Source organism: Gigantopelta aegis, chromosome 4 (genome assembly GCF_016097555.1).
Source record: "Gigantopelta aegis isolate Gae_Host chromosome 4, Gae_host_genome, whole genome shotgun sequence".
In the NCBI taxonomy this organism is placed as follows: domain Eukaryota; kingdom Metazoa; phylum Mollusca; class Gastropoda; order Neomphalida; family Peltospiridae; genus Gigantopelta; species Gigantopelta aegis.
Genome location: NC_054702.1, coordinates 20352339 through 20424427, shown reverse-complemented (window position 1 = coordinate 20424427; position 72089 = coordinate 20352339). Strand labels below are relative to the sequence as shown.

The 72089-nt window shown below is 37.2% G+C and overlaps 2 protein-coding genes across 3 annotated transcripts; one reads left to right on the top strand and one right to left on the bottom strand.

Moving 5' to 3' along the window:
* Nucleotides 1-24032: 24032 nt before the first annotated feature.
* LOC121369662 (transmembrane protein 39A-like) lies at nucleotides 24033-47812 on the bottom strand. Of its 2 annotated transcripts, XM_041494707.1 has the most exons (9): nucleotides 47647-47812; nucleotides 44838-45051; nucleotides 43409-43492; nucleotides 42598-42749; nucleotides 40458-40740; nucleotides 37422-37451; nucleotides 30784-30968; nucleotides 29979-30099; nucleotides 24033-26823 (listed from the first exon to the last, which is right to left on the bottom strand). In XM_041494707.1, the coding sequence occupies exons 1-9, from the start codon at nucleotides 47733-47735 to the stop codon at nucleotides 26596-26598; spliced, it is 1386 nt and encodes a 461-aa protein (XP_041350641.1). In that variant the 5' UTR covers nucleotides 47736-47812; the 3' UTR covers nucleotides 24033-26595. The 2 variants fall into 2 exon arrangements, with proteins under 2 accessions (XP_041350641.1, XP_041350642.1); XM_041494708.1 differs by lacking the exon at nucleotides 37422-37451.
* Nucleotides 47813-61848: 14036 nt separating this feature from the next.
* On the top strand, nucleotides 61849-70801 carry LOC121369736. Its single transcript, XM_041494793.1, has 4 exons — nucleotides 61849-62001; nucleotides 67447-67555; nucleotides 68041-68163; nucleotides 70548-70801. The coding sequence occupies exons 1-4, from the start codon at nucleotides 61849-61851 to the stop codon at nucleotides 70799-70801; spliced, it is 639 nt and encodes a 212-aa protein (XP_041350727.1).
* The last annotated feature ends 1288 nt before the right edge of the window (nucleotides 70802-72089 follow it).

Genomic DNA, 72089 nt, shown 5'->3' with positions numbered 1-72089 from the left:
TGTCATTTTTGTTACATAGTGTACATAGTCTGCTTTCTACTGGGGTGTTGTTCCATCGTCCTGTTTCGATTGGTAAGTAGTGGTTTGATGTTCTAAATTTTAGTAACGTAGTCCAGGATATTTGTGGTAATTTTATAATATATTTTTCTAATGTTAGGTGTCCTTTAAATGTGGTGTACATTTTCCCCCTTGATGATGAAGCTATGTCGCTATTCCATTGTTGTAGGTACTGATCGTTTTGTCTTAATTTAACGTGATGAATAAGTAGTGGTATAGATGAAAAGTTTTGTGACATCCAAATACTGGTCATACCTAGTTGGTTAAATATATTTTCCACGTGTTTTATCCACTTATAATTATATCCAGATATGTTAGAGTCGTGTAACATTAGTTTATACAATAAGAAGGATGTTTTTGTTTGTTTTCCAGAAACAATTCGGGCCCAGATACTTATCATCCTTTGTTGGATTAAGGGGTTTTCTTCCAAGTTCACCGTATATCATGAATAGTGGGGTTCCTTTCCTTACTGGTAGGATGTGTTTTAAAAATTTAATATGAATAGCTTCAATAATATCAATATTTTCATGGCCCCATATTTCACATCCATATAAAAGAAACGGGACAACCATGGAATCAAATAATTTTAATTTACATTCAACTGAAAAGTTATTGTCTTTAGATTTTGATAGAATAAAGTACATTGCTTCTTTCGCCTTTTATGTTAGCAGTTTTTTTGGTGATTTTAAACCTATTTAATTTGGTAAAAGTTAACCCTAGATATGTGTACTCTTTTACGTTTTCGAGTGTTTGATTTCCTAATGTAAATACCTTCTTGTAGTCAGTAGCAGTACCATTAAAAATTATTATTTTAGTTTTGTTTACGTTAACTTTAAGTTTCCATTTATTGCAATATTGTGAAAAGGCATTAAGGGATTGTTGTAAATCGAAGGCGTTTGTTGCGAGAAGCGCAGTATCGTCGGCATATAATAAGCATAGAAAATAAAAAATGGTTTCCGAAATTGTTGCTATGTCATCTGTGGCTATAGATACCCCAGTACAATTGTGGCTTTTTAAGTAATTATCTAGATCATTTAAATAAATAGAAAACAAAACAGGTGACAAATTTTCTCCTTGACGGACACCGATATTGCAAGGGAATAGATCTGATGTTTCATTGTTTGTACAAATGCAAGATTTTATTCCTTGATACATTTGGTAGATAATTTTGATGAATTTTCCATTTATGTTATTTTTAAGCAATTTTTGCCAAAGAAAGAAAAGAAAATACCAATTAACCAAGAAAACACTCCAACTATTATTTCAGTACGTGGGTTAATTTATACACAAAATATAATACCGTTATTTCAACACTTTGACAATGGTGGTTTATTTTGTATTGAAAAATAAACCACATATACACGTTGCTGTGTTACTGGGATGATTATTATTACAGAACATTGCGATGCATCCGCAAAAATCAGGTATGTTTTGTTTCTTCAGTTCGAAGACTAATTCCTGACGTGACACGTTAGGTATTACGTAACCACCAGCTCGCCAGAGGGCGTATTCACTGGCATGGTACAAAATGGCTACGCCCGTTATATATAATAGCCGTCACATTTAACCGTTTTATTAATTAACTATACGATTATACGTGTTGATATTAAGCAATAATGTGCATTATGTATCGTTGAATATGCACACCAGTCCAAAAGCCTTGCTTTTAAGGCAATTCCTTTCAAATAGCAGTAATAGTTTATATGCACAGGTCTTTGATATACCTAATGTAACGCAGTGACATGGATACAAATAATACGCTCTAAAATCAGAGGAAAGTTAAAGACACCACTAGAGCACATTGATTTATTAATCGTCGGCTATTGGATGTCAAACATTTGGTAAATTTTGACATTCAGTCTTACAGAGGAATCCCGCTACATGTTTACATTAGTAGCAAGGGAACTTTTATATGCACCATCCCACAAACAGGATAGTACAAACCACGGCCTTTGATATATAAGTCATGGTGCACTGGCTGAAACGAGAAATATCCCAATGGGCCCACCTACGAGGATCGATCCTAGACCTACCGCGCATCAGGCGAGCGATTTACCACTGGGCTACGTCCCGCCCCTGCCGTCACATATAATCCGTTTGCGTCTAAAAAGAAACTGATGAATTGCAATGCAACTTTGCAATGAATAAAGTTAAAATTCGTATACCAACGTATTATTTAAGTTTTAAACCCATACCAACTCAAATATAATCTTTTAGGAAAATATTTCTATGTAAATAAAATAAAAATTCTTAACAAATTGCTATCAAATTTTATAGATTAAATCTCATTTTCAATACAGGGGTGAAGACAAAATGCTAGAACAATGCATTGTTTTTTAAGTACACATGTAATCGATATTGCAGAACGTAGAGACTAAAGGTAGAATTAATGTGTTGGCTTTAGTTTGGCTGTTCCATCAGTTACTGTCATACCTGTATCAAAAACGAAGATTTAACCTATGCAATTTGATGGTAATTTATAAAGAAACCTTTTTATTTACATGAGTTGGTATTGGTTTAATACTTACTAATATGTTTTGATGTTAATTGTATCTTTATTCAGTATAAAGTTATGTGTCAATTCATCGGTTTCTTTTTCACGCAAACGGACTGTTAAGATTTCTTTTGTTTAACGACACTACTAGAGTACATTGATTTATTAATGATTGGCTATTGGATGTCAAACATTTGGTAATTTTGACATAAGTCTCAGAGAGGAAACCCGCTACAAAGGATCTTTTATATGCACCATCCCACAGACAGGATAGCACACACCACGGCCTTTGATATACCAGTCGTGGTGCGCTGACTGGAACGAGAAATAGCCCAATGGGCCCACCGACAGGGATCGATCCCAAACCGACCGCGCATCTGGCGAACGCTTTACCAAACGGACTGTAGGCAGGAAGGGATTAATGTGCACTTGCATATAGACAGGACATACCATGTGTGTTGAGGTATCGTGGGGGAAAACCTGGGTACACCAAGGGCAACAGATTCTACGACTCGTGGCACCGCAGGAGAACGCTATATCACTGAACTACGTCGCGCCTACGTTAATTCATGTTTATTTGGTTTTCGTGCTTCCATCTGGGTCATGGGCGGGGCGTAGCCCTGTGGTAAATCGCTCGCCGGATGCGCGGTCAATTTGAGATTGATCCCCGTCGGTGGGCCTAATGGAGTATTTCTCGACCCAGCCGACCTCAGACCACAATTAATTTCGCTATATGTTTCTATATAGCCTTAGTGGCTATAACATTTTTATTAATATCAGCAGGCCCGTGGAATTTTGTATGTACCTTTGCCTGCATGGGGGACACATACCCTGAACAGGACAACCCCTATTGTCTAGCTCTTTCTCCCAGCATATTGGTTTAAACAAACACACCCTCTAAACAAGGCCGGAGTACACACATTTTATACAAAAAAACACTACTTTTGCATGGGCCGGAATTACCACAAACAAGTCTTCATTGTCAACAAGTTACACATGTTTATAAACTACATGCTCTCCCCTGTCACTTCAGTCAAATAGTTGCCACTTCATGAAATAATCCATGAAATAATCACAGTCAAACAGCAGACTACTTGCGCGGACAGATTTCCGGATTTTGGACAACCAAATGGGAAGATAACTGTAATCTGAGGTCTATCAGTCCATTTTTTCCCCTAAAAACTGATCCACACTAATGCATTCCAATGATATACATATTAAAGGAATGCTTCATAAGTATCGGGGTGACACCTTTAAAATGAGAGTATATAGAGGCTGTATTAAAACACCTACCACAGTGCCTTGCCATGGCCAATTTTAGCAATAGAAACTTGAGGGACACCAACTTCAAAATGTAACAACTTTATCAAATTTTGGACAACCAAATGGGAACATAACTGTAATCTGAGGCCAGACAGTGTACCATGATCACATTGATTAATTAATCATCGCCTATTAGATGTCAAACATTTGGTCGTTCTGACACGTACGCGTAGTCATCAGAGGAAACCCGCTACATTTTTCCATTAGCAGCAAGGGATCTTTTATGTGCACTTTCCCACAGACAGAAAAACACATAGCATGGCCTTTGACCAATTGTGGTGTACTGGTTGGAACGAGAAAAATCCCAATCAGTTTAGTGGATCCACCGAGGTGGTTCGATCCTACGACGCAAGCACTTCAAGCGAGCATTCAACCGACTGAGCTAAATCCCGCTCCTGCTGAGAGAGAATGGATGAATGAATGAATGAATGAATGAATGAATGAATGAATGAATGTTTAACGACACCCCAGCACAAAAAAATACATCGGCTATTGGGTGTCAAACTATGGTAATGGAAACAAATAAGGTGATGATCAACATCAATATAAAAATTCAAGATTTAAATAAAAACAGTGTAAAGAACTGTGCACAAATACAAATATCACAGATAGATACTGACTTTCACTCCAAATTTCAATTTGTGCTGTATTGGCCATTCTCAAGGAGAATGTTACACCCCTGCACCACGATGAGGTTACAGCACGCGCAGGGGTGCTGAGAGAGAAGTCGGTGTAATGACATTACACCTCACCATGCTGGGGTGTCGTTAAACATTCAGTCATCACACCTCATCAGTGAGCCGTTAAGAAAAAAAAAAGAAAAAAAAGTTTTATTTAACGACGCACTCAACACATTTTATTTACGGTTATATGGCGTCAGATATATGGTTATGGACCACACAGATATTGAGAGAGGAAACCCGCTGTCGCCACTTCATGGGCTACTCTTTTCAATTAGCAGCAAGGGATCTTGTATATGCACCATCCCACAGACAGGATAGCACATACCACAGACAGGATGAGCCGTTAAGAATTACTTTCGGTCGGAGCCAATAGCTGGACCCAATACCTGTCAGCCCTACACCCGGAGTAGATCAGCCTCCTAAGTAGTTTGTTTTGTTTAACGACACCACTAGAGCACATTGATTAATTAATGATCGGCTGTTGAATGATAAACATTTGTTAATTTTGACTCGTAGTCTTCAGAGGAAACCCCCTATATTTTTATCACTGAGAGTAAAAAATTATGTTTTATAAGCACAGACAGGACAGTACATACCACAGCCTTTATTATACCAGCCGTGGGGCACTGGTTGGGATCAGAGAATGAGTCCACCGAGGGGATTAGATCCTTCGACCCAAGTACCTTAGCCGGGGTCTCTACCGACTGATCTAAATGCCACCCCTATTCCTATGAAAGCGGGGGCGGGGGAGATTTGGGTTGAAACCCCTCCCTGCTGAAGCAAAACAATTGTTTACTTATATTTTCTGAGAAAGGATAATCCAACACCCAAACCCCCCCCCCACCACACACACACACACCCCACACACATGCACCTCCCCCCTCCCCCCTCCCCCAAAAAAAAATAAATAAAAAAAATTAAAGATTTTTTTTAAAATGCTCGCCAGTCAATCTTCACCACCCTTCTCCAAGCATACGCGGCTGAATGAGAACTGGACCTCACTGTTTCTACTTTCTGTTCAGGAATGTTGTCTAGTGAAATCATCGCTACACGGCCGGAGTCGAGTTTGTTGACGCCGATTGTGATGAAACGCTCACTCCCGAGTTAATTCGAAATCACGGAAAGCCGCGACAAAAAAAAAAGAGAAAAAAGTTGAATGGCGGGCTCAACTTGCTGCACGGTTGGCTCGGGTCGGCGGTTGTATGTGCAGAATTTCAATGAGCTTGTCCCAGTAATTAGCAGTGTGATGCCAGAAACGAACACTGACACTCGATTCAGCGTCTTTGAAAGCCGCGTATAGCGAATCTTTTCATAGCGATACAGGCGACTTGTCGGCCCGGCATTCCGCTCCTACCCGCGTGTTTACTCAGGTGCTCGAAGGGTAGTGTGTTGGGCGGGCCACTAGCTCAATGCATAGCTGTCGCGATTTTGTCCCACCTCCGACCAACTTCAGATTGTTTGAGACCGCTTATTTTTATTATCCCCGACGAAGCACTTCTCTGGTCAATTTTGAAACGTTACAAATTAAGCTTCGTCACCTGTAATAGTCTATTGTTTGGGTTTTGGGGTTTGTTCCGTTCCAACCAAATCTCGTTGTCATATTTGTTATTAAATTGGTCTATGAAGGAAGGAATATTTTATTTAACGACGCTCTTAACACATTTTGTTTATGGTTATATGACCATCGGACATATGGTTATTAAAGGGACATTCCTGAGTTTGCTGCATTGTAAGATGCTTCCGACTAATAAAATATTTCTACGATTAAACTTACATATAAAATACATTTTCTTGTTTTGAATATCAGTGTCTATATATTCAATGTGTTTCTGGTCGTCTTAATATGTGTAAGAAGCCAAAACTGGATTTTGTCATAAAATAATTTCGTACGTACGACAAAATATATTTTAGGAAACACAATGAAATTTAACCTAGTACAAATATTGGAACAATCAGAAACACGTTTAATATACAGCCACTAATATTTCATGCAGAAAAGTATATTTGATATGTAATTACAATGGTTAAAAAGTCTCTGTTAGTCGATAATATCTTAAAAATTGTAGCAAACTCAGGAATGTCCCTTTAAGGATCATACAATGAGAGAGGAAACCCGATACTGTCATTCAATGGGCTCCTCTTTCCTATTAACATCAAGATATCTTTTACATGTAGCATTCAACAGACAGGATAGTACATACCACGGCATTTTCTACACGAGTTGTGGAACGAGAAATAGCCCTGTAGTCCCATCCGATAAGGAAATTGGTCTGTGAAGGAAGAGGTATAAAAGACTAAGGGGCGGAATTTAGTTCTAAGACTACACGAGTTGTGGAACGAGAAATAGCCCTGTAGTCCCATCCGATAGGGAAATTGGTCTGTGAAGGAAGAGGTATAAAAGACTAAGGGGCTGAATTTAGCTCTAAGACTACACGAGTTGTGGAACGAGAAATAGCCCTGTAGTCCCATCCGATAGGGAAATTGGTCTGTGAAGGAAGAGGTATAAAAGACTAAGGGGCTGAATTTAGCTCTAAGACTACACGAGTTGTGGAACGAGAAATAGCCCTGTAGTCCCATCCGATAGGGAAATTGGTCTGTGAAGGAAGAGGTATAAAAGACTAAGGGGCTGAATTTAGCTCTAAGACTACACGAGTTGTGGAACGAGAAATAGCCCTGTAGTCCCATCCGATAGGGAATTGGTCTGTGAAGGAAGAGGTATAAAAGACTAAGGGGCTGAATTTAGCTCTAAGACTACACGAGTTGTGGAACGAGAAATAGCCCTGTAGTCCCATCCGATAGGGAAATTGGTCTGTGAAGGAAGAGGTATAAAAGACTAAGGGGCGGAATTTAGCTCTAAGACTACACGAGTTGTGGAACGAGAAATAGCCCTGTAGTCCCATCCGATAGGGAAATTGGTCTGTGAAGGAAGAGGTATAAAAGACTAAGGGGCTGAATTTAGCTCTAAGACTACACGAGTTGTGGAACGAGAAATAGCCCTGTAGTCCCATCCGATAGGGAAATTGGTCTGTGAAGGAAGAGGTATAAAAGACTAAGGGGCTGAATTTAGCTCTAAGACTACACGAGTTGTGGAACGAGAAATAGCCCTGTAGTCCCATCCGATAGGGAAATTGGTCTGTGAAGGAAGAGGTATAAAAGACTAAGGGGCGGAATTTAGCTCTAAGACTACACGAGTTGTGGAACGAGAAATAGCCCTGTAGTCCCATCCGATAGGGAAATTGGTCTGTGAAGGAAGAGGTATAAAAGACTAAGGGGCGGAATTTAGCTCTAAGACTACACGAGTTGTGGAACGAGAAATAGCCCTGTAGTCCCATCCGATAGGGAAATTGGTCTGTGAAGGAAGAGGTATAAAAGACTAAGGGGCGGAATTTAGCTCTAAGACTACACGAGTTGTGGAACGAGAAATAGCCCTGTAGTCCCATCCGATAGGGAAATTGGTCTGTGAAGGAAGAGGTATAAAAGACTAAGGGGCTGAATTTAGCTCTAAGACTACACGAGTTGTGGAACGAGAAATAGCCCTGTAGTCCCATCCGATAGGGAAATTGGTCTGTGAAGGAAGAGGTATAAAAGACTAAGGGGCTGAATTTAGCTCTAAGACTACACGAGTTGTGGAACGAGAAATAGCCCTGTAGTCCCATCCGATAGGGAAATTGGTCTGTGAAGGAAGAGGTATAAAAGACTAAGGGGCTGAATTTAGCTCTAAGACTACACGAGTTGTGGAACGAGAAATAGCCCTGTAGTCCCATCCGATAGGGAAATTGGTCTGTGAAGGAAGAGGTATAAAAGACTAAGGGGCTGAATTTAGCTCTAAGACTACACGAGTTGTGGAACGAGAAATAGCCCTGTAGTCCCATCCGATAGGGAAATTGGTCTGTGAAGGAAGAGGTATAAAAGACTAAGGGGCTGAATTTAGCTCTAAGACTACACGAGTTGTGGAACGAGAAATAGCCCTGTAGTCCCATCCGATAGGGAAATTGGTCTGTGAAGGAAGAGGTATAAAAGACTAAGGGGCGGAATTTAGCTCTAAGACTACACGAGTTGTGGAACGAGAAATAGCCCTGTAGTCCCATCCGATAGGGAAATTGGTCTGTGAAGGAAGAGGTATAAAAGACTAAGGGGCGGAATTTAGCTCTAAGACTACACGAGTTGTGGAACGAGAAATAGCCCTGTAGTCCCATCCGATAGGGAAATTGGTCTGTGAAGGAAGAGGTATAAAAGACTAAGGGGCTGAATTTAGCTCTAAGACTACACGAGTTGTGGAACGAGAAATAGCCCTGTAGTCCCATCCGATAGGGAAATTGGTCTGTGAAGGAAGAGGTATAAAAGACTAAGGGGCGGAATTTAGCTCTAAGACTACACGAGTTGTGGAACGAGAAATAGCCCTGTAGTCCCATCCGATAGGGAAATTGGTCTGTGAAGGAAGAGGTATAAAAGACTAAGGGGCGGAATTTAGCTCTAAGACTACACGAGTTGTGGAACGAGAAATAGCCCTGTAGTCCCATCCGATAAGGAAATTGGTCTGTGAAGGAAGAGGTATAAAAGACTAAGGGGCGGAATTTAGCTCTAAGACTCCCATGAGTTGTCGCCGACAACCGACCATGCCCCTTTAAGGGCAGAACCGGAAAACAACCACCCATCGATCAAGCCCTCCGAAGCGGAGGGGGGGGGGGGGGGGGGGGGGGGGGGGGGGGGGGGGGGTGCAACCACGGAAAACCAACCACGACGGCCCCCAATAGGCAAGATTCCAGTATGAGCTACAATACGGCAAACTAAGTCAATATTACTAAAATCTTTCGATGAACCGTTCCAAATTACGTTAGTAAAACTGCGCAGTATTTTATATGTTAGATTTAATCGTACGGGACATTCAAAATGTAACAGCATCACAGGAGCCCACGTTCGCTACCGACCCTGTCCGGCTGCTGGTGCTCTCTTGCACTTACCAGCGCGGGCGGTCTCGCCTCCCACCCACCCCAAACACTTTCTGGTCCCGGACGGAGGAGCCGGCATGGGTCGACACCTGCGCCCCATGACAGGCGTGTACTACAACAGCTAGCTCTGAATGTGCACGTTAAGCCCTATGATCTGACCTGACCTGCACATTGATTTTTTAGCTCTGTAGACGAATTCGCCTGAAGTTTTTGCTTGAGTCGTAGGCAGCAAGGGGGTCGAACCCTCTCGGCAGTTTGGATCACCCGACCCAACCAATGCCACACTCTGGGTTTGGAGTTGATTGGTATCCCATAGGTACCATATCAAGGGTATGATCTGACCTGAGATTTAGCTGTAGAGAATTCGCCTGAAGTGCTTGAGTCGTAGGGTCGAACCCTCTCGGCTTTTCCCGACCCAACCAATGCCACATGATTGGTAATAGGTATATCAAGGGGCGAGCTAGCCTTGGATGAGCAGAAAAGTTCGCTAAATTATCTATTAAAGGGACATTCCTGAGTTTGCTGCAATTGAAAAAATCCAGTTTGGGCTTCTTACAGATATTAAGACGACCAGAAACACATTGAATATACAAACACAATCTAATTAAAATTAGCTCCACTATTACATGTGGATCTAAAGACAGCCAGTTGGAGCTCATGTCCACCAATCAAAACCTTACTTGCAGAATCCTGCCAGTGATTAAAAAATAATTTGAAAACATTCCGAATTATCCTGAGGGTATACGACATGTTTCGTGTGAATTACGAATGCCTTAAAACATGTTTTATTTTATAAAATAAATAATTTGTAATGCAAAACTGAAGAGTGATTTAGTTTTTTTTAATTTTATAAATAAATAAATAATTTTTAATGTAAAATTGAAGACTGATAACCCACCCCGTACGTATTGGTATGGTTCGCTGTACTGCGGCCACTAAAATAGACTCGCCCGATATTTTTAGAATTTGTATGCTCCCAAATAACGTTATAAAAGGCGAAGTGTGATTGGTCAATATTTAAATTATTATTTACAGACGAAATGTTACCTGGACATTGGGGACTACGCAGTGTTGTTAGTTTTAAATCACTGGCAGGATTCTGCAAGTAAGGTTTTGATTGGTGGAGATGAGCTCCACTGGCTGTCTTTAGATCCACATGTAATAGTGGAGCTAATTTTAATTAGATTGATACAAACACTGATATTCTAAATAAGAAAATATATTTAATGTGTATCGTTAGACGTTAAAAGATTTTATTAGTCGGAAACATCTTACAGTGCAGGAAACTCAGGACAGTCCCTTTAAACTTCAAAAATAGCAGAAAACCACAGTTAGTTTCCAATCGCCAATTGTTTTTACAATTTATAATTGGCGAATTTGGTTTGTTCCAGAGCTGGCCCTAAAAGGCTGTAGTATCTGTTGTCTTACCCGAGGCAAAATGCATATAAAAGATCTCTTTCTGCTAATGGGAAAATGTAGCGGGTTTTCTCTGAAGGCCATGTCTCAGAATTATCAAATGTTTGACCCTAAAAAGATGATGATTAATGAAACAATGTGCTTTAGTAGTGTCGTTAAACAAACACTTTAATAAAAGTTTCTTTGTTGCAGTTTTATAGTAAAAGTAGCTTCGTGATGTTAAAGGAACATTCCTGAGTTTGCTGCATTATAAGATGTTTTCGACTAATAAAACATTTCTATGATTAAACTTACATATTAAATATATTTTCTGGTTTATAATATCAGTGTCTGTACATTCGATGTGTTTTTGGTCGTCTTTATATTTGTAAGAGGCCCAAACTGGATTTTGTCTTCAAATAATTTCGTACGTACTAAAAAATATATATTTAGGAAATAAAATGAAATTTAACAGTACAAATATTACAACGATCAGAAACACGTTTAATATACGGCCACTAATATTTTATGCCGAAAAATATATTTGATATGAAATTACAATCGTTAAAAAGTCTCTGTTAGTCAATAACATCTTAAAAATTGCAGTAAACTCAGGAATGTCCCTTTCATATATGCAATTTGATGGTAATTTATAAAAAAAAAACCGATCGTACGTACGAAAAAAATATATTTAGGAAATAAAATGAAATTTAACAGTATAAATATTAGAACGATCAGAAACACGTTTAATATACAGCCACTAATATTTTATACTGAAAAATGGATTTGGTATGTAATTACAATCGTTAAAAAGTCTCAGTCGATAACATCTTAAAAATTGCAGCAAACTCAGGAATGTCCCTTTAAACGTACATGGGCGTCTTATGTAACAGTGCAACGTATTTCTAGTTGAACTTCACAGTTTCGTGCTCAACATGTTCATTCGTGTACATCCGGGGAATTTGGGGTTAACCAATTATCTATAGAAAATCAAGATTGTTTAATAATGTGGCCGTGAGGCACGTGTCCATATTTTTTTTGCGATACGGGTTTTTTGTAAAAAAAAAACCCTAAAAACCCCCAAAACAAACAACAACACCAACCCAACCCAACCCCCCCCCCCCCCCCCCCCAAAAAAAAAAATCCACAAAAAACAACAACATAAGCACCCCACTATTTTTAAAGATATCCTGTCAAATCAATTTGTATATAAAATAATTTGTATATGATAGATATGCAGGTTTACTTCGCCGTGTCATTGTTAATCAAACGAAATCGATGTCGTCTTGTTTAAAATAGTAAAGGTGACTGCTTGCGGACGAATGGTGAAGAAAATGAACAGAGCTTCTTAGATATACTAATTAATTGTTAATTATATGACTCTTTAAAGCGACGCTATTGCGTCACAAAACCACACGACGGGGTCAGAGATCTGCCTAGGCTACTGTGGCTGGTGATAGTGTTAAAAGTGAAATACGCTACTGATCATTCACGCATAGTTTTTAGTAGATTCACAGAACATTTTGATTTCAAACTTTTGATTAGTGACATTTTTGTGTGTTTTTGTTTTGTTGTTTGTGTGTGTGTGGGGGGGGGGGGGGGGGTGTCTGTTTTAAATTCTGTTACCAATATGAAGCTACAATTATTAAAAAGGATATTACCTCATAAAACAGCGGACGATGTTGTGGTCTGTATTCAAACAGTCGTTTGTGTATAAACACTATTAATTGTTTTAATTTTTAATGTGTATTACGTTTTTAGGGATTACACATTATTTGTTGGATGTAGTTTTATTTAGATTTTCTCCTAATTAGTATAATATGTAAACTATCGGGTTCATATAAGTTCTTTTTGCGTATGTTGTGTAATGTTTTTACAACAAAATCATATTTCCTTACCAATATTTCGCCTAAAATTGCATCGAGCTTTACCAATGACAGGTAATTTATTTTTGTGTAAATATATTTAATTAGAGGATTTATATTCATTTATATTTAACTAGAGGACATAATTGTTTCTCTGTCAAGTATGATTTTGAGCCTATGTCGCATTGCGTGAAGTTTGAAATCACACACTACACGCCGTTGCAGCTACAAAAAAACCCGCACGTTTTGGGTCAATAATTCAACTTGTCGTAACACGAAAAGGCAAACTATTTTTTTTAAAATTATAATAGAGTTTACCAACAAAACAGTAATACTCAACCACAGTGAAGATATCGTCTGCTCACGGAGTTTGAAGTTATAATGTACATGTGTATCGTTTGCTTTTTATCGTAAATATATATAAAGCGGATCTCCAACCACTCAAAACAGATTAATAAAAGAATAATCAACTAGGATGAACTAACCACAAAATTTTAATTTTATAAACTCCATGAGCAGACGATATTCTTACTATGGGCGAGTATTGCTGGGTTTTTTTTTTTTTTTTTTTTTTACATATTAACCAATGTTTATACAAACTAAACATAGAAATTGAAAATTTTTGTTGTTTTCAAAACACTTTTCCTTATCTTTTTACGTCAATTCCTGGAATTCTTAATAAATAAATAATAATAATAATGAATAAATAATAAAAATATAAACACTTACAATTTTTGCTGGAAAAGTACGATTCAGTCATATTTAACAAGAAACATAAAATGTTCTGTTTCGTATATAACTTTCGTCAATTTACCTATAATACAATATAACCTTGAAATGACATTTTCTATTTCTTATGTAACTTTCATCACTTTACCTATAATACTCAATATATTCTCCAAAAAAAAATGTATGCTTCTTATGTAAAGTTCGTAAATTTTCGTAAAATAGGATATACATTCTCAAAACGTTTATCTTATGCCATTATGGTATGAATTATTACCATGTCAATGTACTAAATACTAAATAATATCAAGTAAATATAATTTATGTTAGATATAATTATATTCGATAAAAACGTTATGGACATTTCATTGGTAACTTTTGAGTGCAAATATTAAAGATGTTGACATATAAACAAAATAGTGGCCAATTCGCGTATTAAAAATGACTTGTTATGAATATAACAGGATGTCATGTCATATGCCATATCATTTAATGTTAATTTTCTAAACTAACAGATGGATTATAATTAAACTATATTTCTACACGTTGCTGTTCGTTCTGTTTTGGCTAGAACCAAGTTACTATACGCTTTTGTTCATGATCACTGTTATCTACTTACATGTTATAGTCAGCATTTGGTTTCAGTCGTGTTAATTTCATTGGACAGGTTGGCTTTAAGTCATCGCTATTATGTAGCATACAGTCAGATGTCTTTTAATCGATATCAAATGTATGTGGCATAATCGCAACGAAGTTTGTTTTGTTTAACGATATCACTAGAGCACATTGATTAATTAATCATCGGTTATTGGATGTTAAACATATGGCCATTTTCACACAGTCATAGAGTGGATACCCACTACATTGTATCCATTAGTAGCAAGGAATCTTTTATATGCACCATCCCACAGACAGGATTGCACATACCACGGCCTTTGATATACCAGTCATGGTGCACTGGCTGGAATTAATCGCAACTCATACATCTAGTCCTTTACAACGGATGTGTAAATTCTCAACGACGGGTGTGTAGGATCTCCCCTGGAGTGGCTTCCTCCTATATACGAAGCACTAGATAGAAATTCATGGAATCAACCACTATTTTTCCAAATCCTCTTTCGACTCTGCATTGTGCAGAGATACGGTTTTGATCACAGATAATGGTTTTGTCGTTCAGATATATCGCTATAAATAATCTCTGTATGTTTGTAACATATTGGTAATTCCATAGTAACCGCCGTTACATTTTTAGCCAATTCGTGAAGTTCTCTGATACCTGTATTTTTGTCACTATTGCATACAAGCATTGCTTGCTGTACATTACGTTCATGAATAGCAGATGACTACAACGTCAGCCTTCTAGCATAATTGCCTAAATAATTTTTTAAGCTTTTGAGACCAGTGGGGAAAAAGATTTTTGTACGAACAGAAATTCTTTAACCAAATGTTCTTACTTTTTCTGTTGGTCTCAAACATTCTAAAAATGAGTTTGCATTTATGCTAAGAGATTGACGGTAACCTAATTAATAGGCTAATACTATACAAATCCATATACTTTGGTGACCATTTAATTAAACGTAACTAGCGTTACAAACAAGTTACATTTCCGTAACGTCGGTCACAATTCATTAAATGTCCACCAAAAATGCCTGAAAACGTAACATCAGTTACCGCGGAATCGTTCATATAACGACCATGACCATCAATAGCACGACATCACAATTTGCTATAATGTTCATGTAAATGTTCGTGGATTTCTAGCAGTTAAAACAAATTGTTAAATGTCCGGACGGGAAAGAAAAACGCATTGAACACCACTAAAGATTTTGTTTTCTTCTGATTATACTCCTAAAGATTTTTTTTTTTTAATTCTGTACTGAACTGAGAGAATCTGACGTCATGTACACATATTGCAATGTGCTAGTGAAAACGTAAGATTACAATAATGTGAAATCGTTTAATGTATTTAACATCCCTTGATCAAGAACACCATTAAAAAAACATACTTGTTGGGGCAAACTAATAAAAGGCCTTGTGATGGGAGGGGGTGGGGGGTCAACTATTTTCCTTTTGCCGTCTAAACACGGTCTATTCGAAATCTGTAAAGAATCCCATAGTTAGTTTATTGGAAAACAGCATCTGTGTTGAACGTTCCCAGGCTTGCGGGACAAGGCGGTCATTGTTTCGGTCCGTGGGCCTGGCGGATAGGCGTTACACCAATGTCATGAAGCTTGCGTGGTCCATCCGATCAATGCAGTAAATCAACTTAACATTAGCGCGACGACATTAGAACAATTACCGCCGCTATCCAATCAACGCCCGGAATCGACTTAGCAGAATTCCAACGTCAGTAATGGCAGTGTCTGTCAAGTTTGAAGTTCGCGTCGGGACTTTGACGTTTTCGTGGAAAAACTTGCCTCAAAGGAAACACGAGCGCTTCAAATGAGATGCGCTCAACACGTGTTGTTCTTTTCTCAAAGCCTCGCAGTGCTTTGCTAAGATGGATTTAAATTCTCTTTAAATAAACATCAGGTGTTGTCCGATGTTTAATTCCTCCTTCTCCCACCTTCTCTCAGCCTCTGTCTGTATGTCATGTTTCAATCTCTCTCTCTCTCTCTCTCTCTCTCTCTCTCTCTCTCTCTCTCTCTCTCTCTCTCTCTCTCTCTCTCTCTCTCTCTCTCTCTCTCTCTCTCTCTCTCTCTCTCTCTCTCTCTCATATCCGAAATAGTTGTGATGTAAAATACGATGAAGTGTCGTTAACAAAACATAATTTTAGTTTTTCACTCTTTTAAAATTATTTCTAATTGGTACATTGGTCAATATCAAAATGGGTAACATTTTGGGTCCACGTGACACAAATCTTTAAAGAAGTAAAATTATTTCTTTGCATACAAATTGTGAATGTCCACACTATAACTGTGTGTATGCCTAAAGTAGAAATAAACTGTTTAAACACACTATGTACCAATAGGCATTCTATATTTGACCTTAACCTTTTGTACATAATTAAAGAACTATTTGAAATTGTCGCAACAGTTACTGTCCATACAGCTACTCGTGAAATGGTATCATTATGGCCGTCACAGAACTGATATTGTTATATTGTAATATATATATTGTGGAATTCACACCGCAGAATACTCATATTATTACAAACATTTTATGACTGCAAATTATTATTATGTTGTATGGTTGTATGTATCTTACAATATGAAACAAGTAAAAATATGTTTTATTGATCCTACATCACACAATATTGCAATATCGGTATGGACAGAACTAGAGAGTAACTGGTTACGGTCTTAAAATACAGACTCTATCTTGCGAAGGTTGGAATGACGCGAGCCTCTGCCGGTGGCATTCACCATTCAACCTGGGCAGGACAAAGCCGATATCTTACGACAATAACCAGTTCTTTTATTTATCCAGCAATCCTACAAAATACGTAAACGAAATTTATGAAATGAACCGTTTCATTTCACAAGTTTACCGTGTCCCAGATTACTTGTTGCACATGTGTTGAATGCCTTATCGCCTACATCTGTACACCAAAACAAAATAATTTTTAAATAATAGTTATTTGTTTATTATTTTATAAACATGTTTTTGAAACGTTTTTCAAAAATACAAAGTATCAATTAGAAATAAACGAATAAGTAACTTTGAACAGTACAACATACCTGTACTGGTCATAGTTAGTGTAAAAGAAGTTCCGTTCTAAAAAAACCCAATATTTTTTGTCAGTATACAGATTTACATAGTCATAATATCTTATATTGCGATTGCAGGATAAAACAGGATATTGACTTTATGTTCTTTTTTTTATAATGTAACAGCCTGAGCTTGCAAATTGTTATATTCTGTTACTCCAGTACTCTTATTTAAATGTATTAAATAAAACCTTATTTTAAAAAAAGAGTTTAAATACTTTTTTCCCTCCCAAAATGTTAACATTTTTATAATGACTTAAAGTTAGCAAAACAATACAGTAAAAATCAAAATAATTTTTAAACACAGGAAAATGCAAGTTGGGATATCTGGCTATAAATGACAAATAAGAACATCGTGAACAAGAACAATGCAATAAGTTGTGTACCATTTAAAACATATCTATTGGTTTTTTAATATCAAAATGTTTACGTGAATTGTTGAAAACATTTGTTTTAATTAAAAAAAAGAACAAGAAGAAAGAAACATTCTTGAAGTTTTGATTATAACTGTTGAAAATCAAATGCGGTAAATAAAATAAATATTTTATAATTTTGAATTCTAAGACTATTCCAGATTTCCTGCGGATGTTTATAAGGGGGTCGTTTTGTTGTTGTTGTTTAAATTTTATTTTGGGGGTTAAGGGTCGTTCGTTTTGTTTAAGTCTTTTGTTTTGTTTACTGGTTGTCATATTTGTCATGCAGTTTCGGTTCAGGATTTATTACTGAGGGCCTCTTCCAAAGAACAAAAGAGTAATGTTTGCTTTAATTTATTTAGCAATGAGATGCATTTATTTTGAACTGGTTATGATATTTACCTTGTAGTCAATGCGTAAATTTCACCGGTTTCCGAGCCAGGAGTCTTGGAAGATTATGGAAAGAAAGAAAGAAATGTTTTATTTAACGACGCACTCAACACATTTTATTTACGGTTATATGGCGTCAGACATATGGTTAACACATACCACGGCCCGCCCCTGGAAGATTATGGTTGCGCACTCCTTTAGAATCTTCCCCTGCGCGTGTTGTAACCTCACCGTGGTGCAGGGATGCTCTTTGCGAATGGCCAATACAGCAAAAATTTAAATTTTGAGTAAAAGTCAGTATCTATCTGTGATATTTGTATTTTTGCACAGTTCTTTACACTGTTTTTATTTAAATCTTTAATTCTTATATTGATGTTGATCAACACTTTATTTATTTGCATTACCATAGTTTGACACCCAATAGCCGATGTATTTTTCGTGCTGGGGTGTCGTTAAACATTTATTCATTCATTCATTCATTCATTCATTCATTTAGAATCTTAGGAAACTGATGTGATAGCCGTCTTATAGAAGAAACCCTTTTTATTTATTTATTTATTTATTTATGTATTTATGTATTTATTCATCTATTTATTTTATTTTAATATTTTATTTAATTTAATTATTCTTTGACGAAATTGACGAATTAAAGTTTCGTCTAATGTAAAGATTTGATTTATAATTTGTTATGGGTCTTCCGGAAACTGTAGCAAAGTGACGTTGAAATGTCCAGTCTTGCCTTCTTTTCGTCAGCATTCTATGGACCCGTCGCTCAAAAACTTTCATCACGTTTAAAACGATTGCAGTAATTACATTGATTGTATTTAAATTCATTATGTCTATCACAAAGTATAAATCGTGTTCTTGGTTGTACTATGTATTTGTTGACATCGGTATCTGTAAACGTACAGAACTGAGTGAATGTACTGAATTATTTAAAAACTGAATTGAGATAGTCAAGAGCCTGTTGTGATTTAGTAAACTAGTTTGGGAGTGGCGGTACTCTTTTGAATAATGCATTGTCCAGTAAAGGATTTCCTCGGGAGTGGCAGTCCTCTTATAAACGAGACACTAGATCTAGATCTAGAGTCACGAAATTAAACACTATTTTGCCCAATGCCCATTCTCATTGTACAGAGATACGGTCTTGGTGATGTATAACGGTTTTGTCGTTCCGATTCATATATTTGTACATTTAGATTCTTTTACGAGTTTATTTTATTTTATTATTAACAAAATATTAAGCCAGCCTAGTTGTTGAAGTAACTGTTATGGCCAATAGGTGTACTCTGTATTATTAAAAACATATCTTGAAATAATTTTATGCTCAGGCAAATGTATTACTTTTCCATCTATATGTGATATAATAATTTATGCCATCTACAATACGAGTTGTATTTGCGTTCATTGTTCTCTTCTTTGACTAATTGTTCAGAATTAATATCAGAACTTGTGATTCCAAAAACGTTTGACATTATCTTCCTAACTGGCATTCTAAAAGAGAAAAAGGAAATATTTTAATGTCAGCACATTTTTAAACTATGTCTATTTGGTGTCTATGATTATAGCAACATTTTTAAAAAATGCTATCGATAGAGCAGCAAGAATCTTCTATATGTTCTTTCTCCATAGACAGGATGGTCACAGCCTTTTATGTAACAGCTATGGGGTACCCGAGGGTGATCGATCCTACGACCCTTCATATCTCAGGCGAGCGCCCTACTATCGAGCTACATTCCATCTCTTCTAAAAAAAATATATCAGGCCTACATTTGATATGGAGAATTAATGGAAGTTTTGTTACGAAACTGTATGTTGCATTGTTATCAGGTGACATATACCAAGACTAAAGTAACTGGAGATTCAGTTTAAAAATAAAATCGACAGCACAGTAACATACAAAAAGTAAAGTTTGTTTTATTTAACGACGTCACTAGAGCACATTGGGTTTTTTTTATCTTATCATCGGCTATTGGACGTCAAACATATGGTCATTTTGAGAGGAAACCCCCTGTCGCCACATAGGCTACTCTTTTACGACAGGCAGCAAGGAATCTTTTATTTGAGCTTCCCACAAACCATGGCCTTTGTTGAACCAGTTATGGATCACTGGTCGGTGCAAGTGGTTTACACCTACCCATTGAGCCTTGCGGAGCACTCACTCACGATTTGGAGTCGGTATCTGGATTAAAAATTCCATGCCTCGACTGGGATCCAAACCCAGTACCTACCAGCCTGTAGACCGATGGCCTAACCACGACGCCACCGAGGCCGATAGTAATATACAAAGACAAGGCGGCACTTCTGAACTAAAATAGCAGGGTTTTGGGGGTTTTTTTTACAGTTACAGTTAATCAGTCTGATTGGAGGGGACTATGGGTTTCATCTTCTTCATGGTAGCACTAAACCAATTAATTTCCGGCTCGGTCAAAGTTCGAGGTACACCGAACTTTTGATAGAGAAGTTAACAGCACAAGTCCTGTGATTGGTTATAAATGTGAGTGTGTTGGGTGTAAAAAACAAAGTTTCATCTGGGCTAAAAATGTATACAGTTTTAATTCATCTAGTACCAATGTGTCAAGTAGCCTTGTGCTTGGAACATGTATGGGGTACCTGTAAAAAAAAGTACTGAAATTTTGTGCGAAACTAGGGGTGTTGTAAAACATCTGGTTATACCGAAAATGAGCCATGAAAGGTACCATTTTCTGCAGTTAATACTTCGAGGTAGGGGTTGTAGTACTGATATTTATGGGTCATAGTTTGGTTGATATATTGCATATAGTGTTTTTAAATACAAACGTTAACATGGTCGCCTATGGGATTTTAATTGGTATAGTCCAACCTCATAGGCATACGGGCTCCCACGTTTGTAGGGTGGATGGGGCTGGCTGATTTTTGCCCGAATTAAACGAAAATGCCCGAATTTCGATATTATTATTTATTTATATTAGTATTACTGCTAAACAGCTATATAGGGTTGCAAATGAATCACAACTAATTTTTACATGGATTATATCCAATAGTGTGGGTAGAATGATGGCAATGCTATACAATTTTCATAGGTTGTTTTATTAAGACCCACGAAGAATAATACAAGAAAGACAACTCATATAACTACTTCTACAACACACAGTTCTACTAGAGTTATTTCTCTTTAACACTGTGACCATGTCAGTCATCCCAGCTCTTTGATGAAACATTCTATTCTAGTCTAATAACAAAGAATAGATAAGAATAGAATAGAATAAAAGTTGGTTGCCACTCATATCCGAACTCCCAGATATATTTGCAGAGTAGAGGTCTTAGTACTTGAGGCTGGACATGTTTCGCTAACTAGCGGCTAGTAGCCCCAGATATGTATACGAGTTTTAAACTGTACAACACCGTTAATCATTATGTATACGCTTTTGGAGGTGGAATTATCGCAGCTGCTGGCATCAGACTTGCGATGCTGTGTAAATTGGGCCTTTATTCAAAGTGTACGCATGCGAATTACTGGGCCTCGAAAGAGTACCCGTGTTTTTAATTTTCGTCACTAGCAGGGAATAGTTTGTTTTAAAAATCTCGATTAGCGGTATTTCTAGTCAACTGAAAATTCTTAACTAGTTTCATGTTTTAAAATTGGGTAGCGATCTATGAAACGTACGTAGCGAACTGCGATACGAACAAAATGTCCACCCGACTATAACTAGGACTACCTAATCCTGCATGCCTGCTGCCTTCCTTAGATGTGACCGGCCTCAGTGGCGTCGTGGTTAGGCCATCGGTCTACAGGCTGGTAGGTACTGGGTTCGGATTCCAAGCGAGGCATGGGGTTTTAAATCCAGATACAGACTCCAAACCTGAGCGAGTGCTCCGCAAGGCTCAGTAGGTAGGTGTAAACCACTTGCACCGACCAGTGATCCATAACTGGTTCAACAAAGGCCATGGTTTGTGCTATCCTGCCTGTGGGAAGCGCAAATAAAAGATCCCTTGCTGCCTGTCGTAAAAGAGTAGCCTATGTGGCGACAGAGGGTTTCCTCTAAAAAAAATGACTGTCAGAATGACCATCTGTTTGACGTCCAATAGCCGATGATAAAGATAAAAAATCAATGTGCTCTAGTGGTATCGTTAAATAAAAACAAACTAACTTTTCCTTAGATGTAGTAACCCACGACACTCTCACTACTCGTGATCATAGACGTACGGGCTCCCATTTTATACAAGATAAATGTTTTCCCCAATTTAAACAAAATACATGAATGGGGACAATATTTATTCGCATTAGCATTACTGCCAAACAGCTATATAGGATTTCAATCGAATAACTACACATTTTTATATGGATTATAATTATTATTGCTGGTAGAATTGTAGAAATATATGGTTCAAAGGTTTAAGGCCAGCTCATTTTGTCCGAATTTTAGTATTCTCCTGTCTAGTACGCTTATGCCCACGACAACGTAGATGGTTATGTCGACAACTTAAGAACGCTGATAAGCAAAGACACTTTAACGATACCTCGCAAGCTCGATGGCCGTGTAATCAATCCTCCAAAAGTTATTCAGTTACCAGTTTAGAAGATCTTAAACTTATAAACAGTCTCGCGAGGTAAGAGCTGGGTTGCCTGTATTACCTCTAGAATTGCCATATTTATCCAAGTAAGGCTTGCAATCCAACAATCTCTTCATAAAGTATGGCAATATATCAGTCACTGATGAATCAATGCTGCTAATGGGAAAATGTAGCAGGTTTTCTCTTAAAACAAGGTGTCAGAATTACCAAATGTTTGACATCCAATATCTGATCATAGATGGTAAAGAAATGTGCTCTAGTGCTTTCGTTAAACAAAATAAACGTTAGCTTCAACTTTAATGTATCAATCACTGGATACAGGCAATCATACCCCCATGTAAGTGCTCTACCACTGAGGTATATCTCGACTCCTACAATACACTGAAATCAAACTAGTCAGTTGTACATACTTTATTACATGTCATTTGAATACAGCCTCAACAAACACAACATTTATCAGTTAACAATTTGAAAACACACACACACACACACACACACACAATTATACAGTAATGCTAGGCTAAGACTGCCAACTGCCAGCAGAAAGTTGGCCAATTGTCTGCTCTCACAACATCTACTACTGTCCAGTTGCTAGTATGAACACTTGTAGTATAACCAATTAGTTGTTGGGGCTGGACGTAGCCCACTGGTAAAGCATTCGCTTGATGCGCAGTCGTTCTGGGATCGATCCCCGTCAGTAGGCCCATTGGGCAATTTCTCGCTCCAGCTAGTGCACCACGACTGGTATATCAAAGGCCATGGTATGTGTTATCCTGTCTGTAGGATGGTGCATATAAAAGATCCCTTGCTGCTAATCAAAAAGAGTAGCCCATGAAGTGGTGACAGCAGGTTTCCTTTCTCAATATCTGTGTGGTCCTAAACCATATGTCCGATGCCATATAACTGTAAATAAAATGTGTTGAGTGTGTCGTTAAATAAACATTTCCTTCCTTCCATTAGTTGTTAATCTGAGCGCACCCGTTGGGAGTTGAGGAAATTACAATGCAATCGTCAAGTTGACCAAGTTTCTGCTGGTATTTGACAGTCTGAACCTAGCATTCTACACACTGAATATATACCACAATAGCTACTGAAGTGGCCACCTACATTAAGCATGTCTCTGTCTTAAAGGTACACCCTGGTACACCTTGTTACCCACCTGAGTTAATGGGCCATTTTAATAACCCCTTTGGTGTCTGCTTTAAAGGGACATTCCTGAGTTTGCTGCATTATAAGATGTTTCTGACTAATAAAATATTTCTACTATTAAACTTGCAAATTAAATATATTTTCTTGTTTAGAATATCAGTGTGTATATTCAATGTGTTTCTGGTCATCTTAATATTTGTAAGAAACCCAAACTGGATTTTGTCTTTAAATAATTTCGTACATACAGAAAAAAAAATATTTTAGAAAATAAAATGAAATTTAACCTGGTACAAATATTAGAACGATCAGAAACACATTTAATATACAGCCACTAACATTGTATGCAGAAAAATATATTTGATATGTAATTACAATCGTTAAAAAGTCTCTGTTAGTCGATAACATCTTAAAAATTGCAGCAAACTCAGGAATGTCCCTTTAACACAGGTTAATTGTGTTAGAATAAAGAAAATGCACCCGACTGTATACTGGGGATTTCCCAATAAATGACACATGCATTTATTGTTATATGTTTAATTTTGGTGGGAGTAAAAGTGAAAAAAACAAAGAAGAAAGATATACAATGTGTTACATTAATTTCAGAGAAAAGATTATTTGTAAACTTTTTTTCATTAATTTCTTTCTTACATGGCAATGATACAATATAGAGAAAACTACTAACTAAAATAATGCTATATGATGAATGAAATGGTTAAAAGGCAGTGATTTAAAAGGTTAACTTTATACAAAGTATGCCCATGGTGCCATCACTTGGAGCAAGTGACAATAAATCATGACATTATCATTAATTTCCTTTGCTGTCTCTGGTTTAAACATTTTAGTTCTTGCTATATATATATATATATATAATTATGAATTACAGTTTTGGTATCTGACTCTCTTTCAATCATCAGATACCATAACTGTAAGCTCGTTTAGTATTCTATATATATATATCTGTTGAAAAAGGGTAATCTCCGCTTACAGTTTGAGAGAAAACCCATTGATGCCACATATCCTACTCCTTTCAAAAAGAAGCATGGAATCCTTTATACTATGCACTGTACCATATATTGCTGTACATAAGCCGATATATACCATATATCAATGGACATGGTATATAGTGTCCTGTCTGTGTATAAGTGATTATATAAAGAATCCCATGCTACATTCTGGAAGGCAGAGGGTTTTCTCTCAAACTGTAAGCTGGGGTATCCTTTACAAAAAAACCCCACCCCAAAACACACACACCCCTTTCCTAGCATATCAGTCATGTGGCACTAATTGGGACAAGAGAAAAAACCCTAAGGTTTATTATGGGTGATAGATTCTATGACTCATCACCACTCCCACCCCCACCCCAGGGAGTGCTAAACCACTGAGTTACATCTCCCCCATTCACCCAACCTCGCAACAGAGAAGTTAAGAGACATTGGTCTAAAACTCAAAAAACATAAATGAAACAGCTTCTAACCACATAGACTGCTATTTTTGATTATTGACAAAATTTTTGTTTAACTCTCATAAAGAGGCCCATACACACTAAAACTGTACACAGAAAACAACAAGGGTACAACAACAGTGAAGATCTAAACAAAACATACACCGAGAGAAAACACAAGTAGAGATCATCTCATGTATAGCAGTTTTTTTAAATCGTTTTACCGGCATTTGTCATGGGGACAAAAAACCCACATGATAATCATGTTGTGACAATATCAGACAACTTCAGAGTTCAGTTTTCCACTGGTGTTGATATGAAACAATTTGTAACCAAGGATTTCCCCCCAGGCATCAGGCATAGTGGCCTGAATGACCATAAGTTTATAGCCTAAGGCCAGCCAATCAATACTATGGAGGGGGGGGGGGGGGGGGGGGGGGGGACAGTTGTTAACTTGCCTTTCAACTGGTGGGGGAAGGGCAATGTATATCCTGACCTCAGTTTCAGTTCTAATGTCTATACAATTGTCTTATGGTGTGATACCATGTTAGAGTCAGGAATGGTTACAAGATGGCAACACTGTTTTGAAACTACATGGCATTGTACTGTCAGCAGCAGGAGTTTGAAACATTATCTATTGTTTGTGGGCAACATCACTTGTGTATACATGTAGCATTGCTTTAATTGCATAAATCTTATCTCTTTAGTGAGACTGTTTGTAATAAATATGTGACATTTGCAAACATTGAATGAATGAATGAATGAATGAATGAAGACATCCCAGCAAACAATCTAGCCTATAGTAATTAATAAAAAAAAGAATCTAATATAGATTCTTTTCTTGCTATAAAAACAAAGTACATGTACATGTTTAAACTAAAAAGGATGATGTGTACTTTTGGTATTTTAGCCCTGAATTCATATTGCACATTCTCAGTGAAAGTGTATTTGCAGGTGCAGATCTAGGGGGTTCAGAGATCTGGACCCCCCCCCCCCCCCCCCCACACACACACACACTCCACATAGCTTCCAAAAAGGTTTTTAAAACTCATTTTAAAGTGCTTGTCAGCAAGTGCAAATATGATCTCATTTAGGATCCTGCAACTACCCTTGCAAAAAAAAATTTTTCTTCTAATTGTTCTTGTGTGTAACTACTTTTGAACCCCACCCTCCTATAAAACATCCTGGATGGGAGGCAGTCATCTACGACCGAGTAATGGCTAAAACATGCCTGGTGCTTATAATACTTTTAGAGTCTAGACTCGAGACTCTAATAAGAGTCTGAGATGTGAATGTCATGGCAACGCCATACAAAATGTATGCGTGTCATGTCATTGAGTCTGAACTCTAAAACGTTTTATAAGCACAGGCCCTGAACTCTGAAGTGGTCCACTAACTAGGACAAACAAATATGATGATGAACTGGATGACGAACACAATGAAGCATTAACTAGCACCGTTGGCCCCTTCCTCAACTTTGTAGCACTTGGCCATTATAAACCTGTCTCGCATGAGTTTAAACAGTGTGTAATAGTTACAGAACAGCATCAGCGCTAGAGACACGATGTGGCTCCACTCCATGCACTGGAGAAGCCGGAAGAACTGGTAACCTACAAGCAGCCAGCCTAGAATGAGCAACCAGTTGATCACCCGCAATGGTTTGTGGAATAAAAACTGAAAAGAGAAAATCGAGTCAGCCAATGTGAAATTCAAGTATGTAATTTAGAAAAGATATTTTAAAATATAAATTTTGTTAACACACAGTGAAACCTCTCAAAGTCAGACATTCAGTAACTTGGAATTCCCTCAAAACCAGATGTTTTTAAGTCTCTTTTTAAATATCAGTATAGAACATAACCTCTCTAAACCATTTACCCCTTAAAACTAGACTTTTTACTTGGTCCAATGGGTGTCCAGTTTACAGGTATTTCACTGTATATTTCTTATCAGTTGTTTGTCAGAAAATACAGTAGAGAATTCATGAACTTATTAGAATAATTTTAGATAATACAAGGATGTAGAACATGTCTTGTTCTTTAATTCAATACTTGCATTCATCTAACAGAAACATTTATAAAACAAAAAACTACCATCATATGTGTAGCTGTTGACTCATTTATTTTATGTTAATCACCATTTTTTACTATAACACACACTCATTATGTTGTAATTGGGGTTATTTATTTTGTTGTTATCATAACCAATACTGACAATATATTTTTGATGTTACCATTTATACACTTTTTTATTATTATTTACATCATTATTATATGTACATATTGGTTAAGTGGAGAGGAAACACCAACCATTTACATCACATTTCAACATGTTAAGTTGTCATTAATTAGCTGATACAGCATTAACCTTTGACAGACAATGCAATGAATGAATGAATGTTTACCGACACCCCAGCACAAAAAAATACATCGGCTATTGGATGTCAAACTATGGTAAATGCAAACAAATAAAGTGATGATCAACATCAATATAAAAATTAAAAAGTTAAATTAAAACACAGTGAAAAGAACTGTGCAAAAAATACAAATATCACAGATAGAAACAATTAAAATTTAGAATAAAAGTCAGTATCGTGTAGAAACTGTAATGTAAGTTCTGGATGGAATCGAAATGATTCCATCACATTTCTTTGACCAAATATATCTTTTCTAGTTTCTTTGAGATGAGTACACTCCACCAAACTGTGGCATACTATCAGAGTACACTGGCAGTGCTCACACTAAGGTGGAGGATCTTTCTTCAAGATAAATGACTGGGTCAAGTATGACACGACACAAGATTATTTCATCCTTCCTGCACTGTCTATAGGAGAACTGCCACTCTCCCAAGACTGGCTTGGTAGCATGAAGCTTGTTCGCAACCGCACCATCCCAATCACGTTGCCAAGACAATGCAAACATCTATCTTTACTTCTACATTTGCAAATATGCAAGAGTTGCCTTTTTCTGAGGACAATCAACTGAATAAACATTCTCCTTTTCTGAAACCTGGGTATAAAATGAAGGAAGAAATATTTTAATTAATGACGCCCCTCATTTTTACTTATGGTGATATACCACCGGACATATTGTTAAGGACTACACAGATAATGAGAGAGAAAACCCGCTGCTATCACATCAAGGGTTACTCTTTTCAATCAGCAGAAAGAAATTTTTTATATGCACCATCCCACAGGCAGGGTAGTATATACCATGGTCTTTGTTACATCAGTTGTGGAGCTCTGGCTGGAATGAAAACGGCCAACTGACAGGGATTGAGTCTAGATCAATTGCACATTAGACAAGCATTTAACCATTAGGGGGAGATATAGCCCAGTGGTAAAGCGCTTGTTTGATACATGGTCGTTTAAGATCGATCCCTGTCGGTGGCCCTATTGGGCTATTTTTCGTTCCAGCCAGTGCACCACGACTGGTGTAACAAAGGCTGTGGTATGTACAATCCTGTCTGTGGGCTGGTGCATATAAAAGATCCCCTGCTGCTAATTGAAAAGAGTAGCCCATGAAGTGGCGACAGCGGGTTTCTTTTTTTTCTCTCTATATATGTGTGGTCCTTAACCACATGTCTGACGCCATATAACCGTAAATAAAATGTGCTGAGTGCGTTGTTAAATAAAACATTTCCTTCCCTAACCATTGGGCTATGTCCCACCTCTTGTATTAAATGAAAGCAGTCACACATCAGTCAATGATGACATATGAGAAGTGAATGTCATAGTGGATTTTTGCCAGTCATCAAAACTAACATGCATCATACTGCATCAGATGACACGTGTTGCTTCAACCCTACAAGGGTTAAGTACCCTTTTTAGGCAGGTGACCGTTACAGCAAATTTAACTACAGACCTTCCCATAAATAATTTCAGTTTAATTTGCCATAAGAAAAAAACTAAAAGTGTTTTGGAAATAACCAAAACATATTATTGTTGTGTGCAATTTAGAAAACAATCGGTTCAGATATAAATAACTTGTAGTAATAGCATGAAAAAAGGCGTCATCTTTGAGGACTATAGATACAAAAGGTGCTCCAAGCCAGTGTTCGAAATAAGCACTTGTCCATTTGTCTCGACAAGTGAAAATCTGCTCAGACAAGCAAAATGTACCTCAATGGTAGTCCACTGGACAAGTGAAAATGTTCAGTGCAGTTTCATTTTAAGCAGTCAAAAATATTGTCCTTGTACTTGAATAAAACAAACCACTTATTTGGACAAGTATAAAATGAACTAGTTAATTTTTTTTTTTATCCCACTGCCCCATTTCCTTTGACTCCTTTGAATTTCATCTCATTTATTCCCTTTCAACTTCTTTCACTGTCCACCTCCACATCCCAGTCCTGGTCTCTCCAACCGTGACAGGTGCTCGTCTCTTGTGGTTATCCGTGCCACACACCTGTCATTCCCCATCAGCTTTTAGCTGTGGACTTAGTCTGACCACTTCGTAGAGTTTTCAGCAGTTACTTATGGCATTGTTAAGAGGCACTTGTAACTACCTACTATGCATCCCTACTACCGGCGGTCGTTAGTTAGTGCCATGGGCCAGACCAGATTTATTAGCGGCAGAGGACAAGGATGCCAGGTGGGTGCAGGGAAGTACACAGAGACTGCAGCCATGGAGGATGTTGAGACAGGTAGGCGACCGTGTGGACAACTCAGAAGACAGAATTGGAGGAATTTGATAGAAAGGGTCAAAACAGATTGAAATCGTGGGAGAAATTGGAAAGTGTTTTAATATTAAGATAATGAGAATGGTAAGCAGAGGGTGATAGATGATAAAGATGAAAATTTCTGCTTATTTCTATTGCTGCAAGCTACTTACATAAAATCGGCTATGCATGCTGTTTCCTGGTTCAGCAGTCACATTAACACCCTCTGCTTTAAACAGACCTCGGACATGTTTTACCAGAGCACCTTGTGGCCATACTTGAAGTTCTGACCACCTGAAAGGAAAACACAGGAATGTTTGTTTAACAACACCATAGTACATTTTAAAACTGCGACTATTTGGTGTGTAACATTTGGTTATTTCCACACCGGATCAAGAAAATTATAAAGGAAACCTGCTGTCACCACACAGACCGAAAAAGCAGTGTTGCATGAATTTTAAATGGTTATATTAATAAGTTGGCATCATTTATTTTTGTATTTTTAGAATAGATTAATTTTGTATAACCTCACTATTGTCACAAAAGTATCAAATATGACAAGAATGTCATACCAGTTACTCAATTTATTTGTTTGTCTGATGGGAGTCAAACAATCGCTCATTAATTACTAGCATTGGATAGTCGTATTCTACCCACTTATACCTAATTTGATGCAAGTCTCATTCCTAATGACAAATTATGTACTTCTAACATAAATAGCCCACTGGAGTCTTCATCAAAAAAGGCTATGCATCAACCCCTCTTCCCTCCACACTGTTAGCAGAGGGGCAAACTGATCGACTTGTAAAAAAAATGGTTAATATATTTTATATGAAATTTCCCAAGACTGATCTTCAGCTTGCCTAGATTTTGATTATGGTGAAGATTATGCATAATACATAATATTACAAAAGATTATTTTTAATTGTCTTATATGTATATGTATGGGAGACAACTGTTTGTGAGAAACCAACTTACGCATTGTACGGGACGTGGGCATGGCGTCCCTCCACTCTCTGCCATCTCCCGAGGTGTAACGCACACTTGTGTAGCAGGTCAAGGTAGCGCGGAGACAGGAAGTGAGCTATCAGCATGAGGAACGCACTCAGCCACGTCAGACAGACATGCTGTCCAACCCACCAAGTGTCGTAATATAATGTATTCTGAAGAAAAAATAAATCAAATAATAAATATTTTTGAACAGCTCTAATACAATTTTAGATTGATTTGGGATAATGGTACATGTACATTGTGATGGTGGTCTTTACATACATACTATAACAGAAAAGCATTTGCACACAGAAGTGCCCTTTGTAGAAAGGTTGTTGTTGTACAAGGTACTATTTATAAAAAATATGAATATAGATAACAGACACATACATGTACTAGTGATTTCCCTAGAAATCTGGCAAGATATGGTAGACCAAACACTTTTGAGGCATTTTCACCATTTTCGGGGCACTTGTTTTTCATTAAAAATACACAACAATTAATTGAAATAAACATTAATGTAATTTATGTGCTTGCTTTAATAAATGAATGGCAAAAGATATAAAAGGGATATTTTATTAATTAATAATGCCTTTTTGGGTGTTTTATAAAGGCAATTTTAGAATTAATTAGAGAATAAAGCTTGTTTAATCTCAGGGCAGCATGGTGCTGATTAAGGCAAGATGGTGCTAGACTACTGAGGCATGGTGCTGCACCATGCTAAAACAAGCTAGGGAAAACACTATGTACACATGTGCCTCCACACACACAAACATAAAGAGTAAAATAAATTAAAAACATTTCAACTTGAAGAAACATTATAATTGGTATAAATGCTTTTCTAGCACTTGTACATGACAATATTTAATAAAACATTAGTTACATTATCTAAACTGGAAAAAAAAAAGAGGAATTATAACTTTTAAAATGTAATGCTTACAAATCATTAACAGACAGACCTCATTACAATGACCTAGTTACAAGTATTCCATGGTCACTGACAATATATTATTTTTTCTGTTGCTGAAATATGTTCAAGATTTATCCCCCTTGATTTATTCAAATAGTGAAAAATAATTATTCTACCAACTAAAATTAATATATTATTGATATTGTTAAAACAAGCAGAGTTCGAAACTCACCAAAACATATGGTGGCCCCAAAAATAATAATGCATTTCGGCAAATTAGTTAAGTGAACCATGAGTATGATTTTAATGTGGAATACAAATATTAATAGTGGCTCATGTTATACCCATTATTTTTTAATATTAAAAAGAAAGAAAGAAATGTTTTATTTAACGAGGCACTCAACACATTTTATTTACGGTTATATGGTGTCAGACATATTGTTAAGGTTCACGCAGATATTGAGAGAGGAAACCCGCTGTCGCCACTTCATGGGCTACTCTTTCCGATTAGCAGCAAGGGATCTTTTATATGCACCATCCCACAGATAGGATAGCACATACCACGGCCTTTGAAATACCAGTCATGGTGCACTGGCTGTGACAAGATTTTTAATATTAAAGTCGCCCAAAGAGGACATTGGTTGCATTTGGCGACCTGGCCACAGGCCCTTTCAAGCCCTGAAACAAGTCAAAGTTAAGTTAAGTTGCTTCTTCTTTTTTTTGTGGGGAGAATACACATATGTTTATCATAATACTTGGTGTAGATGGTGTGGAAGAAGCCCATTGCAAACACATAGGATACTCCTGAATAGCAACAAGATATCTTTTATATGCATTTCCCCACATACAGGATATCATATACTGCAGTCTTTAACATACTGATCATGGGTACTGGTTACAATGAGAAAACTCAATGGGTCTATTGCTGGGTATGAACACTTCAATCAAGGGCTTTAGAACTACATTTCTTACACACTTGATGGTGAAAACATCATGCGTTATTTTTTATAACACATGGCTTGTTTACACATGTACGTATGTTAACAATTTCAAGCAATAAGACTGGCTGCTCCTAGGTGATGACCAGGTCACCAATGCCATCCATCCAATGAAAAACAACACAGTGGAAATAGATTACACTGTGACATATACTTAACCTGCAAATCATGTGTCTGTGACGCACAAGTTTAACGACTGTAAATAATATTTAGTCGAAAAAGATTTTAAAGTTTGCTTAAATCGTTGTTTAAAAACGTATTAAACTCGTTTTACCTCATTAGATACATTTTAAAACAACTTGTGAGATAAATGGTATCTAACGGCCACTAATGTATTATTCTCTATATATATCACATCCTATATTATAACACACACACATATAATTAAATTTCTGTCACATTCATTACAACTTAAAGTCATCCCATTGGTCCAGCCATTGCAATGCAAGTTTGTACATTTACCAATGAACATAAAAATAACATTGTCAGGCTACATTTAATGACATCACTTTATATTGGTTATTTATTTGTCTTATTGAGCATCATTGTTTATGAACAAAAAAATTATTCAAAACAAAATATCAACTTTTAGTGTTATTATTAGTATGTTTCCAATTTAATTATACTAATTGCCTGTTATTTCTTTTGGTCCATCTGGGTATGAAATGTGGGTGTTGTTTGCAAACTTATAAAATTTGGCTTCACAGAGTTTTTTTGTTCATACCCTGATGAATATAAAAGAAATAAAAGACAATTCTTAAATGAATAGTAGGCTTTTACACATGACTGTATTGTGTAACATAAAGACTATATCCAAAAGGTTTAACACTACATGTATATCAAAACAATTTAATTCATATGGACACAGAAAGATGGCACTAAAGCCAAAATATGATAGTATTTGTACAAATTGACAACAGTAATTAACAACACATAATGTGACATTGTCTAAAGAGTACAACAGCTGAACAGGCAAAATAAAAGAAATAAAATCTAAAACATATTTTAAAAAACAACAACCAATCAACTGAATTAAAGCAGTGATGGAACTGGAACACCACACTGAAATCATTACTGTACCGGTATATATATATTTATCCTATAACTTACCCATGATATCCATGTCATAAACCCATGTGATATTTTACTTTATTAACTCAGTTAATAATGGTATGCAAATTTGCAAGGTCTCTAGGTAATGTGTTGCTGTGAATGGGTCATTTGCTTACAAACCAACAAAACCTGTTTACATGAGCATATCGTTTTCAAAGATTTAGTTAAAATATGTGACGTCAAACTAATTTGTGCTAATCGTGATGACGTCATATTACCAATGGCGGCGACTTTAGTACTGTGATTTACTAAATATTTAACGAAAATATTATTTTAGACGTGTTATAGGATAAACAGAATTCGTTTCTCGTGTTTTTCAATACATAAAATATCAACCTTGTCTAGTTAATCAGTATTTGTCTCGACAGAGTCTCGACAAACACCGATTAACATACCTGTATTAAGTGGCCACAATAAATGTTTACTGTTATATAAAAGGGACATTTTAACAACAGCAATAAGGTGGAGCAAATAACTGATCTTCACACCTTCAGGAATACTAGTACCCATTCAGTCCCGACATCTGAACTCTGTTTCAATTAAGACAGTATGCCACTGGAATGCATCTAATTGTCTCTGGGCAGGCTACGCTTGACATATGACTTACTATGACAATAAAATAAATGAAAAAAGAAAACAAACTTGTTGAGAACAGATAATTTAATAATATATATATATATAATATAGTATTAAAATGAGGTAGTATACAATTAATTTATAACGCAAAATAAACAAAGCAAAACGTCTTAATTAAAAACATATAGAACTTAAAGTTTGTTTTGTTTAATGACACCACTAGAGCACATTGATTTATTAATCATCAGTTATTGGATGTCAAACATTTGCTAATTCTGACATCTAGACTTATAGAGGAAACCAGCTAGAGTTTTCCATTAGCAGCAAGGGATCTTTTATATGCACCATCATACAGACAGAACAGCATGTATCACTGCCTTTGATATACCAGTCATGGTGCACTGGTTGGAACCAAACAGTAGCCCAATGGGTCCATTAGCAGCAAGGGATCTTTTATATGCACCATCATACAGACAGAACAGCATGTATCACTGCCTTTGATATACCAGTCATGGTGCACTGGTTGGAACCAAAAGTAGCCCAATGGGTCCATTAGCAGCAAGGGATCTTTTATATGCACCATCATACAGACAGAACAGCATGTATCACTGCCTTTGATATACCAGTCATGGTGCACTGGTTGGAACCAAAAGTAGCCCAATGGGTCCATTAGCAGCAAGGGATCTTTTATATGCACCATCATACAGACAGAACAGCATGTATCATTGCCTTTGATATACCAGTCATGGTGCACTGGTTGGAACCAAAAGTAGCCCAATGGGTCCATTAGCAGCAAGGGATCTTTTATATGCACCATCATACAGACAGAACAGCATGTATCACTGCCTTTGATATACCAGTCATGGTGCACTGGTTGGAACCAAAAGTAGCGCAATGGGTCCACCAACGGGGATCGATCTTAACACATATAGAAATCTAACTTCATATCCGAAAAGTTGCTTCTTTTTTATCCAAAGGTAAAGCAGTTTGTATCAATAATAAGGAATAACTTTTTTTTTAATTTTCTCGATATACAGAGGGAGTAGTTTAACATTTATCTTCTCATAACGTAAAAGGCATGACATAAATGTACTCAGGACTTTATTACAAGTAAATGCAGGCAAATTAAGTTTTACAATGTTGACCAGTAGCCCAATTTAACACAAACATGCAGACAAGATATTTGCAAAAATGTGGCTTCTCCAATCTTATTTTAAATAAGTGTTTTAGATTTTAAATCTTATGAAAGCCTGAAGATAACAGGTATAGCAGTTTAAAAATGTTAGGTTGTGGGGGTTTTCTTAATTTAATGACACACTCAACACATTTTATTCATGGTTATATGGCATCAGACATACGGTTATTAACCACACAGATATAGAGACAGAAAACCTGCTGTCACCACTTCATGACCTACTCTTTTTCGATTAGCAGCAAGGGATCTTTTACATGCACCATCTCAGACAGGATAGTACATACCACAGCCTTTGTTACACCAGTTGTGGAGCACTGGCTGGAACGAGAAATAGCCCAATGGGGCCGCCAACGGGGATCGATCCTAAACCTAGACCATGCATCAAGCAAGCGCTTTACCACTGGGCTACGTCCCATCCCCTGGTAATTTAGAATGCACTGGCCAACAGAAAAACAGTGTCCTACTAAGTCTTTGACAGACATGTTTTATATATACCGGCTTCAGTGGTGTAGTGATTAAGCCATCACAAAAAGGTATTAACTCCCACCCAGTGTGATTGTCCTGGACAGCCAACCCAGATAACTACAGGGTTTCTAGATTATGGTAGCCCCACTCCCATGGCTAGTGATATTCAATGTTGGGTTAGTAAATAACTACTATTGCCATGCCCGATGGCTAGTGAATATTTTTTTTAGGTCCAATATTGCAGTTAAGTCTATTTTGTAAATATGAATATCCTGCCCCTACCCCACCTCCCAGTGTTAGTGTTTTTAAGCTCTATCTCCCTGTTTAGGTGACATATCCAATTATTAATATTATTTAGTAAAACTGTATTAACTTAAAGTAAAGTAGGGCTCGTGAATTTATAAACGTGGTAGTAAATTTTTGAAAGTACTGATCCCATGGCTAGTGGATTTTATAAAAATTCTAGAAGCCCTGTAACTGATCTGTGTGCCCATGAAAACATGCTTGCACCATAATTGGATATAAGTACAAAAAGTAAATTAAAGTGAAAGGACTGGCCTCGGTGGTGTCGTGGTTAAGCCAGCAGACATAAGGCTGGTAGGTACTGGGTTCACATCCCGAAACTGGCTCTCACCAAGAGCGAGTTTTAATGATTCAGTGTAGTAAGGCCACTACACCAACTTCTCTCTCACTAACCACTAACCCACTGTCCTGGACAGACAGTCCAAATAGCTGAGGTGTGTGTCCAGGATAGCGTGCTTGAATCGTAATTGGATATAACAGGGCTCACCCTGTACATGGCCAAATTAGCCAATTGCTAATTTCTATTCAAAGTGGCTGCAACATTTAGGTTTTGGCTAATAAAATATTCCTTAAATTAAGCACATTTTAATAATTTTAAAGAAAATACTCGATATAGATGGACATAATCTGAAAATTGGCTAAACCAAAATTTGTTCCAGTGTAAGGCCTGATAAAAGCACAAAAATAACTACAAATGAATAAATGAATTAATTAAAGGGGAAAAGATGATCTACATCAAATCTGCCATGTTCAACTGGGGGCTAAAAGATGAAATTACTGCTATACACAAGTAGTCATGGGCATCTGTTGAAACCTTTACAAGGAGTCGAAGTGGGTGTGGGAGCATGTCGGTGCATATACCAAAGCCAACAGTAACATAAACGTAATGCATGCATATTCAAAACAACATTTTTTTTCTTTCTAAAAACTCAGAGCCACCAGGAGCACAAAAGTCAATTTTATTTTCCTTTAAAGGGAAATAATGTCTGAAATTTATCTGAAGACACCATAATGGACAACGTGCTGGAACAATGATAAAAATAATTTCAACATGTATACAACTTACCCAGCAGGACTCACAGTGGTTTTGTACATTCTGTTGTAGCATTTCAAATAAAGATATTGTTAGTTAGAAGAATTGTGTACATTCTGTCGTAGCATTTCAAATAAAGATATTGTTAGTTAGAAGAATTGTGTACATTCTGTTGTAGCATTTCAAATAAAGATATTGTTAGTTAGAAGAATTGTGTACATTCTGCCGTAGCATTTCAAATAAAGATATTGTTAGTTACATTCTGCCGTAGCATTTCAAATAAAGATATTGTTAGTTAGAAGAATTGTGTACATTCTACCGTAGCATTTCAAATAAAGATATTGTTAGTTAGAAGAATTGTGTACATTCTGTCGTAGCATTTCAAATAAAGATATTGTTAGTTAGAAGAATTGTCTACATTCTGTCGTAGCATTTCAAATAAAGATATTGTTAGTTAGAAGAATTGTGTACATTCTGCCGTAGCATTTCAAATAAAGATATTGTTAGTTAGAAGAATTGTGTACATTCTGTCGTAGCATTTCAAATAAAGATATTGTTAGTTAGAAGAATTGTGTACATTCTGCCGTAGCATTTCAAATAAAGATATTGTTAGTTAGAAGAATTGTGTACATTCTGCCGTAGGAGTTCAAATAAAGATATTGTTAGTTAGAAGAATTGTGTACATTCTGTTGTAGCATTTCAAATAAAGATATTGTTAGTTAGAAGAATTGTGTACATTCTGTTGTAGCATTTCAAATAAAGATATTGTTAGTTAGAAGAATTGTGTACATTCTACCGTAGCATTTCAAATAAAGATATTGTTAGTTAGAAGAATTGTGTACATTCTGCCATAGCATTTCAAATAAAGATATTGTCAGAAGAATTTTGTACATTCTGTCATAACATTTCAAATAAAGATATTTGTTAGAAAAGTTGTGCACATTCTACCTTGGTGTTTCAAATAAAGATATTGTTAGTTGAAAGAATTTTGGACATTCTGTTATAGCATTTCAAATAAAGATATGTTAGAAAAGTTTTGCATATTCTAACGTAGCATTTCAAATAAAAATAGTTAGAAGATTTTTGTACATTCTGTCGTAGCATTTCCAAAAAAGATATTTGTTTCAAATGTTTTGCACACTCTACTGTAGCATTTCAAATAAAGATATTGTTAGTTGAAAGAATTTTGCACATTCTGTTGTAACATTTCCAGGGCTAGCTCTGGTACCCAACCTAAATTCGCCAATTGCGAATTTTAAAAACAATTTGCAAATTTTATTTTAATTTGGCGAATATATTTCATGTAATAAATGTTATTTTATTAGAAAATAACTGGGTTTTTGCCATTTTTAACGTTTAAAATGTTGATTTGGCGAAATTTTCTGATAACCCAGAGCTAAGCCTGATTTCAAATAAAGATATTGTTAGTTAGAAGAATTATGCACATACTACTGTAGCATTTCAAATAAAGATCAGGGCTTCATGTAGCTATGAGCGAGCAGAAAATTTCATCAAAGTATATATTTAACCTTCTGACTACTGCAGGCGAGATATCTCGCCCGACGTCACGTCAGTCGATATACTGTACACTGTATACAGTGCATTCCCCAATTCATATTTCCCGCCGTTTTGCACACGACACTCACCGGAAACGGAAATATAATTAAAGAAAAAAGATTTTTTTTTCAAAATGGTGGCTTTTGTTTTGATTTTTTCAATTGAAAATACCTTGAAATTTTGAGTTCAAAAAGTGGTTTTTGGCAAGTATTTTCGCTTGACAACAATGGCGGTAATTTTCAGGGATTGATAGCTGATTGTGACAGCTAATTTGATAATAAATTTGATCGTTTTACCAACAACGAAAATTACCAAATATTGCAATATGAATCTTAGTTCGGGTTTAAAAAAAAATTCTGGTCAGAAAACCACTGTTATGGGGAATAATGGACATAAATACTGGACAGCTGGCCACAAATGCCCATAAGTAAACGCAACTTTTTCGATTTTTTGCCTAATTTTAATCACCATTAGCCGATCTAAAATAATAAAAATTACAAAAAAAGACACGAAAATAATACTTACCGATTAATATATGAACTTTATTTCATGTTTTTATAAAACATTTAAGTGAATATATGTGAGTAAAAATTATAAACTTGTACCCACTCAATGTGGTTTTTGTTAAAAATTAATCCAGTAGTCTAAAGGTTAACTTCAAAAATTGCAGAAACTCAGTTATTTTCCAAGAAAATATCAATCAACATATGAATTTAAGCATTTTGCCAAATTAAAATAAAATTTGTCAACTGTTTTTTAAATTTGCAATTGTTGAATTTGGCATTTGACAGAGCTTCGGTAGCCTTGACAGATGTTTGTTAGAAAAGGTTTGCAATTTTTACTATTGAATTTCAAAAAAACATTTATTTATTAGAAGAGATGAAAAAAGGAGACATGCCAACTACTACATAGGCTATCATTTAGATTGTAAAGACACCATAGGATCAGCCTCAGTAAAACAACCTATATGCATTATTACCCATCCACAAATTGCAAATTATACAAAGTTTCCTTAAAGTGTGATATATTAGTATATGCAAGCAGTTATAGTAGAACTACATAATTAATATACAATTAAAGTTAATTCTTCAAAAAGTCAAATACAAACTGAAGATGAATTTAAAGAATATTTTTCACAATAAAGTGCGAAAAAGCTCAATAAATACTTGCACACTTAATGATTGCCTTTGTTTTGTGGCATCAAATTAAATATTATCATACAATTACTTTCAGGATTTACTAGTTAAAGGATTGTTTCTTATTATCAAATCCACACACATACAAACTATACACTGGGGTACACCCCGCCCCCTCCCCGCAAAACAAATTAGAATAATAAAACTAATAAAAATACCCCTTGCAATTTTTTGGTTTTTTAAATGTATGCTTTTAGGTTTGGGAGAGAGTAGCAAAAACATTCTTTGTACACTTGTGAAAATGACTAGATCCCTTTAAATACATCTCTGGGAGGGTGTACCTAAAACTCGAGTTGCCTATCGTAGTCAAACTCACCTGTGCAAAACACAATGGAACAAATGCCATGTAATAAGCTGTTAACATGGAGTTGAAGAGAACTTGTTTGACACGGTTGTTGAAGTCCACTTTCAGAGATTCCACCTCCTCGCGGACCACGTCTGGAGTTAGCGTACAACTGTGAGTGAGACCCAGTTCGCGTTCACAGTTTCGGGATTTCGGAGGACTCTTCTCAAAACCAAACACTGGTTTCGGCCAAGCATAATATTTGTGGTAAAGTGGCTTTAAAGCTGGACCAAATAAAATTAAGTATGTGGCCAGTCTGAAAGAAAGAAATATGGAAATAAGTGTATTGTACAAAACTCCATGAAGTACCGTCGAAATAGTCCGGTTTACATAGAGGACCGGTTTAGACAGAGTTCATCCAGAGTTATGGTTCTTGAATGATCGACAACTCCACGAGAGTGATTACATTTTGTATTTGATCTAGCGACAGCGTCCTAATTACTCGGCAAGTGACAATCATTGTTCAACTAATTAAGCAGCCCGTCGTTCAGTCAAATCCTAATCCGGTGTAGACAGAGGTAATTAATGCATGAACAGTTCTTTCGTTCTTGATTTTTGATCTGGAGTCCGGAGTAGACAGAGTACGGATTAGGCAGAGATTTATACCTAAGAGATAAACGGTAGCTGGACGGGGCTGTAGAAATGGACCGGTTTACGCAGAGATCTGGATTACACAGAATCCGGTTTAGACAGAGTCCACTGTACGGTTAAATGGATTTGGACACACAGATAATGAGTGAGAAAACTAGCGGTCACCACACCATGGACTACTCTTTCCGATTAGCAGCAAGGGATCTTTTATATGCATCATCCCACAGACAGGATAGTACATATCACGGCCTTTATTACACCAGTTGTGGAGCACTGGCTGGAATGAAAAATGGCCCAATAGGCCCACCAACAGGGATCGATCCTAGACAGACTGTGCATCAGACGAGCACTTTACCACTGGGCTATGCCCCACCCCTTCCTCTGAGGAAGACATTCAGGGGACAGTATTTCAACATCTTAGGTAACCTGAAGTCAGTTCACGTGAGTTTTACTTAGGTAACCGATTGTTCGGTGACGTGAATATATAGCTCTTGTAAACCGATGAGTTAGGCCTACCTAATCCTAAAACACTTGAACTACGATTCTGTGCTACATTGGTAGTTCCAAACATAAACTGATTTTCACTTTCATTACTGATATATTGTACTTTTAATTATAGATCACCACGTAACCGATTGGCAATTCTTGTGATTTTAAAGTTGTGTAACCGACACATGAACAGAACAACGGTTCTCATAAAATATTGTGCCCTTTCATTAATTTAATGGAAATATTGCATATGAAAAAAAACCCCATTGTATTGTTAATCTTATATTATTATGTACATTCTTTGGTCTTTTAAGTGTAAAAAAAACCCATGTCTTCCAAATTTTATTTATTTCTGTGCTTATATCCAATAAATTCAAGCATTCCATCCTCAGCTATATGGTCTGTCTGTCCAGAACATGGATCAATGATTAGCTGTTAATGAGAGGTCAACACCGTGACCATACATCTCTACACAAAATATTAATTTAATGTTATAATAACCAAGGAAAATATTTCAGTCACAAAAAAGACAAAATATATCTTAACCTTCTGACTACTGCAAGTATGATATCTCGCCCGACGTAACACAAATCAACATACTGTACACTGCAAAGGCATAGCACCCATTATGCACAGTACTCATGTGCGTAATGCAAAAAAATCCGGGAATAGGTTGAGGCTGTCTGTAATTGTTCCATAAAATATCCTCTTAAAATTGACTCGAAAAAAAAAGACTCAGAAAAGGCTCAGAATGCATCTACAGGTGTCATGAGTTTTAACATTTTCACAGAGGCGGGCATAATGCAAAAAAAATTCTGGTTACGCCCCTGCATTGTATACAGTGCATTCCCCATTAATCAATTCATATTTCCCGCCGTTTTGCAAACAGCACGTACCAATAATAATAACAGAACAGGAAACAGATAAATTGAGAGTATGGCAGCTTTAGTTTTTTGTTTTTCAATGTGAAAAAGATCCGGAGAATTTTAATCCAGTAGTCAGAAGGTTAAATGAAAATGTAAATGATACAAACGGGCAGCAGAGATATAAGCAGTAGAGTGGCGAGTGCTGAATCACAACGTGGTAGCCGGTGAAAGCAAGCCAACTGACCGCGGCCAGCACTAGCAGCAGTTTAATCAGCTGTAGTGTCCAGTACAACACTTTGTAAGAACGACTTCCGTAAATCTGAAACAAATATAGCAGCTGTCATTCATATATATTGACAACAGGTGATTAAACCTTTAGCATATTCTGTATAAATATAGTTAACACATAACTATATATTAACAAGGGGTGATCAAACATTTTGCATAATCTGTATACATATACTCTTGTAACGAACCGGAAGGGATATGATTGTTCGTTATAGCAGTGGTTAGGTGATCAAAACCATTTGCATATTCTGTATATATATAAATTTAAAAAGCCTTTATAAATATAGAAGCTTTCACCTGTTTATTGACATGTAGTGAGGTAGTGAGTGGTCAGAAAAGTTTATGGCGAGGGCTGACAAACCAGGGCTTCAGATATCTCCAATTTGGGCGCAATAGGTTTGTCTAAGACTGTTCTGACCACAGCTAGGTCTTTTTGGTATAGTAATGTTATTAACAGCTGCTGAAGAGTTAAGAATATTCAGAAATGAATTAATTACCCATTGGATGTAAAAAATAAATAATTCTAACAGTCTTCAGAAGACACCTGTTACATTTGTTTTTCATTAGCAGCAAGGGATCTTGTATATGCACTTTCCCACCCATACCGAATAACACATACCACAGCCTTTGTTAACTGTCATGGGACATTGGTTGAAAGGGGAGAGAAAACAAAAATTATTCTATACTAACCTCTTGAACAAAACAAGCGATCAACCTTCGGCTCATCAGCAAACATAGAAACTGAAGGAGGTACGGGTCTATTAAGTAGAAATTCTGAAACAAAAATTAAATTAAATTATAAAATATTAGTGATGTTAAAATTTAGCGAAATCCAAATAAGTGACATATTAGCGACATAAAACTTTAACAACGTCATTACATCAGAAATTTAAAAAAAACAAGCTGAAGTTGTAGAATCAGCTGAAATAATAGGTTTCACCAATGTTGATGTTATGCAGCTGACAGACAATTTAAATTTAGTAGCAAATTGTGGTTTGCTATCCTTTTGGTTTAATCAGTAGCATGTATCATTGTTATGCATTCAATTAATTACCGACAAAACAATTGCACAAAGGTTTTTCGGAACAGTATGAATTAAATCTCTTTAAATTTAGTGTGTCAAAATATTAGAGTCTTGTACGGCTTTGCTAAATTCTCTAAACTTTTATGCTCATTAACATTTCTTGATTTAAAATAAATGATTAACAAATGTAGAGGAAAGGAATGGAAAAAGCTTAATGATACCTCAAAAGACATTTAAACTACATCTCTTTGTTCTCCAACATACAACTATTTTAACACATGGTTCTGTTAATGAGAGATGAAACCTACTGCCACCACAGAGGCTACTGACATCAATTACTGATAGCAGCAAGGGATCCTTTAAAAGCAATCATTGAATTTGGGGATTTGTTTTAGAATTCTGCCACAACAATATACATAAATTTAATATAGATATTTTGGGATTATGTCTCAAAATCTAATGCTTCAGATCCAAAATCTGGGATTCGTGAAGCTTGGAATCCTGCTAAATTCACTGCCTGGTTTATAAGCAGTTGCACAGACAGGATAGTGCATACCACAGACTTTGACATACCAGTCACCATGTGGCAGATTATGCTGAGCTGCCATACACACACATGACAAAATATGTCTACCAAACAGCAAGTGCTATTAATGAGTAAACTGGATTAATGTAAACAAATGGTTAAAGGCACAGAACCTATAAATTCAATCTGTGAAAATTGACCCTAAGTTTGGTTAATCTGCAAACCTGTAACACACATCTGGATAATGTTACAATAGAGTGAAACTAAAGTCTGTGATGTTTAAAAGTTAAATGGGGAAAATATAGTCTAAAAATAGATTAGAGCTTGGTTTGATAACCGTTACTTCTCAGAATTAAATGCGTTTTGAGAATTACGAAAAATGTATTTCGAGGCACTACAAAACATCAGGATGACCAGAACACACCAGATGTATAAAAATGGATATTCTAAACATTAAAATATAAGTAATGTCTAATTTAAATGATTCAAAAAGGCTCTATTTGTTAAAAATATGTCGCAGTGTTTAAAAACTAGGATCTGTCACTTTAAAAGTTGATGACAGAACAAACCAAGGCATAGTTAGAGTGCGAGTGTGGCAGCCACCACACTGTCTTGTAGAGGTTGATGAACTGCAGACACATGACGATCACACCAAATATGAACAGCATCACTTCAAAATACAGGTTCGAGTCGCCGGGGATTTCGGGAATGGAAGCATGTTTTGGAAGTACAACCATCGAGGCAAGTGGGATCATGTTGGGCTCCCTTTCCTCACCATTGTGACTGAACGAGAAACATAAAAAGGTTGTCATTATTATTCACACATTTTGTACTAGTAATCAATTACAAAGTAATTTACAAGAGGGCTTCAAGAATGTGACACACATATAATCTAACAATGTCATAACATACATGTATGTGTTAAGGTATGTTAAAATTTTATGTGTTAAGGTATGTTAAAATTGTATGTGTTAAGGTATGTTAAAATTGTATACGATAAGGTATGTTAAAATTGTATGTGTTAAGGTATGTTAAAATTACAGTAGATTTATATTTCTTAGAATTTAATCAATTTATTGTTCAGGGTTCTCATTCATCCAAAAATATTGAGAGTCCATGGACTCATGACCTTATATTTTGAGAGTCCATTAGGAATGTAGGAGAGTCCACATTTGAAGATGAAGTCAAATTTGATCCAATATATGTTTCCTAAAAAGATTCACCAGACTAAGATATACACTTTACATATATTTTTGCACCACAAGTGTGAAATGGTAAGTACCCGTACATAATGTTTACATATTTAATAACCTAACAAGTTATATCATTCAGTATCTTTTGAAATATGTGTGTAATGCTGACAATACTCACCCCTCTAAAGTTATGTAGCAACCGTCTCCCACCCACTTCCTTCTTTTCTTGTCACAGACATTAATTTTATCAACATTATAAATTTATAAACATTAGATTTTCTGTTGTTATGTTGGTTTTCTTTTTCTTTTCTGCTTTATATAAAGATAAAACTCTAGTCCCACCAGATACTGTGCTATTCCTCCAGATAGTATTCCAAAGTCACAGGCCTATATGCATGTATCTTTAATCTCTTTGGTAATAAATAGATGTATTATTGTATATATAATAGAATAATAATAATTTTTTTAGAAACAAAATGACCAGACTGGTTGTTTTATTTTATGAAAAAAAAAATGTATGTATGTGTGTGTATATATACATATATATATTTTTTTTTTTTTAAGTGCGTAACTCTTGATCATACCCCTACCCCATGACCTTGTTTTGTAACTACCCTCCTAACATACCTGTATGATTTATTACTGAATACTGTTCATAAATGTTTTGGTGTCCAACTCAAGAGCTTGCCAGTCCCCCAAAATAAAGACAAAGGAAACATCTTTATATGTTATTGCTATCAAAACACTGGCTCGCGACTTTTTCTCAAGTGGAAAAAATGCTCATCCAGTTTCAGGTCAGTTTTGAGAGAGTTGTATTTCTGTGCAAGGGGTGGAGGGATGTATCATGTTGGCGTTTATATTATATCAGTAGATATAGCAGATATGAATTATAATTTCGCCATTTAATATGTGTGAAATATAATCTGTAAACGTAGAAAGGTTAAACTAATAATTATTGTATATAAGTGAGAAACAATATGTATTCCTCATCGATGTACCCACTTCGTGGAAATGAACTCAACCACATGACCTAGATTTACAACATTAACCGGTACGACAAAACACGACTAATAAAATTTAAAACTTGTTGTCGCTAGTAATCAAACATTTAGTATCAACAATGCAACATGTCTTAAACAGTATTTAATTTTATTTAATCGTGTTTTCTAACTTTACGAAAAAGCAGCTGCTGGCAGTACACTACTGAATAGTAGACTGGCCTCACAGACATGCGAATAGCACTTATTTACACCACAGGGCGGATCAACAGAACAAAACTGGTTGAAGAAATGTTTGGTTCTAAAAATCGAGTTAAAAAACTAAATTCGCAATTTTTTATTTTTATCGCAATTGGCGACTTTGACAAATGACAGCGCAAGCCCTGGATACTATTGAAGTTAAATAAAAATTAAAATATACTGCGTTCACAGAGACGCACATTTATGCAATATAGTGCGTCCGATCCTTTATCACTTCCCCAGGGACCCGTGACTCTGGGTCCGTGAGAACCCTGATTGTTATTATTAACACTGTAATACTATTAGTGCTTCACCAGATATTCCTCAAGAGCTCGTCTCGGACAGTATATAGTTTTAAAATACCTACAGTTAGTAAATAGTTGTATGTATGTAAAAAATATTAATTGACGCAATTTTTGCAGTGCTCCGAAGAATATAGCAGAGGAATCTACTTTCAACCAACATGGTAGTCAAGGGATAGGAATAGCTAAACGATATTGTACATTGCGAATTTTAAGGGCTTACCAATACACAAGACATCTTTATGGCGCCTGATGCATGACAGTCATGAAGAAACTTAAATATGTATACAACTACAACTTAATTTGAACGAAATGTGCGATAATATTGGTAGGAAATGTGTCGCTGTGATCTGTGGTGGCGCTGCTACGAAGAAATGGCATCCAAATCCCGTAACGGTAATTGAGATGTAGGCGAATGTTTCTGCTACAATACCGTAACTACAGGATGACAAGTAAGTTGTAACACCTCAGATATATAGAAATAGATAATCTAAACAATAAAATGTATGTAATGTCCAATTTTAATTATAAAAAACGGATATAATATTGAAAAATACACCATAGACTATAGTGTTTAAAAACTAGGGTCTGTCACTTAATAGAACGGTTTTCGATAGGTCGAAGATACGACAGACACAGACATACTTTCCACCAATCCCTGATCCCTTGTGTGTGGATGACGAATATGATGATGATGACTGGATCCTTGAAAGTATTCGACGTCCCCCGGGCATTGCAACACTTTGTTATGAATCTCTGATTACTAAAATAAAGTAATAAAACATATCTGTCATCACACTCCGTATGTTTATGATAGTTGTTGTAATTTGTAGTAAACGTAATAGTAATACTCCACCTTCTTGTGATTGTATGTTAGTGCATTTCCTCCATTTAACTAAAGAGCTTCAAAATCAGGTCAACGAATATGTCAAACAAAAACCTAGGACCAAAATAAAGGAATATTTGTTAACTGACACCTCAGCACATGTAAACTACGGTAATTTAGTGTTTAACATATGGACTGTCAATATTTGTTTTAGATAGTGAATGAAAAAAAATCATCTGCAGCCACAGGTAACAAGTCGTTTCGCCCTTATTACTCTTTCTAGGTTAGGCCTACGTGTACATTCGGAGCAAGCTGTTGTAGCACACGCCTGTCATGGGCGCAGGTGACAATTTATGCCGGCTCCTCTGTCCAGGACAGGAACGCGGTTGAGGTGGGAGAGGGGACCGCCCGCGCTTGGCAAGTGCAACAGAGCACAAACAACCCGACCAGGCGGTTGTCTGTATGGCAATGTCTGCGCGTGTCAGTGTGTCTGTTAATCTCTATCTGTCCATCAGTCTATCTCTCTATTGTCTCTCTCTCTGTCTCTCTGTCTGTCTCTCTCTCTCTGTCTCTCTCTCTCTCTCTCTCTCTCTCTCTCTCTCTCTCTCTCTCTCTCTCTCTCTCTCTCTCTCTCTCTCTCTCTCTCTCTCTCTCTCTCTCTCTCTCTCTCTCTCTCTCTTTCTGGATGTGCATGATTGTGTATACCTCCCTCTCTTTTTCTTTCTATATATTTATCTATCTGATTGTATGTTTGTGTATGTTTTTGTGATGATACTTAATTACAAAGACACAAACCAGTCAACAAATATTCCAGCTATGGACTAATGAATGTTTAGTGGCAAGTAATCGTTTTACATTCGTTTATGACTTTGGTATATACCCAGCTTTATATCCATTTGTCCGTAATTCGAATGCCAGACCCAGACCCAGGCCCAGACCCAGGCCCAGACCCAGACCCAGACCCAGACTCAGATCCAGACCCAGCCCAAGCCCAGATCCAGATCTAGATCCAGACTCAGATCCAGACCCAGCCCAAGCCCAGACCTACATCCAGATCCAGGCCCAGACACAGATTCAGATCCAGATCCAGATTCAGAACCATGCCCAGGCCCAGACCCAGACCCAGACCCAGACCCAGACCCAGACCCAGACCCAGACCCAGCTCCAGCTCCAGACCCAGCTCCAGCTCCAGGTTCAGGTCCAGATCCCAGCTCCGGTGTGTTTTGAACTTTAGTCCTTTTGTAGAATAAGTGTATCAGCTGCATCGGGGAATAGACGCATTTTGGATTTTACTGTTGTGTTAATGTCATTCATATATGACATGAAGAGTAATGGTCGTAAAACTGAACACCGGGGAACACCAGAAGTGCCGAGTATAGATTGCGATAGTATTCCTTCCACATCGATAACTCGCAAATGATCTTAAATCTGGTCACCAAGAGAGACAGAGACATTTAAAAAAAAGTAGTTAGCACATAGGTTCCTACATATGGATTTGGTTTTTCGATATATGTTATAAAATCTATAACATAAATGGTTGTAAATCTGTAGAAAATTATCTATGCAGTTAAAGCTTAGTTTAAAATAGCCGACCAAGTTACTACACGTCAGATATATATTTTACGTGAAGCAGCTATGTGTACGCTTATAAACAAAGTGGAAAAAAAAATGTTTTGTTTAACGACACCACTAGAGCACATTGATTTATTAATCATCGGCTATTGGGTGTCAAACATGTGGTGATTTTGACATATAGTATTAGAGACGAAACCAGCTAACTTTTCCGTTAGTAGCAAGGGATCTTTTATATGCACCATCCCACATTCAGGATACCGCATACCACGGCCTTTGATATACCAGTTGTGGTACACTAACTGGAACGATAAATGGCACAATGGGCCCACCGACAGGGATCGATCCGAAACCGACCGCGCATCAAGCGAGCGCTTTTCCACTGGACTACGTCCCGCCCTCTAAAAAAAAAGTGAAGTCGCCTTTCGATTAGTTATGTTCTGTCATTATAGGTAGCACTAAACCAAATAACTTCCGGCTGGGTCAATGTTCGAGGTGCACCCAACTTTTGATAGAGAAGTTAACACCACAAGTCTTGTGACTGGTGATAAATGAGAGTGTGTTGGTTGTAAAAACAAATAGTTTCATTTGGGCAAAAAATTTATGCGATTACATTTCATCTAGTACCACTGTGTCATATAGCCGTGTGCTTGAAACATATATGGGGTACCTTTAAAAAAAAAAAGTACTCAAATTTTGTGCGGGTAGTCATAGACGTTACCGTTATCTCTGAAATGAGCAGCTTCACCCACAATTGTTTTTTAATTCACTATAAGGGTGAGGGATGGTAGTATTTATGTCGATTGATACGCTGCAATTCGTCGATTTCGCTCCTTTTTTTCTTTTTTTTCAAGAATTACTGCACATTAATGGAAATCCTTGTCCGGGCCATATCTTTCATATCAATCCGTATAGGGCCATCAAATCATGCATAAAAACCCCCCAAAAAAACAACAACAACAACAACAACAACAAACAAACACACAAACAAACAGAACAAACCCAAACAAATAAACAAACAGGCACACACACACAAAAAAACCCCAACAAAACAACAACAAACCAAATAACAACAGCAACAACAACAGCAGCAGCCACAACAACAAATACAACAACAACAAAAAGAAAATAACTTTAAAAAAAGAAAAGAAAAACCCAACAAACAAACAAAAGTAAACTTAAAATTAATTTGTTTACGTCTGGCCTAAATATAAAAAGAATTAGTCGCAGCTAAATTGGACAGCCAAAAACTTTGAGCTATAGTTATCATGTATTTTATCTCATTTAGCCATCATCTACTTATACAGCTTTGTATAATATACTAGTCACAAGAAGTTACGGGTCACAATGGAAACTGCATCTAAGAAGAGTAGCTCATTCGCTGTGCCAGTGGTATGGAAACAGTCTTGTAGTTAATAGATGACGGAATGGCTCACTTGCAGGCATCTCTCTACTTGTCTCATGGCTATGCTGTCATTAAGACATTGCAGGGCTCGACCACAGTCTAGAATGTTCAGTTTATGTTTTGGTGGCAGGGTTATCCGAAGTCGGATTGCAAATAATTTTTATGCATTTGCCATACGCTTTCTACCGGCAACCAAACAGGCTGTGAGTAAAAACCTCATATACATGCAATCTGAAATGCTTTATTCAAGTCTGTAACCTACGTTTTTATTACCTATGACCGCCCCTGATTTTTTGTTTTAATTTTCTAAAAAGTAAGGTAAAATTTGATACTGGCTCTTAACTTGTTGTGACTAGTATAATTATTTTGATTTGTACTCTTCGTTACCGATATCTCATTTAAAGGCTGAAGTAATTTGATTTTGCTAAAATTCAGTTAAACGACCACAATTGCATTTGTTAGATAAGAACTAAACTAAAAGTGTTTAAATGTAAGCAAGAAAAATATTTCAAATGTGAAGAAGAAAAACAATTACAGACGACAATCGTTACATGTTGTCACAGGTGGATCCAGAGGGGGGACCAGGGGCCCTCAAAATGTTCAAGTGCCCTTTTTGCACGTAAGCATTTTTAGCTGCATGAAGTTAAAATGTGCGTGTATGCGCAAGCTTGCAGATGTGTGCTTGTGTTTCTGAGTCTCAATGGGGTTCTCCACATTGTCTAACGCGAGTAATGGGCGCCTCAAAGTTGCATAATGATAGCCTAATAGTTTTTGTTTTGAAATTGTATAGATTTTCAAAATTACTAATGAACAATTGGCTCTGTCATTTTTATGTATATCTGCCCTACCTAGACAGAGCCGTCCATATAATAGTTCCAGTTAAAAATATAATTTACACATGCCTCATTCTATCGTTTTTCTAATGTATAACTGTTCTACATAGACAGCCTTCCCTAGAATAATGTCCTTTAAAGTTATAATTTTCAAGTGCTCCTTTGTATCGTTTTTATGTATAACTGCCCTACCTAGGCGATCCGTCCCTAGAATAGTGCCTTTTAATGTTTTAATTTACAAGTGCTTACAAGTGCCCCTTTGTATCGTTTTTTGTAGGTTATACCTGCCCTACCTAAACAGATCCGTCCCTAGAATAGTGGCATTTAACAAATGTTATCAATGTCAAATTACAATGAAATATATGATAATCAAACTTATATACGAAGCAAAGTTGATTCTATGGCGTTTTCTCGGGTCTTCCTTCCCGTTCTGACGCCCCCGGTCAACGCTAAAATTAACGATCTAGTAATTGAGATATAAGAGTAACGGGTTTGAACTTTTCTAAATAATAATTTTAGGGCTATAAAACTCCAAAAGAGGAAGTGATCACTGTCTGAAAATAGTTAATTTTGCTATCAAGATGCCGGGGGGGGGGGGGGGACATTTCGTGGGTTACAATACTATGCAAAATAATGCTTAAAGTAGATGTCATGGAAAGGCGTTTAAATCCATCCAGTTTTTAACATTTCCCCGGGGCAGCATGCCCCCGGACCCCCTACACATCTCATGCCATGCTTAACAACGACCCTGATCATTAGCCCACCCCACTTTAAAAAAAATGCTCCGACGGGCCTCAAAGCTCATATAATAATCTTTATCAACGCAGCTAGCGCTACAGAAAACCGCAGCTAGTCATTTAGTGTACACTTCCGTTCGTATACTGTGATATATACACAAACGCATTCATATTAACTGCAGATATTAAAACTTTTATTAAGATGCCCTTTTAACGAGCCAATGTGCCCCTTTTTTCTTGGTACCCCCCTAAAAATATGTTCTGGATCCGCCCATGTTTGTTGCCTAATGTTAGAGAATACGCTGACAATGAACTGAACATATCTGTTACTAATTTACACCCAACACACTGTATTCCTACAACATTAAAAGTGACACCAAAAACTGCCAAAGCAAAGAAGGCATTGTTTTTTTAAGCTAATATTTCAGGTGTTGATCAAGAAGACTCTTTTATTGACGATTAGTATCTTTGGGAGGAGATACCATTTTATCTCAGTGTCCACTTTCAATAATGTCCCGGTTAAATACGTATTTGCTAATGGGTTTCTTCCTGGGCCCGTGCTTATAAAACCTTTAAGAGTCAATCTCTAATGACGTCACACGCATACAATTTGTACGGCGTTGTCATGACATTAGTTTCTCCAACTCTATTAGGAAGGAAATGTTTTATTCAACGAGGCACTCAACACATTTTATTTACGATTTTATATGGCGTCATACATATGGTAAAGAACTACACATATATTAAGAGAGGAAACCCGCTGTCGCAACTTTATGGGCTACTCTTTTCGATTAGCAACAATGGATCTTTTCTATGCACCATCCCACAGACAGGGTAGTACATACCACGGCCTTTGATATACCAGTCGTGGTGCACTGGCTGGCACTAGAAATAGTCCAATGGGCCTACCGACGGGGATCGATCCCAGGCCGACCGCGCATCGATCGAGCGCTTTACCACTGGGCTACATCCCGCCCCCTCCCCCCCCCCCCCCCCCCCCCCCCCCCCCCCCCCCCCCCCCCCCGACTTTATTAGAGTCTCGAGTCTAGACTCTAAAAGTTTCATAACTACCAGGCCTGTAGTGTATGTATTATTGATTACTATGTGATTTTTTCTTATTATCAGGGAGCTCTAAAATTATCGATGTAAAGGTATTGTGGTATTAGAGCGGAAATCTTTGACTATAGTTTGGAAGTTAGCGTTTGCGCAGAATTTATATAGATTGGTCTCTGACGGCAAGAGAGTTCCTAACTGTCCTAATGTCCGTCTAGCTCTCTTACCGTCAGAGTACTCGGGTTACTAGGAGAACAGCACTTTATAACGAAGCTATTAAAGCACTCCTTAAGGTGCATAGGTCATTTAATGGAAGGAAGAAAGGAAATGTTTTATTTAACGACGCACTCAACACATTTTATTTACGGTTATATGGCGTCGGACATATGGTTAAGGACCACCATATATTGAGGGAGGAAACCCGCTGTCGTCACTTCATGGGCTACTCTTTTCGATTAGCAGCAAAGGATCTTTTATATGCACCATTCATATAGACAGGATAGCACATACCACGGCGTTTGGTATACCAGTCGTGGTGCACTGGCTGGAGCGAAAAATAGCCAAATGGGCCCACTGACGGGGATCGATCCTAGACCGACCGCGCATCGAGCGAGCGCTGTACCACTGGGCTATGTCCCGCCCCAGGTCTTTTAATGGAATCAACCCTCCACCTGCTGTATATAATAAACTATTTGCCATATTAGTCAAACCCATATTATTATACGGATGTAAAATTTGGGGAGCGTAACAAATAGCAAATTTCAATCATAACATAAATCACTATTGATCTAATCGACAGGGAACCGTGTGAAAAAGTACATAATGAATTTTGTAAACTTAACGTAAGGGTAAACAAACTCTCTTCAAATTGTGCTTGCAAAAATTAGATACCCTCTTATTTTTTATATTAATAATGCCATTTTAAAATACAAAAGTCGCCTCAGTGAAGATACAAACAACACATTTCTTACCGATGTCTGTCAGTCTAGCAAATTACTACGTGCAACAAACTATCCAACCTGGAAAGCTTATATCAGGGCCGTAGATAGGATTTTTTTTTTTTTTTTTTTTTTTTGGTGTGTGGTGTGGGTGGGGTGTGTGTGTGTGTGGACTGAGTAGTCTAAAACTCCTTAAACGGTTAAGAAGAGAATTTTCTTTAAATTCTATATTTTTTTCTGGATTCTTGAACCCCCCCCCCCCCCCCCCCCCCCCCCGCTAACTACGGCCCTATATATTCAAAGGCTGTTAGCGCAAAATACATTCGGAATTTGTCAGAGCTACGATAACTTGTGTTTATCACGCGTCTCGGTTAATCTCTAATCTCTCTTTTCTTTTTTAATGGCAATCTGTCATACAATGGTTGCAATAAAGATTGTATTGCATTGCATTGCATTGCATTGCATTGCATTGTATTGTATTGTATGCCATGTTTGGTATTATATTGCATTGTATTGCATTGCCTTGCATTCCACCCACCCCAAATCCAATTGTCCCGACTGCAGATAACTGATATCTACATAATTATGCAGTGCAGAATTCCATGTACTTTCACTTTAGCTTCTAATCTTTCAAAGTTCATTTCATTGTTCTCTAAATGTTCAAAGTACTTTTCGGTTTCTTTATTTACCTCTACTCTACAGTGGGGCGGGTACCGGAGTTGCTAGTTTTGATATAACAGCAGTGAACTGAATTCAAAATATATAATAATGAAGTTGCCAGTTCGTCAGATTTTGCTCATGTATGCAGGTATGATTTTATATATGTCCTTGGAGTGTGGTCCGCATTCTTTTAGCTTCCATATTCCGAAAATCTTTCAATACAGCTAATAGTTTAATCGTGTTTAGAATAACAATCTAAATTACACGTGCATATAATTGTTGTGGTCAATATCGAAAAATCAATCAGTTTGTAAAATGACTGAAATTTTCCGTTTGTAAACTTACTGAAAATTTCAATTTGTAAATTAACTGATTCACTCGGGCAATATACATATTGCCTTAATATTTTAGCCATTTCAAAAATTGACTGGAAAGTCAGGCCATTTATTATACAAATGACTGAAATTTTAAGGCAATTTGTAAATTGCCTGACTGAATTGATCAATAAAAATATCGACTAACCGTTTCTGTAATTTTTACAGACTGATCTTAGTCCTTTACACACGCACACACTTATAAACATACGCTCTCGCGAGCGTGCGCGCACACCCGCAACACATCACAGTCCAAGAATTAAACAGTTATATATATATATATATATATACCTACATACACATACACATACACATACATACACACACACACACACACACACGAAACAAAAAAACAACAAAATACAAACCAAATAACAACAGCAACAACAACAGCAGCAGCAGCAGCAGCAGCAACAACAAAAATAAAATAACTTTAAAAAAAGAAAAGAAAAAAGATAAACCCAACAAACAAACAAAAGTAAACTTAAAATTAATTTGTTTACGTCTGTCCTAAATATGAAAAGAATTAGTCGCAGCTAAATTGGACAGCCAAAAACTTTGAGCTATAGATATCATGTATTTTATCTCATTTAGCCATCATCTACTTATACAGCTTTGTATACTATACTAGTCACAATAAGTTACGGGGCACAATGGACACTGCATCTAAGAAGAGTAGCTCATTCGCTGTGCCAGTGGTATGGACACAGTCTTGCAGTTAATAGATGACGGATTGGTTCACTTGCAGGGATCTCGCTACTTGTCTCATGGCTATGCTGTCATTAAGACATTGCAGGGCTCGACCACAGTCTAGAATGTTCAGATTACGTTTTGTGGCAGGGTTATGCGAAGTCGGATTGCAAATTATTATTTTTTATGCATTTGCCATACGCTTTCTACCGGCAACCAAACAGGCTGCAAGTAAAAAACCTCATATACATGCAATCTGAAATGCTTTATTCAAGTCTGTAACCTATTTTTTTTACCTATGACCGCCCCGGATTTTTTGTTTTAATTTTCTAAAAAGTAAGGTAAAATTTGATACTGGCTCTTAACTTGTTGTGACTAGTATAATTATTTTGATTTGTACTCTTCGTTACCGATATCTCATTTAATGGCTGAAGTAATTTGATTTTGCTAAAATTCAGTTAAACGACCACAATTGCATTTGTTAGATAAAAACTAAACTAAAAGTGTTTAAATGTAAGCAAGAAAAAATATTTCAAATGTGAAGAAGAAAAACAATTACAGACGACAATTGTTACATGTTGTCAGAGGCGGATCCAGAGGGGGGACCAGGGGCCCTCAAAATGTTCAAGTGCCCTTTTTGCACGTAAGCATTTTTAGCTGCATGAAGTTAAAATGTGCGTGTATGCGCAAGCTTGCAGATGTGTGCCTCTGTTTCTGAGTCTCAGTGGGGTTCTCCACATTGTCTAACGTGAGTAATGGGCGCCTCAAAGTTGCATAATGATAGCCTAATAGTGTTTGTTTTGAAATTGTATAGATTTTCAAAATTACTAATGAACAATTGGCTCTGTCATTTTTATGTATATCTGCCCTACCTAGACAGAGCCGTCCATATAATAGTTCCAGTTAAAGTTATAATTTACAAATGCCTCATTCTATCGTTTTTCTAATGTATAACTGCTCTACATAGACAGCCTTCCCCAGAATAATGTCCTTTAAAGTTATAATTTTCAAGTGCTCTTTTGTATCGTTTTTATGTATAACTGCCCTACCTAGACCGATCCGTCCCTAGAATAGTGCCTTTTAATGTTTTAATTTACAAGTGCTTACAAGTGCCCCTTTGTATAGTTTTTTGTAGGTTATACCTGCCCTACCTAAACAGATCCGTCCCTAGAATAGTGGCATTTAACAAATGTTATCAATGTCAAATTACAATGAAATATATGATAATCAAACTTATATACGAAGCAAAGTTGATTCTATGGCGTTTTCTCGGGTCTTCCTTCCCGTTCTGACGCCCCCGGTCAACGCTAAAATTAACGATCTAGTGATTGAGATATAAGAGTAACGGGTTTGAACTTTTCTAAATAATAATTTTAGGGCTATAAAACTCCAAAAGAGGAAGTGATCACTGTCTGAAAATGGTTAATTTTGCTATCAAGATGCCGGAGGGAGGGGGGGGGGGGGATTCTGGGTTACAATACTATGCAAGATAATGCTTAAAATAGATGTCAAGAAAAGGCGTTTAAATCCATCCAGTTTTTAACATTTCCCCGGGGCAGCATGCCCCCGGACCCCCTACACATCTCGTGCCATGCTTAACAACGAACCTGATCATTAGCCCACCCCAATTAGCAGCAAAGGATCTTTTATATGCACCATCATATAGACAGGATAGCACATACCACGGCGTTTGGTATACCAGTCGTGGTGCACTGGCTGGAGCGAAAAATAGCCAAATGGGCCCACTGACGGGGATCGATCCTAGACCGACCGCGCATCGAGCGAGCGCTGTACCACTGGGCTATGTCCCGCCCCAGGTCTTTTAATGGAATCAACCCTCCACCTGCTGTATATAATAAACTATTTGCCATATTAGTCAAACCCATATTATTATACGGATGTAAAATTTGGGGAGCGTAACAAATAGCAAATTTCAATCATAACATAAATCACTATTGATCTAATCGACAGGGAACCGTGTGAAAAAGTACATAATGAATTTTGTAAACTTAACGTAAGGGTAAACAAACTCTCTTCAAATTGTGCTTGCAAAAATAAGATAGCCTCTAATGCCATTTTAAAATACAAAAGTCGCCTCAGTGACGATACAAACAACACATTTCTTACCGACGTCTATCAGTCTAGCAAATTACTACGTGCAACAAACTATCCAACCTGGAAAGCTTATATCAGGGCCGTAGCTAGGATATGTTGTTTTTTTTTTGTTTTTTTTTGGGGGGGGGGGGGGGGGGGACTGAGTAGTTAATAGTCTAAAAGTCCTTAAACGGTTAAGAAGAGAATTTTCTTTAAGTTCTATATTTTTTTCCGGATTCTTGACCCTCCCCCCCCCCCCCCCCCCGTTAGCTACGGCCCTATATATTCAAAGGCTGTTAGCGCAAAATACATTCGGATTTTGTCAGAGCTACGATAAGTTGTGTTTATCACGCGTCTCGGTTAATCTCTAATCTCTCTTTTCTTTTTTAATGGCAATCTATCCTCTTAACCAGTGTAAACATACAATGGTTGCAATAAAGATTGTATTGTATTGTGTTGCATTGCATTGCATTGCATTGCATTGTATTGTATTGTATGCCATGTATGGTATTATATTGCATTTTATTGCATTGCCTTGCATTCCACCCACCCCAAATTCCAATTGTCCCGACTGCAGATAACTGATATCTACATAATTATGCAGTGCAGAATTCCATGTACTTTCACTTTAGCTTCTAATCTTTCAAAGTTCATTTCATTGTTCTCTAAATGTTCAAAGTACTTTTCGGTTTCTTTATTTACCTCTACTCTACAGTGGGGCGGGTACCGGTTTTGCTAGTTTTAATATAACAGCAGTGAACTGAATTCAAACTATATAATAATAAAGTTGCCAGTTCGTCAGATTTTGCTAATGTATGCAGGTATGATTTTATATATGTCCTTGGAGTGTGGTCCGCATTCTTTTAGCTTCCATATTCCGAAAATCTTTCAATACAGCTAATAGTTTAATCGTGTTTAGAATAACAATCTAAATTACACGTGCATATAATTGTTGTGGTCAATATCGAAAAATCAATCAGTTTGTAAAATGACTGAAATTTTCCGTTTGTAAACTTACTGAAAATTTCAATTTGTAAATTAACTGATTCACTCGGGCAATATACATATTGCCTTAATATTTTAGTCATTTCAAAAATTGACTGGAAAGTCAGGCCATTTATTATACAAATGACTGAAATTTTAAGGCAATTTGTAAATTGCCTGACTGAATTGATCAATAAAAAAATCGACTAACCGTTTCTGTAATTGTTACAGACTGATCTTAGTCATTTACACACGCATACACTTATATACATACGCTCTCGCGAGCGTGCGCGCACACCCGCAACACATCACAGTCCAAGAATTAAACTGTTATATACTGAACAAAATAAGAAACTTCCGCTAACTTTGCTTGAACATAACTTGATGAAAACAAACCGGGGGAATAATTGTTATATATGCGTTTAAAGTGTGTTCCATGATGCATCGTTTGGTGCAAAAATCATGGCCATAGGTTAACAGAAACTGGGAGAAATTTTGACCAAGTGTGGTAGGGGTTAAAAAAAACCGCCACTTAATAACGGGTATGACCACCTCTTTTATTGACCACTGCAGTGCATCGCAGGCGCATAGAATTGACTAAAGCGTTGATTTCTGCCTGTGGAATATTGTTCTATTCCTGAATGAGCGCTTGACGAACTTCGTTGACGTTGGCGGGTGGGTTGGGACGACGCCTCAATCGTCTGTCCAGACTATCCCAGACATGCTCGATGGGGTTGAGATCAGTACTTTTAGCGGGCCAGTCATCAATGAAATCAATGTTATTTGTCCTAAGAAAATTTACAGTGTCTCTAGCTGTATGAGAGGTGGCATTATCATGCTGAAAAATCGAGATGTTGGCGTTCTTATGGAACAGAGGAATGACGTGATGAGCGAGAATGTCATCGCGGTAACGTTGAGCATTTAAATTGCCATCAATGACGACTAGTGGTGAACGATAACCATGGGCAATGGCTGCCCAGACCATGACACAACCCCCATCCCGAAACGATCTCGTTCAAGAACACAACAGTCAGCATAGCGTTCATTTCTCCTACGGTAGACGCGCACCCTGCCATCACCACGTTGTAAAGAAAATCTGGATTCATCCGAAAAAAGAACGCTGTTCCAGCGTCGCCGTATCCAACGAGTGTGTACACGTGCCCAATTAAGACGATTTAGACGATGACGTTGCGTTAAAACGCATCCGACGTAAGGACGTCGTGCATGTAAACCGTTCTCCCGCAGACGATTAAGAACAGTTTGCCCACTGATTCGGTTATTATGAAGCCCAGGTGTGTTAGCAGCAGTAGCAGTGGCAGTTTGGAATCGATTGCGCAAATGTGTGTTCATGATATAGCGATCTTGACTACGCGTTGTAACACGCGGACGTCCACGACATGGCAAGTCGTTGGTGCTTCCTGTCGTTCGAAATCTTACGCGAAGATTTCGTATCGCTCGACTAGAACTCCCAACATGCCTTGCAACGTCTTCGACATGCCAGCATACTCTTGGCATACTTAAAATGCTACAATGTAAAAAACGTTATTTTTTTTACAAATTTTTAAGCGTTTTCGTTCACTTGACAACAATGTCAGTAAGACAAGTAAAACAAATTGACCGAATACTACACGGGACATGTCGAACCATGCATGCACGTGCAAATTGAATTTCATGTTGTCGACGATTAACAGTGCAAAAATAATCGATAAAATTCATGAATCCTGATAATATAGCTCAAGGCTAATACTACCTATATAATTTGATTGCACAATGAATTCTTTAACACAACAAATACTATATGTACAAATCGGAAGTTTCTTTTTTTGTTCAGTATATATATATATATATATATATATATATATATATATATATATATATATATACATACATATACATACACATACATATACATATACATATACATATACACACACACACACAGAGACACACACACACACACACACACACACACGTATGCATAGGAAGTAAGAAGCGGGGGCAAAGGGGCATGTGACCCCACTTTGTGGAAGCAGCGATGTTTTTTGTTATATATTTATATATATATATATATATATATATATATATATATATATATATATATATATATATATATATATATATATATATATATGTGTGTGTGTGTGTGTGTGTGCAACCCCCCCCCCCCCCCCCCAATTTTTGGCACCTTCCTACGCCCGTGTATAATACATATATATATACACCACAAAACCTGTTCAAATGGCCACCTACATTAAGCATGTCTCTGGCTTAAAGGTACACCCCGATTCTCTAAAAATCATCTTTTCGTTTTTAATAATACAAGACAAACTGACCGGTATTAAACAACCACGGACACACATAAACAAAATATGTATTGTATATATTTTGCTTATATATGTCAGAAGGAACGATATCTGAAGTGGTGGTGGTGGCACAATTCCTGGTGTAGAGGGAACAGTCTTTAGTGGGATGGGGGTGGGGGTGGGGGTCACAAGCCATATTTTAACCTTATTTATACAGTCACTATAATGAAGGCCTGTTATATAGTTGTCTAAGACATTACTGTTACTGTTCAATTGATTTTATTATGTAAGTTTATTAAGTTTCTTTTTTATCTATCAAAGATATTACCTACTGTTTCAGTTGTCTTGGTAGTTCAAGGTGAAATCGACCAAACGTGGATGAAAACCACTCTTCGCTCACACTTCTCTCATCCAAGACACCACGTAACTAACCCCCAGTACAAGAGACAAGCGATGCAGTTCATTAGAGACCAGTTTCGAGAATACGGCTTGGAAACTCACGTCGATGTGTTCCCTACACGACTACCTACAGTAAGTGAACTCCAGTCGACGTCTGATGAGTTTTGTTTTGTTTAACGACACCACTAGAGCACATTGAATTAATCATCGGCTACTGGATGTCAAACATTTGGTAATTTTGACGCGTACTCATCGGAGGAAACCCGCTACATTTGTTTACATTAGTTAAAGTTTGTTTTGTTTAACGACACTACTAGAGCACATTGATTAATCAATCATCGGCTATTGGATGTAAAATGTTTGGTAATTCTGACCCGTAGTCATCAGAGGAAACCTGCTACATTTTTCCATTGGCAGCAAGGATTTTAGATCACTTCCCCACAGACAGGATAGCACATACCACGGCCTTCGACCAGTTGTGGTGCACGGGTTGGAACGAGAAAACCCCAATCAGTTGAATGGATCGTCTAATTATGATAAAGTTAAATTTTATTTTGGTTAACGACACCACTAGAGCACATTGATTTAATATCACCGGCTATTGAATGACAAACATTTAGTAATTTTTGTCTCGTAGCTACATTTTTTCCATTAGCAGCAAAGAAATCTTTCATATGTACTTTCCCACAGACAGGGCAGCACATATCACAGACTTTGATATACCAGTCGTGGGGCACAGTGCCGCACGGGTTGGAAGGAGTAAAAAAACACAATAAGATAATGAGTCTACCGCGGAAGTACGATCTTGCGACCAAAACACCTCAAGCATGCTCTCTACCGACTGAGCTAGATCCCGCCTCATTTATTCATCTACAATAACAGATCCACGGTTCTTATCGTCGAACGTTGTACAGGATAGCTTTTTGAACATATACCAGTCATGGTGCACTGTTTGGGACGAAAAAAACTCCAATCAACGAATGAGTCCTCTAAAGCTGGCCGCACACTACCCTTGCGGTCTACGGTTTTTGACCGGCGCTTTATTCGCCGGCGTCATTTACAAACGACGCCGGCAAATATCAAATTATTTTGATTTCTACGGTCATTATTGCGTCAAGGACCGCCGGCATGAAATCACTGCGACATGGCTACGGCGTTATCCGCACACCAAGGCTTGCGGCTCTGCGATTCGTGGCGCCGATCAAAAGCCTTAGCCAAGCAATGGCAGTGTGCGGCCAGCTTAAAGGAATGGACAATTAAGGCATTTGGTCTGGTATGCATATTCAACGATATATAATGCACATTATTGCTTAATATCAACAAGTATAATCTTATAGTTAATTAATAAAACGGTTAAATGTGACGGCTATTATACATAACGGGCGCAGCCATTTTGTACCATTCCAGTGGCGAGCTGGTGGTTACGTAATACCTAACGTGTCACGTCAGGAATTAGTCTTCGAACTGAAAATACAAAACATACCTGCTTTTTGCGGATGCATCGCAATGTTCTGTAATAATAGCCATCCCAGTAAGCCAGCAACAATTATATATTATTTTTCAATACAAAATAAACCACCATTGTCAAAGTATTGAAAGAACGGTATTATGTTTTGTACATAAATTAACCCACGTACTGAAACAATAATCGGAGTGTTTTCTTGGTTAATTGGTCTTTTCTTTCCGTGGCCTGTACCTGTGGTTCCTGATTGGCAGGTGTATATTTAGACGGTCCCCAGACACTGTCTAGACACACTAAAAAGGCGTGCCTCTTTTATTAAGATCACAGGGGTTTGTGTGATAACCGCACGGAACACCCCTCAAATCATAATAGACATTATCAGTCGTCCTGCTTTATTACTGTAAGTAATTCTGTAAAACCCTTGATTAAGTAGACTTTCTCATCTAAAATCACAAAACTGACCAATTACGTAGTCCCAAAGAAACGTACCCTACCAATAGGCCTAATAATATGCATTTTTTCTTTGGATTTTTAAAAAAAAAGAAAATACTATAACACCATTTCATTCTATTGATACAAATTGAAATATATTTAGTTAAATAGTTGATTATACTATCAAGTCATTTATGTTGTTTTACAAGTCAGGTTGATGAAAGCGAAGCGCCTTGTCGTAAATTAGAGCGTTTTTTTACACTGTGCATAGAGGAGATGGACGGAGCTGACGTCACTTCGTCCCAAGCTATACCACCGGACGTCACAAAAACGAAACAAAATGGCTGCTCCCAGTTAGCAGGAATCATCATGGTTTTTTTATTAACTCTAAAATTACGCGTTTTTCATTTGTTAAAATGTCAGTATGTGTTGGTGGTCCGGGTATGCATCTTCCCAACTCACACGGCTCTTGTTTGAGTTGACCTTCCCTTTAAGGCGGTACGATCCTACGACGCAGGCACCTCAGGTGAGAGATCTACCGACGGAGCTAGATCCCGCAAAGAAAGAGAGAATGAAATGTTACATTTAACATCGGCCTCGGTGTTGTCGTGGTTAAGCCATAGAGCATGTTGGTAGGTGTAAGACCACTACACCCTCTTCTCTCTCACTAACTACTAACAACTAATCCACTGTCCTGGACAGACAGCCCAGATAGCTAAGGTGTGTGCCCAGGACAGCGTGTTTGGACCTTAATTGGATATAAGCACGAACATAAGTTGAAATAAAATGAAATACATTTAACGACGCTCAACACGTTTTAATCACAATTATTATGGTGTCGGACATGTGGTTAAGGACCACATAGATCGTGGTATTGGATCATCTTTTCGATTAGCAGCAAGGGATCTTAAATATCCGCTCTCCCACAGACAGGACAGACAGGATAGTACATAGTATTGCCAATAAATAAATACTCGTTTATTTGTTATGCATTTGTTATGCAATATCTACAAGAGGTTGATAGCAGTGCAGGTACCCCCAAATATGGAACTGCGATTTTCAGCAAAAATGAGGGTTCAGATATTAATCAAATCAATAAAATGGTATGTATAGGTAGTATTTTCTTGCAGATAGATTAAACGATAGGTCCCATACTTTTTATTGGTATACATCCTGGGTGTGTTGATACGCTGCCTATATGAGGGTGGGTTTGTTTTAGTAAACATTATCGGCAATATGAACTGATTTGGTACTTTGGAACCTTGATACCAAACGGATGTTGAAAAGTTTTCTATTTATTACATCATGCCTATTACATACAATTTCCGATTGGTCAGTGTTACGTCATATGGCACTGCTCTGTGGGTTGGCGAACCAATACATCTTGATAGTGCACTGTTAAACGACTTAGCCAGTGCACCACGACTGCTATATCAAAGCCCGTAGCATGTGCTATTCTGTCTGTGAGATGGTGCATATAAACGATCCCTTGCTACTAATGGAAAAAATGTAGCGTGTATCCTCTCTGAGGATGTTTGACATCCAATAAATCAATGTGCTCTAGTGGTGTCGATAATCAAAAGAAACGTCTTCTTAAACGACTTCCACATTTATCGTTTGTTTAATTATATGCATTCTAATACGATTTCCCATTAGGTTATTTCTGGCTCTAGCCAGTGCACCACGAATGGTATGTCAAAGGCAGTAGTATGTGCTACCCTGTCTGTGGGATAGTGCATATAAAAGATCCCTTGCTGCTAATCGGAAAGAGTAGCCCATGATATGGCGACAGCGGGTTTCCTCTCTCAATATCTGTGTGGTCCTTAACCATACGTCTGACGCAATTTAACCGTAAATAAAAATGTGTTGAGTGCGTCGTTAAATAAAACATTTCCTTCCTTCTAATACGATTTGTTTTGAAATGAATATATGGATGAAGTAATGACTGACTGAATGAATGGATTGATGAATGAATGGATGGATGGATGGATGAATGAATGGATGGATGGATGGATGGATGAATGAATGAATGAATGGATGGATGGATGGATGGATGGATGGATGAATGGATGGATGGATGAATGGATGGATGGATGGATCGATGGATGGATGAATGGATGGATGAATGGATGAATGGATGGAATGGATGGATGGATGGATGGATGGATGGATGGATGGATGGATGGATGGATGGATGGATGGATGAATGGATGATGGATGAATGGATGGATGGATGGATGGATGGAATGAATGGATGGATGGATGGATGGATGAATGGATGGATGGATGGATGGATGGATGGATGGATGGATGGATGGATGGATGGATGGATGGGCTGTGGATAAATGGATGTTTAATAAAATCTCAGCACGACAGATACACCGGTTACTGGGTATCAAACGAAGGTACGTTCAGTGTGTTCAAAATGGAAGGAAGGAAAGGAAGGAAATGTTTCATTTAACGACGCACTCAACACATTTTATTTACGGTTATATCGGCGTCGGACATATAGTTAAGGACCACACAGATATTGAGAGGAAACCCGCTGTCGCCACTTTATGGGCTACTCTTTTCGATTAGCAGCAAGGAATCTTTTATATGCACCATCCCACAGACAGGATAGCACATACCACGGCCTTTGATGTACCAGTCGTGGTGCACTGGATGGAGCGATAAATAGCCCAGTGGGCCCACTGACGGAGATCGATCCCAGACCGACCGCGCATCAAGCGAGCGCTTTACCACTGGGCTACGTCCCGCCCCCATTAAAAAAGGATGATTCATACTATTATAAAAACTCAGTAAAATAATAAAACACAATTCAAAGAGATGTAAACATTTTTAATATCATACTCACATTTCCATTTCACTGACACCCACATGGTTATAAATCCAATAACATGGAATTTCCTTCACTGACACCCACATGGTTATAAATCCAATAACATGGAATTTCCTTCACTGACACCCACATGGTTATAAATCCCATAACATGGAATTTCCTTCACTGACACCCACATGGTTATAAATCCAATAACATGGAATTTCCTTCACTGACACCCACATGGTTATAAATCCCATAACATGGAATTTCCTTCACTGACACCCACATGGTTATAAATCCAATAACATGGAATTTCCTTCACTGACACCCGCATGGTTATAAATCCAATAACATGGAATTTCCTTCTTGACAATGTATAAAACGATACACTTTCAGGGCTTCTAGAATTTTTTATAAAATCAACTAGCCATGTGATCAGTGATTTTAAACATTTATTAGCCACGATTAAAAATTCACTAGCCCTACTTTACTAAATAATAGTAATAATCCGATATGTCACCTAAAGGGGGAGATAAAGCTTAAAAACTCTAACATGCGGGGGGGGGGGGGGGGGGGGGGGGGGGGGGGGGGGGGGGTGGGCAGGATGTTCATATTTACGAAATCATTTTTTTACTAGCCGTCGGGCATGGCAATAGTAGTTATTTACTAGCCCAACATTGAATATCACTAGCGACGGAAGTGGGGCTACCATAATCCAGAAGCCCTATACACTAATAATTGGTACTATATCTAACAATCTAAAGGAAAATAATCTATGAGATTGAAGCATTTTACCATAGTTCTTACGTTATTTGTTTCCACATGAATTAAATCAATTATTGATTTTGAAATTTTCCAGGTAAATGGCGTAAACGTCATTGGCATTTTGAAAGGTACAAACTTCAACACGCCAAATGATGTTATTGTGGGCGTTGCTGCGCATTACGACACGATGAGAAACACTCCAGGTAAGATAGTGCATATTGGTCTGGTTTAATGTATATTAAAATGACAATATCTTGAATACCTTATATAGAATAGTTTACAGTATTGTTTCGTCTAATCTATAGCTTATTTGGTTTTTGGAGAACGTAAACAATCGAACACTTAGCCCAGTGGTAAAACGCTCGCTTGATGCGCGGTCGGTCTGGGATCGATCCCCGTCGGTGGGCCAGCCAGTGCACCACGACTGGTATATCAAAGGCCGTTGTATGTGCTATCCTGTCTGTGGGATGGTGCATATGAAAGATCCCATGCTATTAATGAAACAATATAGCGGGTTTCCTCTATAAGACTATTATATGTCAAAATGACCATATGTTTGACATCCAATAATAGCAGGTGATTAATAGATCAATATGCTCTAGTGGTGTCATTAAACAAAATAAACTTTTTACTGGATTCATCTCCCAATATTGGTTACCAATCATATTTTCCTTTCTATATCTTTCAGGGGTTGACGACAATGGTGCTGCCGTTGTCGCGATGTTGCAGGCAGCAAAACAAGTAGCGAGTCGGCCGCACCGAAAAAGCACAGTCATGTTCGTAGCCTTCGACTTTGAAGAGTGGGAACAAGGTAAATATACAGTAAAACAAAGAAAATACCCCCCACCCCCAAATAATTTTGACGAAATAGTAATAGTGAGGTGTTAAGGTACAATGCGTATTAAAATTCAAAGAACAACAACTAATTATCATAAAACTATCAAAGGCCACGACATGACAGTGACATGCTCCAAAGCCTACGTCGGTTTTATGATATCGTAGTGTTAGTTAGCTTCAGAACTATTGGCCCAGGTAGTGGGAATAACTTGTATGTTCAGGAGGTTACTCTTATCAATGACATCGAGTAGATATACAAAGGATAAAGATAAAGTTATACAGACACAATAAAGGATGTTCTCTGAAATGTACCAAAATACACAGTCAGTACAGTACACAGAAAGAAGCAGACATGCTCATGATTTCTCATACTCATGAAGTAATCGGGCCAGGTAATGAGGTGGATTTCTGCATAAAAAAACACAGACTATTGGGTTCTCATCACGAGATGGTTACATGGTAGGCCTCAATACACAAATACGTATATATAAATCACAACCAGTCAACCTGCAACCATTTTATAATGAACTGTGTCTAAAGACTGCGACTCAAAAGGACATATTGGTGATGGTGGATATTAATAAAAAGAATTTAGTGTATTCACAAAAGCTCCACAGATAACACTGATGCCAGCTTGGAATCGGTGATGAACAATACAAAGAGGTCAGTGAAACGGATGCAGTTACTCTTGAGGTGAAAGAAATTCAAGAAGCCATCACCAAATATAAAAGTGCAAACCCTGCCACATATCTCTGAGTCATGGAAACATCATACTCAACGAGCACATATCCAAGCAAATAACTGAGCTCAGAAGTCCATGCTACATCCAGATATTCTCGATCCATGCAGATTGTGTTGGGGTCAAAGGGTTTATTATATTTGTGTCTGTGCTGTTGGAGTTGCAAGCTGCACCAGAATCTGTGATAGAACTGATCAGATGTAACTGTGGTGTCAGTAAGGGTCCAGGTAGATGTACCTTTAGTGTAAGCGACACAACCTTCAATGTACAAAGTGCTGCATAGATGAAGCTGATGAGGACTGCTGCAGTATGTATTCTATTACAGACAAAGTAGATGTCTAATATCCCATTATGAATTATAATTTAAAATAGGTAGGTTACTTTATTTCATTAGTTTAAAATATAAAACATAAAAGTAATAGGTATTGCCACATTTTAATTATTTCACCTAAAAATATATTTAGGAACACAAAATTGCATTTGTATGTGGACTAAGGGAAACATTATTTTGTCAAATGATTAAATTGATGACCATTTTAAATTGTCATATGGCTGCCATTTTAAAGTTTAAGATGTTTGCCATAACTGGATAGCTATAAATCTAAACAATTAGATTAAGTAACTACTGAAATGTACATAGACAACACATTTGTGCTTCTATGTCAAATGTTTAGTTTAGATATAAGAAACATAATAGTATATTAAAATGGTGGCCATTTTGAATTTCAAAATAGTTAACATGATTGAATGACTATAAAAATGAAACCAACCAACTGACGGACTACAGAAACGTACATAGACAAAAAACAATTGTGCTTCTACATTAACCTGGAGTCGAGATATATGACAAATATATTTTAAATGCTGGCCATTTTGAATTTCAAGATGGTTGCCATGATTGAATGACTATATAAATGAATCCAACCAATTCATCAACTACAGAAATGTACATGGACAAAAACAACTGTGCATCCACGTTAACCGGGAGTTGAGATATTTGACAAATATATTAAAATGGTAGCCATTTTGAATTTCAAGATAGCTGCAAAGATCAGACAACAATTTTCTATTTTTTACAAAATAATCAACTGAGCACATAAATGTAAACTGAGACCAAAATTATTGTTCTGTGTTAAGAGTAAAGATGGACAAAAAATATATTGAAATGACCTCCATTTTGAATTTCAAGATGGTTGCCATGATCAGATGAATAATAAAAATATATTTTTGAATTCACTGACATAAAACGTTTTAATAGACCCTAAAAATATGTTTCTATGTTAAATGGGAGTGGAGATATATAAAGAAAATATATGAAAATGGTGGCCATTTTGAATTTCAAGATGGCTAACATGATAGTGGTCAGAAAAAAATGCTACCAATGGATTTCTGATTCACGTAGGTCATGGGAACATATGAAAATTGAATATAACTACCTGGACTAATCAGCTGAGATTCAGATATGTTAATTGTTTATCTAACCACTAACAACTAACCCACTCTCCTGGACAGACGGCCCAGATAGCTGAGGCGTGTGCCCAGGACAGCGTGGTTTGAACCGTAATTGAATATAAGCCTGAAAATAAGTTGAAATGAAATGACTTATTTTTCCGTTTCAGTGACACAAGTTTCAAATGTCGCGTGTGCAAACTTAAGCTGTGGCAGTGAACATTTCGTACATACCTGGGTGCCGAACTTCTGGAGCAGCACCCCAAAGGTAGCAGGGGTGATGGTCATGGATACTATCATGAACTTTGATGAGATCAAGCAGTCCCAGAAATTTCCGGCTCCAGTTCAAATAATGAGCAAGGTTGGCACTTTCAATTTTAACATAGATATTTCTTACGAGTCCTTACGGATCGCCAACTCGTAGTCAATCGCAAGCATCCGTAAATAACTCGCTGGTATCCGTAAATAATTCGTCACAACTCGTACTCGCAGACACCCTTAAGGATCCGTGAAAGGAGAGCGACATGTCAAAAATCTTCTTACGATTGTCCACGGATTGATTTTTTCCGTAGATAACTCGTAAAATCCGTAAGTATCGTAAACCGCTCGCAACAACACGTAACCATCCGTAACCTGCTCGCAAGAATCCGTAAATGACTCGTAAAAAAATTTGGTACGATTTGTTACGGTTGGTAGCTGCTGGGCCTCGTCCTCTTCCCTCTGGGCTAGTTGAAGGAGCAATTGTAGAAATTGTTGATATAAATGCAAATGTTTCTTCATATGCCATAATTGTCTCTCGCGTCAGTTGTCGAATGATGCATTGAGATTTGCAGGATTTATATATTTTTTGGCAAAAAATCGTAAGGACGTAAATACTCGTAACTAACTCGTAACATTCGTAACAACACGTAAACAGGTCGTACTACACGTAAAAGCTTCGATGAATAGTAACATTCCGTAATATACTCGTAACAATCCGTAAAAAGCTCGTAAAATGCCCGTAAGTTGCTCGTAGTTATCCGTGACAACTCGTAACAAATACCGAATTTTAAAAATAGATCGTAATAACTCGTAATAATCGTAATAAACCGTAAATAGCTCGTAATAACTCGTAACAACTCTTAAATCGGTTGTAAAAGTGGCCAAATCGTAAGGATCCGTGAATTTGTGCGATCCGTAAGGACTCGTAAGAAAAATCCGTGTATGTGAAGAGGGCAAGGTAGCAGTTTCAACACGTAAAAATGGACACTAAGTTTGGTTAAACTGTATCCTAACCGGCCGCGAGCGATGCGAGCGATGCGAGCGATGCGAGCGATTATATTAGAAATCACTGATTTCCATTGCCGCATCCTAACTGCACTCGCGCGACGTGACAGATCTATATGTCGCGTCGCACGCGTGCGGTTAGGATACGGCAATTGAAATCAATGATTTCTAATATAATTGCTCGCGTCGCTCGCGGCCGGTTAGGATACAGCTTTAATCTACAAACCTGTAACACATTTGGATAAAGTTACACCAGAGTGAAACAATAAACAGTCTCTGTCGTTGAAACAGGCATATCCCGATAAAAATAAACCAGAACTTGACTCCATAACCGTTACTTCTCAGACGCATGTGCGTTTTTAAAAATATGAAAAATGACCAGAAACACTTTGGTTGTGCGGAAATAGATAATTTAAACAATAATATATAAGTAATGTTTGATTTCA

Excerpts from the sequence above, each read along its gene's own strand:
- LOC121369662 (XM_041494707.1), bottom strand. The coding sequence starts at position 47,735 with ATGCCCGGGGGACGTCGAATACTTTCAAGGATCCAGTCATCATCATCA. Across the intron at positions 37,452-40,457 it reads TTCCATTGTGTTTTGCACAG|AATGTACAAAACCACTGTGA; the intron begins GTGAGTTTGACT and ends ATGCTACAACAG. Across the intron at positions 26,824-29,978 it reads GCATGCATAGCCGATTTTAT|TTTTTATTCCACAAACCATT; the intron begins GTAAGTAGCTTG and ends TTCTCTTTTCAG.
- LOC121369736 (XM_041494793.1), top strand. The coding sequence starts at position 61,849 with ATGAAAACCACTCTTCGCTCACACTTCTCTCATCCAAGACACCACGTA. Across the intron at positions 62,002-67,446 it reads TCCCTACACGACTACCTACA|GTAAATGGCGTAAACGTCAT; the intron begins GTAAGTGAACTC and ends GAAATTTTCCAG. Across the intron at positions 67,556-68,040 it reads CACGATGAGAAACACTCCAG|GGGTTGACGACAATGGTGCT; the intron begins GTAAGATAGTGC and ends TATATCTTTCAG.